Here is a 72,089-nt window from a genome sequence, read left to right as displayed (position 1 = left end):
CGAACCATCATAACCTGCCGAGGACATCAACTGAGAGGAATCGGGAGTGGCATGATTAGTGGCCCCCGTATCAGGAAACCATTGGTGAGAGTCAACCAAACCACCCTCACCACCAGAAAAAGCCACATTAGCCTGAGGACCAGACGACTCAGAATAACGGCGCCAACAATTCGCCGCCGAGTGCCCAATCTAAATCTGACAACGCACATCCAAGCGACCACGGCCACGGCCCCGGCCACCGCGACCACGGCCGCCACTGCCCGAACCGCCGGTGCCCGAACCACTGCCGCCCGAACCCCCACTGCCCGAGCCACCTCGGGAGAACCGGCCTCCGCCACGACCGCCCCGGCCACCACGGTGAACGGTCAAGGCAGCCGGCGCACCAACCGGACCATCACCTGCGCAGATATATTCTTGAGAAATTAAATAATCGGAAAGATCCGAGAGAGTTACCGGGTCACCACGAGTCAGCGGAGCAACAAGCGGGCGAAGATCCGACCGCAGTCCACGGAAGACATAAATATTCTGCTCATCAAGAGGAACCGGACGCCCAGCAAGGGCCAAGTCTTCCACCAAAATCCGCGCCCGGTTCAAATAATCCGAAACGGACGAAGCCCCCTGCGACAAACGCTGCAGCTCACTGAGCAAACGAACCGCGCGAGACCGCGTTGCCGAGCCGAGCTCTTGCTCAATCGCCAACCACAACTTACGCGACGTCGGTCGGCCCACCGCCAACGGTAACATCTCGTCAGACAAGGACGAGATCAAGAGAGACAGGACAGCCTTGTCCTGTCGACGCCACTGCACCACCGGCGACGCTACTGCTGAGGCAGTGCTGCCGCTGTCTGCCCTCGACGAAGCCGACGAGGCTGCCGGCGAACACTCCACCGTGCCGTCAACAAAGCCCAACACCCCCCTGACCTTCGAGAAATGGGAGCATCTGGGTACGCCAGAACAGATAATTGTGTGCGGTGAGCTTGATCGACACAAAGTGATGAGCACTGGACAAGCTCGGAGACGGATAAATGGGGGTGGAGGCAACCTCGGAGACGGTCCGTTCTGAAGAATCACGAACAGATCCATCATCATTCCCACCCAAAGCTGCCATGGAAAGAAACCTAGATATGATACCAGATGAGGATTGTATTGATTAACCGAAACGAATAATAGTCTGTACAATACTAATATAGAAGACAAGTATAAAGAGTTCTACTAGACTACTAATACTAGAGTCCTAACAATAATCTCACTGCATGATGAATCTTTCTATGCTGTCACCACTAACCTAATTGCACATGACACACTACCAATAAAAAATAAAAATTTAAAAAAAAACAGAGGACATGTATTAAAGATGAAAACAATGACAATGCTACCCAAAAGAGAATTAAGAAGAATTAGAGAAATTTAAACCAAAAGTAGTATTTATTTAGAATATCGATTTAAACTAAGTATTTAGACTAGCGTTATTACAAAGTTGTAAACATTTATTTTAATAACAATTATTATCATTCTCTCATATATTATCTTGAATTTATATACTTTAAAGAAACAAATTCAACATTTATTTACTTATGCATAAACATCTCCTATATAATTTTGCATTGATATACTTTGAAATACTTATTTAAAAATAATCATGGGGCATTATTCCATTCGCGCAAAGCACGTAAAATTTAGTAATTTAATAAGAGTAAAATAGAGTAGTAATTTTGCCAACTTTGATTGGGATGGGGTTCGAACCTAAGAACTTTCTTATTGAAATCAATGAGTAAGTTAACGGTGAACTAACAGAAATTAACGGAAAAGATAATATTTAACGGAAAAGTTTATGGATAATCATATTCATTAAGGATAAATTAGGAAATCTTAAGAAAAAATTAAAATCTAATTAATCTGAACCATTCATTTGATTAAAAAAATTGACCGTCATTTTTTCTACCCATTATAAGTCTAACTCTCTTACGCTCTTACTAGTATAGTAGATATTATCCTCCCTCTCCTGCAAATTTTTCAAGTTAATGCGTAATAGTATCCACTTAAGGGATAACGAAAATTGAACATAAAATTAACGGGTTAGTATTTATTCTTAATGAATTGAACACAAAAATAACGGGTTAATGTTTATTCTTAATGTGTCCCGAGTCTTAACGAGGTGACCTGTTATGTTTCATGTCTTAACAGGTTAACCCGTTAAACCCACTAATATTATATATTGTGTTAACCCGTTTACACGAACTTATTTCCACAAACCCATTTATAAACCGAACCCTTTTTATATAATATAGAAGGAAAGTATTTTTCTATTTAAAATATCTAAAAACATAATAAGTGTGAATGAAGGTTATACTATTCATTTGTGTATGTTTTTTCGTTATGATTTTTTTTTTTATACACTATGTTATAAAAGTTGTACTATACAATATTTTAGGCAAATATACCTCTACCGTTATAACTTCCGTTATCTTTTTCACTATTGTTACCATGCACATGCATCCATCATATATTTTCTTATCTTATTAAATAATAATAATAATAGTAATAATAATAATAATAATAATAATAATAATAATAATAAATAATAATAATAATATACACATTATATATTGGAGTTATCTGTTAATTTTTTAAAATATAAATATTAAACTTATTAAAATGTTTTACATCATCATCATTATTATTATTATTAATTTAAATATCTAAAATCTAAATAAATCTAAAATTTTAATATAAAATACTAATATTGGGCACCTATTTTTTGCGCATCGTGCATAGAAAATACTTGTCTAATGAGATAAGACTGAAACAAATAGATAATATGAAACAATATATTAAAACATCACATCCTTAATATATTTCATAACATATTTTTAAAATACACAAAAATTAAATACCGATAAAATATTTGTTATTTGTATAAGTTTGCACAATTTATATACTAATAAAATAAAATTATTTTAATTTATAATTTACTACATTGCGTGTCTACAATTAATATATTTGGCACATGTAGTTAACATATTATATGTTTGCAATTAACAAATTATGCATGTGTCTCCAATTTATTTACAAGCACATAATATGTTTGATGGATTGAATGGTAAGTTTTATTTCTTTATATATATACACACACTAGTTCTCACACGCGCTTTGCGCGTTTAGACCAATGCCTAATGTGTATTTTTAAATTAATGTTCCTTAATTGATTAAAGTATTTATATAATAATGAGAGAGAGAAAAATGCTAAATTAATAAAAGATAAAGAAATAATCGGTACTTATATTTTAATAAAAGATAATGAAATTGTAAATAGTTAAATTATAACTAAAGTAAGTAAGAACAAATAATCCACTAACTAAAGCTGAGTATCTATCATGATGTTGCGTAAGTATTTCGTCGTTTCAAGTTTATCTCTGCCCGTCGACTCTCATTACAAGCATACCACTCCCTACATTTTCTATTCCTCTCTACATGACGGGATTCAGAGATTTCAGAATGGCGAGACTCCATAAAAGAGCTGTTTAAAAACAATAAATTCACTAAATGTCAGCATTAAGCTGTTCGTATTTTATTCGAAAAATATACGTATCTCCCTATAGCTAAATCTACTATTCTTGATATGTAATGTACAAAATTGTCCACATAGGTAAACACTTTGGTGTTTTATTTAAAGGCAGCATATACATAAAAAACTAACCCACTTTCTTATATACTTTATGTTAGGAACCTTGTATTAGGATTTTGATGATACCAATGTAATGTAGAAAGTAGACCCCTAACTATTTACTTTTTCGATCGCTACTTTCGTCCTAGACGAGAGTTGCCCTAACTCCCATGTAATTCGTGTTAAGCTAGACAAACACACGAAAATGAGTTATGTCTAGTTGATAGGGTCTCCAAGACGAAAGAAGACACGAGGCAAGATGAACAGCAACAAGAATTAATGTGGAGTTGTCAACTACCTCAAAAGGACAGATTTGTTAAAGACGATTCTCTCCAAGCATTCTTTCTCTTCAACAACGAAAAGAATGTTTTGTCTGTCTAATTTGACAACATCCTAGGAACATAAGGATCTCAACTTATGGGGACACGATTACCAAGGAGCATTAAATGAAGATGTACCATCTCCTGGAGCTAAAGGACAAAACCCTAATGCTCTCCATACCTTCAACGTCTACATGGTACAACCTCATTAAAGGAGCATTTAATGCATGAAGCTACCCGGTCCTTATCCACTGGATAAAAGGTTCGAAAATTTCATCTACCTCCAACGGATGAATTTTCATCACCTATATAAACCCACCTTCATCAACTAAGAAGGTGCTGGTTCAACTTTCACTCGATCTATATACTTGCAAAAGCTCTTAAACGCTCTCAGTTCTATCAAGCTTTTGCGAACCAGTGTTAAGGTGCTAAGATATTTGAAGAAGTTCATTGATCATCATCTTACACCTTAAGGAAGTCTTGCCATTTGTACGAAGAAATCATCTCACACAATCAAGACTTCATCAAGTTGGAGAAATCAGAAATCATCTTCTACCAACCTCAACTCTGAAGAAGAAGTTGATAGAGGCGGAGTAAACTCGAGGAGTTGAAAAACCTACGAAGGCTGTCCGGCTTAGTGATCAAGGAAGTTTTTGTGTAATTGTACTAACGAGTGGTAGTGCAATCCTTCCATAAGTTGTGGAAGAAGAGTGGAGTAGGCAACGTTAGCCGAACCACTATAAAAACTCTTGTCTCTCTATCTCTTTACTTACGCATTTCATTTCTGCATCATATTGTCCTCATCATCATTACCGAAAGTTCTCTTTTCAACGTAAACTCGTGCAAAGTAAATAATCGAATCTGACATATCCGCTGCGCCAAAACACCGAAAGGTGATTTTTTTTTGGGGTAAAACACGAAGAGAGTATATTGCCCCCCCCCCCCCCCCCCCCCCCCCCCTCTCTCTAGACTCTCACTACACTCTACCGGGACCAACAAGTGGTATCAGAGCCAAATACCTTGAACGGTAAAGGCTTTGCTTTTACTGCCTGGTAGATCCCCTATCAAAATTCTGAAAAACTGCATATTTTTCAGCTTTGCACGAATTTTTGTAAAATGGAAAAGGATCCTGCTAACCGCTCTAATCAGTTTGTTTTTAGTCTTTCTAAATTTGATGACTGGAAGATAAGAATGCAGGCACTCCTCTGCTCCATACATGACGAAATGTGGGACGTCATAACAACTGGACCAATTACAGTTATGATGGCGAATACACAAGCGGCAGTTCAAGGAGCAGGTGCTGAGCAAATGATACCGAAGCCAAAAGATTCATATATCTCGGAAGAAAGGACAAGAGCAAACCTGGATAACGTAGCAAGAAATATCCTCTACAACTCCCTTGATGACACCTTGTTCCCAAGATTCCGAAAGTGCAAGAATGCCATGGAAATATGGAATGTCTTGATGGAACTAGGAGAAGGGGATGAGCAGGAGAAAGACAACAAACTGTTGGTCCCGATAGGGTGGTAAAAAGTCTAGAGGGGGGGGGGGGGGGGTGAATAGACTTTTTAAACTTTTTCACAATTAATAACACTTTGGTAATTTCAACTCTAAGTAACAAGATATGAAACTTAGATGCGCAGCGGAATAAATAAAACAACCAAGTGTTACGTAAAATCAAAGAGATATATCACATGCAATATTATGGATATGCTTGCAAAGGCTCAAATAATAAGTATGCAAATTTATGCCCACATGCATACGTGAAATCTACTAGACCCAGATGAATAATTTTGCACAATATAAGATGAGTCAGTCAAATATTCAACATGCAAGACAACAAAATATTTAAGAGATGGTTCACTCAATATGTGTGTGATGTCACGTGTGAATCAATGAATGAATCCAAAAGGAATTGTGTCTACATGCACTTGTAAAGTCACATAACCCAATCAATAAGATAAATGAATAAGACGAATAGTAAATGGGTTAGTATGCATGCAATAATAAATAAAGGCAGTAAGTAAATGAGAGAGAGGCAATTTATAGTGGTTCAGAGGTGGTGTAATCCTCCTAGTCCACTCTTCTCCTTTCACTCCAAGGAGGAAATTCACTATCTCGTTCACCCATATACAAATAGTGAATCAAGTGCACACAGGCACTTCCCGAGTGTTTTGCACACAGCTACACTCAATCCCGAGTATCTCGCACAAAGCTATACTCCTAAACCAACTAAGTGTCTTGCACCCAGCTACACTTAGCACCACCGAGCGTCTCGCACACAGCTACACTCAGCAACCACGAGTGTCTCGCACAAAGCTACACTCACGAGTGTCTCGCACAAAGCTACACTCAACAGGGTAGTGTCTAGCACAAAGCTACACTCAACCCTCTTTCTACACACAGTAGAGGTAAGTTTAAGAGAAAACAAATTTCTCTTCTAATGACTTGAAGAATCTCTCGTGTAAGCTCAAAATGGATATTTTCGAATTTTGCTTTTCTTTGTATTGCCTTGCCTTCTCTTGTCTCTCTACTTCATGTCTTCAATCAAGTCTTCTGGTATATATAGCTGAAGAAGCTATATTACCGTTGTAGCATCAGTTGATCTTGATCGTTCATCTTGATCAGCTACACATTATTGTCAACTTGCATTGCGGTGATTTAATGCAAGAGATGGGCTTCTTACAGTGAGTTTGAAAATCCTCACCTGACAAATCTTCAAAGTCGTATATGTCGACTCATCAGCTAAATCTTCTCCGAAAAATAATTACCTTATCTTGACGGATTCAAAATGATGAAATCTTCCAAAAGATTTTCTGCTGATTCTTGCTTGAGTAAAAATTATATCTTCGTCCATTTCTTCTTCTGAAATGATTTGAGATGCATAGCAAGATATTTAAATGAGAAAGAAGATGTGTAGAAGAATTCACGTGCATCTCACAAGCTTCCAAACTTGTAGTCAATTTAGTATGACATGTGTCCACATTGTAGCATGCACCCAACAAGTGTCATACTTTTAAAATAAGCTTCCAATGGGATTTGATCACAAGCCCAATCAAATTTGTCTTCCAAGCTTGTACCACTACACCATATTAACTCATTAGTTAATATTTCTGGATTTAATCTTTATTCCCAGAATGGCTTTAGTAGCATTTCACATTAATTCGTAGATTAATCCGAGTCTGCCCCTTGGTCGTCCCCATCAGCCCCTTCGTCGTCCCCTTCTTTATCTCTTACATAAAAAATGTAAAGATTGAGTCTCGAACCCATAACCTCTAACTTTAGTCACCTTGTTCCTTATCCACTTCACTGCTTCATCCTTTGGTGTCTTTTAAGGTAAATAAATCTCAAATAGTAACATTCTGGATAAGTATATTTTGCTAAGAATTCGTAGACTTTTATGGCTTGACTTGGGACTTAGGCTAATAGACAACTAGACTCAAAATAAAATATGGGGTTCTAAAAATACAAATTTGGCTCATCAAAACTATTACATTTTATTCCTAACACAAACTGACTGTAGCCATGAAGAAGTTTGAAGATTTCAAGATGCTTCCAAATGAGACAATCATGGACATGGAGCTGAGATTCACCAGACTCATGGGAGATCTGACTAATCTCGGGAAGGAATTGACCGAGAAAGAAAGGAATCTAAAAATTCTTTGTGGCCTGCCAAAATCTTGGGAAATGAAGGTCATTGCAATGAGGGACAATCGAGACATGAAAACAACGAGCACGACCAAGATCTTTAGTGATCTCAAAGCATATGAGTTCGAACATGAACCGAAAGATGCCGAAGAATCAGAAATGAGAAATATCGCTCTCATGGCCAACCAATCAGCACCAACATCCAACAGGTCGAAATCTAAATCTTGTGATTTTTTATCTGATGAACAATATGCACTATTTGTCAGGAAAATGAAAAGGTTCATGAGGAAGAACAACTTTCAAGACTCTCATCGTTCGGGTCACCGAAAGCAACACGAAAACTCTCTTCAAACCTCAAAGGCAGAAACCACAAACTCGCAACTGTTGTGCTACAATTATCATAAACCAGGACATTTTAAGGCCAATTGTCCTCATCCAATAGTGAGCAAGCATCAAGATAGCAACACTACCAAAAGCCCATCCAAGGATACTGGAGAAAGATACAAAAGAAATGACAAGCCAGAATCATCAGGCTCCAGAAACGAGAGAAGAAGGAAAGCAATGGTAGTGAACGAAACCTCTGACACAGTTGTGAACGAAAGTAGCTCCTCAAGCTCGAGTTCAGACGACGAAAGTTCTAAAGAAGAAAAAGGACTCCTATGCCTTTTTAGTCAGGAATCAGAAGATCTATGCCTTATGGCTGACGAAGATGAGGTAAACTCTCATTCATCTTCTTGTTATTCAGCTGAGTCAAGTTCTGTAGGGAGTCAAACCTCCAATGAATCAGTTACCGAAATGATGAGGAGGTTCAAAGTGATAAATAGCATATACTCCAAACTTAAGGAGGAGAACTCTCGGCTCATGATTAGCTACAATGCGCTAAGGCAAGGTCGAATTGAGAACATTATGCTAGCCATTGCTAAGAAGCAACTTGAGAAAAATGTTCTCACTCTGAAGGAGCAGTGCACAGCAAGAGAAAGGAGAGAGCAAGAATTGCTTGAAGTCTTGGACAAATTCAATAATTCATCCAATCTAATGGATCGAATGATAAATGACTCCAGACTGCCCGGGAAAGAACGGGAATTGGTTTTAACCCCAGCTCCTCCTCACAAACCTGCTTGAACAAATCCACGAATGCATATTCACACGAAGGCTTTCAAGCTGCATTTGTCCAAGGACCAACCCAGGTGTCTGAGCCAATGACGAAAGTTAACAACGATGTCATACCACAATCAACAAGCTTACCGAAAGGAAAGGCTGTACAACGAATTGTGGATCCTCGAAATGAAAAATCTTACAAAGGCAATCCTAGACAAAAATATGTCAAAAGGAATGGACCAAATGGAAATAGATAGAATCTACACCATAAGAAAGGTCAGCCTGCTAAGAATATTCAATCAAGGAAAAGGCCGAATGTTGACCAGAGGCAATATCGTCCTAAAACAATACAAGAGAATCCTGATCAAGGATACCCGAAAAATGGACGAATCAGACAACCCGAAAGATCCTTCATAAGATCTGGGTATGGCAATGGATGGACTGGGCCATCAAAAGAAGATTGGTATGATTACCCAGAACCTCTGTCCAAAGTAGAACTACAAAGGATTCATCTGCGTAAACAAACCGATCATCTCAAGTATTATGAAAATCCTCCTCAGGAATATCTTTGGAAAAGATATAATGCTAGAGTCTTTGCCAGCATACATTATAATTATCGCACATCTAATGGGTATAGATGACCAAGGATGAGTCGTGGACACTCTAGGTTGATGTGGGTTCCAAAGTTGACAGCTAACCCTCAAGGACCCAAAATTCAAGGGGTACCTAAAAACATATAATCTTTGCTGCAGGAAAAACAAGTCATATGGTATGTTGACAGTGGATGCTCAAGACATATGACTGGTGATAAAACAATGCTGAGCAACTTCGTAGAAATAGATGGACCTAAAGTTATCTTTGGAGGAGAAAACAGTGGCAAAACTCGTGGAAAGGGAGACATTATCAGAAAGGGAATAACAATACAAGATGTGTCTTATGTTGAAGGGCTAAAGTTCAACCTCTTAAGCACGAGTCAATTCTGTGACAAAGGATATAAAGTTGAATTTTCCAGGGACGAGTGTAAAATCATGAACACGAAGAATGGCGAGACAGCTTTAACTGGCCAACGAAAGAAGAACATGTACGTAATATCGTTGACTTCTTCTAATGCTAACGTTTGTTTTGTGGCCAAAAGTAATGCAGATCTTAATCAAGAATGGCACAATAAACTTAGCCATCTCAACCTAAAGACAATCAGCAAACTCGCTAAAAGAAATCTCGTAAGAGGACTACCCGAAGCATCATACACGAAAGATAAAATATGCGAGGCATGTCAAAAGGGAACACAATTCAAGTCATCCTTTACATCGAAAGATGTGGAGGCAAACTCTCGATCTCTAAGCCTTCTACATATGGATATCTTTGGACCAGTTGACCCAGCAAGTTTGAGTAGAAGAAAGTATACTCTCGTTATTGTTGATGATTATACAAGATATACTTGGGTGATTTTCTTGAAAAAGAAGAATGAAACAGAAACAGTTCTTCCCAATCTCTTAAGACAACTTCAAACAGAAAAGGAGGTCAAAATCATTCGGATAAGATCAGACCAGGGAACTGAATTTGTTAATAAGGTCATAAAAGAGTTCTGTGCGCAAAATGGAATCTTTCATCAACTTTCGGCAGCACGAACTCCTCAGCAAAACGGGGTGGCCGAAAGGAGAAACAGAACCTTGAAAGAAGCTGCACGAACAATGATCTCGTATTCAGGCCTACCAAAGAGATTTTGGGCCGAAGCTATAAATACGGCATGCTACACACAGAATAGATCCCTGATCAACAAATCTCACAACAAAACACCATATGAACTATGGAAAGGTAAGGCACCTAGTATTGGCTATTTTCATGTCTTTGGTTGCAGGTGTTTCATACACAACAACGGAAAGAATCAATTGAGGGCCTTTGACGAAAGAGCTGATGAAGGACTGTTCATGGGATATTCCTCAGTAAGCAAAGCATTTAGATTTCTAAATAAATGAACAATTGTAATTGAGGAATCCATTCACGTTAAATTTGATGAACAATCCGAGAAAAATCCATCCGACATCAAAACGCCAAGTAATTCGGGTCAAAACCCTCAGCAACATGTTGATGAAGAAATTTCAGACGAAGAAGATATACTATCGTCCTACACAAAATATCAGCTAAAGGTTTCTGAACCCGAACCTACAACTCAAGAAAAAGTCACAACTCAACAAAACAATCTTGTCAGCACCACAACATCTGAACCAATGATCTATATTGATCTACCATATATTCCTGAAATGGATGTTCAAAATCAACAGAATACATTCGAACCTGATCTTAGGTGGTTAAGAGATCACCCACCTGATCAAGTAATAGGAAATGTCCAAGAAGGTGTACGAACAAGAGCCTCCTTACACGAAAGCATGATGGCGTGCTTCTTATCGCAAATAGAACCAAAATCCATAGAAGAAGCCCTAAGTGATCCTGACTGGGTAATAGCCATGCAAGAAGAGCTCCATCAGTTTGAACGTAATGAAGTATGGGAACTTGTGTCAAGACCAACCCATCAGAATGTCATAGGAACAAAATGGGTCTTCAGGAACAAAATGAGCGAAGATGGGCTCATTGTTAGGAACAAAGCTCGTCTTGTTGCTAAGGGGTATTGTCAAGAAGAAGGAATTGATTTTGATGAAACCTTTGCACCCGTAGCTAGACTGGAGGCCATACGAATATTTCTGGCCTTTGCAGCTCATAAAAACTTCAGAGTTTATCAAATGGATGTCAAGAGTGCTTTCTTAAATGGACTTCTAGAAGAGGAAGTATATGTTGAGCAACCACCTGGCTTTTCAATTGATAATCAGCATGAAAAGGTCTATCATCTCAAAAAGGATCTTTATGGATTAAAACAAGCTCCACGGGCTTGGTATGATACACTCTCACACTTTCTCATAAATTGTGGTTTTATGAAAGGAGCTGTGGACAAAACACTCTTTCGTATCAAAGACAATGATCACATTCTTCTTGTACAAATGTATGTTGATGACATCATCTTCGGGAGCACGAACCCTGAGTTATGTGAAAAGTTCTCAACACTCATGAAAGGCAAGTTTGAAATGAGCATGATGGGAGAACTCAACTATTTTCTGGGATTGCAAGTAAAGCAATGCTCAGATGGAATCTTTATAAGTCAAGCCAAATACACTAAGGATCTAATTCGAAAATTTGGCATTGATGGGAAAACATCTGTTAAAATTCCTATGAGCACATCTCTTAGAATGGATATTGACAACGAAGGAAAAGATGTGGATCAGAAAAACTTTCGTGGCATTATCGGCTCTCTTCTATACCTAACAGCAAGCAGACCTGACATTGCGTTTGTTGTTGGTGTATGTGCACGATTTCAAGCGAAACCAAAAGAAAGTCACTTGAGTGCAACCAAAAAGATCTTGAGATACCTTAAAGAGACGCAAAGCGTTGGTCTTTGGTACCCGAAAGAAGGATCTTTCGATCTTGTTGGCTATTCAGATGCCGACTTTGCAGGATGCCGAATCGATAGAAAAAGCACCTCAGGAACCTGCCAGTTCCTAGGGGGAAGACTCGTGTCATGGTTTAGCAAGAAACAACATTCTATCGCTAATAGTACAGCTCAAGCCGAATATATAGCAGCTGCAAGCTGTTGTGTTCAAATTTTGTGGATGTCACAAAGATTATGGTATTAATGCATGAGAAGTGAGCATTAAATGTGATAACACAAGTGCAATTTCCATCACACATAATCCCGTTCTTCACTCACGAACTAAGCATATTGATATCAAATATCATTTTATTCGTGATCATGTCGAGAGGAAAGACATATCTCTTGAGTATGTTAACACTGATGATCAACTTGCGGACATACTCACAAAACCTTTGAGTGAAGCAAGATTCTCCTCTCTAAGACATGAAATAGGAATGATTGAGATGACATAAAGCAGTGAGAATCAAATCTACAAAGATTCTCATTCTCGATATTCAAAAGATTTGATCTATCCTAACACGCAAAAGATCTCTATAAAATGAGGAACACGACGAAATTAAGCCTTCATAACTAACAAAATTTTCTAGTGTTTGTCTTTGTGTGCAGACATGAGTACAGGAAGCGAGAGAACAATCACTGAGGTTCAAGAGGAGAAACACGAAATCTTCAATGATCCACTTGTGACCAAGCTGGAGTTAAACAAATTTCTTGAACATTCTCAATACGTACAGAGCATTCTTCGTGACCCAACAGAAAAGGAGTCAAGGGAGTCATTCCACTCTGTTGGCAACCCTATAGGGTATGTCAAAGAAGACAGTGTGCTGGAACGAAGTGATAGCTTTGACTACTCACCCTCGAGCACCCCTCCTAAGATGCCATCTCCTCTCAAATCCACCGCAAGCAGTAAGAAAAAGAAGGCCTAAATGAAATTATTGGGCCACAGTGATAAGTTGTGATGTTGTTATCTTCAAAATGATGCGTTTCTCTAATAAATAACTTTATATCTCTGTTGATCTCTGATAGCGTGATTAACACGAAACGTGAATCAGTGTCTAAAATATTTTAACAAGTTCTACACGCTAACATTATGCCTATATAATGATTTCTCTCTTCATAAGTTTCACTCACACTCAGCCCCTAGAAAAGGAAAAAGCTTGCAGGATGGATAAGGGTAAAGAGAAAATGGAAGATGCAGAAATTCGAGCCATTCATCATCTTCAAGAAGCAGTCAAACTGACAAATGCCACAATAACAAAAATTGTAGAAGATGGTGATAAGGTCCACGTAACGTTCACCATGCCAAACTCAGCCTCTCCAAAAGATGAAGCCGAAAGAAGGGCCATTCGCCTAAAACAAAATCTCCAGAAAGCAAGTCTGCCCAATGCTACGATTATCAAGCTGGAGGAAGACGGTGAAAGGGTCAATGTGACATACTCCATGCCTAACACAGCAAATCCTAAGGAAAAGGAGGCACTGGACAGCATTGTCAATGAATCTCGGGTGAAAAAGGCATATTACTTGGAACAAGCCAACCGGCTTGCCAACGAAAGGATAAGGATGATGAAGAGCGTTAACAAGCGCTCAACAAATCCACCTAACTTTCGTTGGTACCCTATCCCTGAAGTTCCACAACAAAGTGATCAATCCTACGAGGACTTCACCTTTGTTCACTCTCAGTCACCTATCAACCCGAACATGCCTACCCTCACACTTGAGGAACTAGACGAATATTCAAACAGGGCCAATCTGAATGATGTGACTGATGAGTTAACTCGCCTGGAACTTCACGTGCCCTATCGCTTTATCTGAATATTGTTTGTCTTATCTATATGGTTTGGAGTACCTCTGCACGATTCTCTTCAATGAAAACTTTTAATTATTGTTGTCCTTACTAATTGCTCTCCTAACCTTGATTCTGTTATGTCAGATTACATCTTTTCGGATCAAAGATGGAATTTGTCTTAAAAATATTATCTTATTAATAACGATGAAGACATGAGTTTAATGTTATTTGACTCTTCAAGAACCATGGATTTTCCTTATGGATTACCGTTGGAAAAAGCGCTTCATCTTGAATGACTATAAAAGGAGCACATTGGATATGCTCAAATTGCATCCATCTCTTCTAAAATGGCTCCTAAAGTCTCAATTACCAAAAAGGTGTCAAGAAAGACCCGAGGTCATCCAAAAGAGGATGAACAAGGCATTCACATTCCTGGAAATAATCCTATCAATCCTCTAAACATTTCATCCGACTCTGAAATTGAGGACTTTGATGAATTCATCAAGAGAGATGCTGATGAAGATGCAAGATCTTTCGATCCTAATGAGGAACCCCTCTAATCGTTAAAAAGGGGTTCTTGACATTGGAAGCATGGAAAAACACTACTATGGATAGAAATCTCAGGGATTTCTATCGACATTATGATTGCAAATCTGCATTTGTGGGGTATGTGGAAGGAGATTCTGATGAAGAGATACGTCCTGATGATGGACCGATGCGCCCAAAAGCTTCTACATCAAAGAAAAATTCTAAAGTCACCAAGGGCGAAACCAGTAACACGAAGAAAGGAAAGGGAAAGAAATGAAATCCCCTGTGTCCTGTGTTTAAATATTGTTCTCTAGCCATATATTTCTGTTCATCCATGTTTTGTGATTTGTCTTTGAATTAATGAAGGTTTTCTGTCATAAATCTCTGACTACCTGACATTCACACATCTTGAAATTATATCTCTGACTCTGAAATTATGACAGTCTTGAAAATGCCCATTCAAAGTCTTCTACACCATTAATGGTCGATTGAAGAAATACATGGTCATTGATTACAGCATTGAATACTGAGAGCAGTTTCACAACGTTATCTCTTATCAATCTGCCTATAAAAAGGGAATTATATCCTGCGTTTCTCTACCATTCTCATCCTCACAAATGGCTCCCAAAAAGCCCTTCACAAAGGGAGATTCCAGCAAGCTCCGTGAACTCGCCAGGCAAATAAGACAAGAGCAAAGAGATTTATATCCAGGAAATAGCCTTCAAGCACCATTGGAAATCTCGTCCGATACTGAAGAATCATCTCCGTATGATGATATGGCTGGGTTCATTGTTGAAGAACCTCAGGAAGAAAACTATTCAAAAGGAACTGACCCTCCACAGGCAACCTCTGAGGATCCCAGCAAGTTCTACGATCCGGACTACATGGCCTATCTGAAGCAAGAGGACAAAAAAGAGGCAAAGGCTAAGGGGGAAGAACCTGAATCCTCTTCGGGTTCCAACTTTCCACGTACCGGAAAATGGTACAAGCGTATGTGGGGTGATCTGAAAAAGGCAAAAGCTGAGCCATCTAAGATCAAGAAATTCGAGAGAAAGAAAAACTAATCCTTCGGATTATGTATTTTATCTTTGTATCGTTAACTCTCAGTATTATGAATAAAAATCCTTTGGTGTTTATTATCCTAAATCTACTAAAGCAATGGACGAAACTTTATTTGTTTTGTTCCCATCAAAGCTTATCTCGGTCTATCCTCTCCTTTCTTGGAAATGAAAATATTCTTCCAAGCGTGCTGTGATTAGTCATTTCGTTCACTTCTTTTGATGCATATGTTGAGCTATATTAAGGACCCTCTCGGCAAACTATGGACTCACTTCTCTCAGCCAGTACTACCATGAATAAAGGGAAAGAACAGGCTCTTATATCTGGAAGTCTATCTGAGTTCGAAAATGACTCTACTCATAAACCCGAAAGTTCGCTGGTGAAGGGAACATCTTGTGACGAATCTACCAAAACATCAAGTGGCTCTGAATTCTTCTCCCTTGTGCAATGTGCATCACAACTGAAGCATGAAGAACGATATCAATCTCTCTATGCAGGTGCCAAAGCCAAAGTTTTAGCTGAACTTGATGACATGGAAAGACGAGGTCTTTCAAGAGATGCAATGGGAACAAATCACGACACAATTATAGCTGAAGTATTTGCCTATGAGGTTCAGAAGAAGGAATATCTTGAAAATGCTCAAAAGAAGAGGGTTGGCATTGAATAGAGGGTTGCGCACCTATTCACAACGAGAGATAGTAATTGTCTTTATCTTGTTTGTTTCGTGTAATAAATCTCTCGGGATGTGTATCCTCTTTGAATGTTGCATAAGAGATTTGTTTGATTTTATTTGTCTTACAGATCTCCTAGTATGATAAATTCACCTTCCTTCGGGTTTGAATCGTGCTTAAGAAGCCTCATCTGGTTCTCTCTCATCAAAATTGTTTAGATGATCTATAATGGGGATCGTGTGGCCGAGAAATATGGTCCACTACCCCACCATGACTGACACATGAATTGACGTGCATTAAATGCACCCAGGGATACTCGTGTGCTTTTCTCTCTCCGCATTAAATATGGAATGATCAAATTTGATCTGCACACGATCTTATCACTCCCCCATGCTCTGATCAGCTACCATATGAAGAAGAGGAGGCGGTTAATCTTTTGAAATTCCACTAACCCACCTTCACATGGGTTACCCATATTCAGTTACCCGGAACCACATAAAACCCTACTTGAATCCTCTTCGCATCATACCTTGTCTTTTTCATCTTCTCCCAAACAAAGATACTAGCCTTACTCTCTCAGACGCTCTACAATGGCAGAAAATACACAAGCTACGTCATCTGAAAAGGAACCAGAAAACCCTTCTACCTTGGAAATCCCAAGCTTTCCAACCGAAAACATGCGATTTATTGAATCCAGAGTTCCATTTATTGTTGGAGGCAGCATGTGGGATGCCCATGGATTTCTCGAGTACGTGTTGGATCGAAAATTTGGCGAAGATATCATTCGGTTGCTCATGGAATCCGGTTTGTACAGGTTCATTACACATCTCTATACCATATGGTATCCCATCGATGTAACGCAATTCTACATGAATGCATCCATATCCACCGACTCCCTGACCATCTCTTCCAGAGTCCACAATCATCTAGTGGTTCTCACCTCAGAAGATATTCGAACCACGTATGGGTTTCCACAGAGGGATGAATCTTACAAGTCCAATCTTACCTATTACCACTACGATCCAGAAGAGTTCTATGATTCTATCAAGAACAAACAAGCCCCTTCAAAGACAGAAATCACATGGCCATTAAAGAAGAAGTGGTTCAAGCTGGATTATGAATTTACCGTTGACATCTTCAACAAGATTGTTGATCATAAGACTTCAGGCACCAATGATGTGACAAAGGAGAAACTAAAGATGCTGCATGCCTTTCTGAACGAACTTAAGGTTGATTGGTCGAAGATTATTTTCAACAATCTCGTTCACACCATCACCTACCACAAGAAAAGTCCAGGAGACATCGCCAAGAAGCTAGGGTATGGTTTTATGGTAAGTCATCTTCTTGTCACTAAAGGAGTCCTAATGCGACCAGGTATACGGCCAGGACAGAAAGCTTGTCACATGAAGCAGAAACCATCTGGTTATGACAAGCAGAAAGCACTGGAGTTGGGCATTCCCATTGAGTTGGTTAAAGGCAAACGAAAGTCAAGAACGCCAAAGGCATCCGAAGATGATCAACCCAAGCCAAAACGACAAAGGAAAGAAAAACGCTCCTCTCGGGAAAAGATGAAGGGAAATGATGATGCACAACCATTGCAAACCCCTCCAAAATCTCCTCAAGTGCAGAAAGATCCAACCTCACCTACTCCACCACCGGGGACAATAGTTGTGAAAAACTCATCCGAAGAAGATAATCTGATTCTGTCAAAACTCGGCAGAAAGGGTCACTTTCGTTCTCCTGTCAAACCAAGGCATTCCCCGAAGAAAGATACTACACCGAAAGTAGTACACACGAGAGAAGCACCTCCTCAGGGGGGAAGTGAGCACGAAAGAAGCACCTCTCCAGGGGGAAGATCAACCAAGAGTTGTCTCACCAGAAAGACCTTCTGATCATCAAGTACCAGAACTCGGTCACATCTCCTCTCCTGTCCCCCATCCACAAGAACCTACTTTGGCAGAGCAACTTTCTCAAAGGTTGACACAAGAACCTGCTGATGTAGAATTGGAGGCCAGTCGCTTAAGTCTTCCACAGGAACCTGGTTCACCAGAAAAGACGAAAGAAGTGACTAATGCAATGATTGAAATTCCATCTCTACTACAAGAACCTACTAGTGCAGGGTAGGTAATTCTGACACAAGAACCTGCATTGGTAGACGAGACACGTGTGGTGCCAATAGCTACTCTAGCTATTCCACAAGAAACAACTCCAATTCCCAAAGCAACTGTTCCACCACCATCACGAGATCAAGTGCTCCGAGAATCCATTGAAAGTGACTATCAACGAGTTTTGCAGTGGCAAAAGTGGCGCACAGCTCCCTTAAGGACGTTCATTGAAACCTTTGAAGCCATGCAAGACGAAGAACAATTTGCCCTGGAATGGATCGGTACAGATGATATCTCCAAAGCACTTCGCCTTGAAGAAATACGACGAGTGTTCTCCTACAAGATGACAAATCGAACTCTTGGGAAAGACAAAGCTCCTCTCTGCATTGAACTTAACAAGCCACCGTTGGATCCAGCAGTTGAAGAAGAACTAAAGCAACTTCGATATGCCTTGCTGCTATCAAAAGTCAAAACCACTTTAGAGAAAGATCACCAGAATGATCCAAACTGCAATCCCTAGTGGCTCGAAAGATGAGCATGGACGAGAAATTGAGGAAGACGAGAGTGACATGAATGAGGAAGATGAAGATAATGATGACGATGATGTCGAAGATGCAGATGATGAGCATGATGATATGATGACGATGACAACGATGATAATCTGGGCAATGCAAGATTCCATGGAGATGATCCGGCCTATGACAGCGATCCAATATTGATCGGTCCTGATTATGATACCTTTCCTCAAAGATCTCCACTTAGAAAGTTGCCCTCTGACAGTGATGACCCGAAAGAAGCATCACATCAAGCTCAACAAATTTCAAATGAACATCCCGAAGATATGTCTCGTGCAATTGTACCGCATATTCCACCCATGGACGAGACTCCAATCAAGCGTGAAGAAGCAACTGAGGGAAAAATGGAAGCCTCACCTATTCTCCTCAGCTCAGCAAGTGGTGGAAAAAGGGAAGCACCACCTCAAGATGAACAACTGGACACATCGCCAACCAACATTGAAGAAGAGTCAACTCCAGAGTCCCCACGGACTATCATGAACCACATGCGAGAAACTGTTCATACAGCCGAGACCATTCATTTGCAATATTTAGTTCTTCGGCAAAAGGACACAAAAGTGCTAGATGACTTATGCAAGAAGGTAGATCACCTAATGGCTGCCCAATCTCAATCTCGGTCTCCACCTCCAGAACAGCCTCAGCCGCCTCAACAAACTCAATCAGATCACAAGTTCCTTGAGCGAATTGCAAAGACACTTAATGAGCTTCATACCTCCGTTAACAAAGTTGCACGGCAGCAACACGAACTCAAACACTCTCATTTTAGTCTCAAAGAGCGTGTTGATTTGGCATGCATGAAGATAGACACCTCACAAGATAATTCCTACCAACTGGGAGAATATGCTCTTCAGATTCTTGGATATACCCAGGACATATTGGTTGCAGTGAGTAAGCTTTCCACTATTCCTCCTACCACCTGTGTCGATGATGCCAAAAAGGGGGAAAAGAGAGACAATGACGACAAGGATAAGGATGACGATCATCCGAGAGATAACACGAAAGATCCGTCTCCAAGAGAAACTCCAATAGCACGACACTCTCCTTCTCGGACACCAAGAGACTCTGGCCGAAGAAACACAAATCCGTCCTATCCAACATCCAGGTCTCGTGGTCACCACTTCTCACAGCGAAGATACCAAGGACGATATCAATCCAGATCACTCAAGCCTCGCCAATCTTTTGGTTCTGAAGCCAAGTACATCTTCACAGGTCTCTCCAAGAGAGAACAGATGAACCTGAGGCAGAGACTCATGAAGAACAACAAAGTAACTATGGATGGCATAGGAAACTTTGTGGATTTTGTACCCTATGAAGAAGGAAGTGGTAAACGTTTTGAGGGTTGCAACGTTCCTGTCTGGCTCAAGACAAAGGACAATCATACAAGGCAAGATCACATAAGCACCCAAAATGAAAGGATCAAAAGAGAAAACAGAGAGTTATGGAAGAAACATGAAGAAGAAGTCAAAAGAAGAGAGGATGAAGCAAAGGAAAGAGAAAGAATAAAGAAGCTGATTGAAGACCTTTCAAATATAACCAAAGACTCTCCACAAGGTGTCATTCACAATGCAGCTTTCAAAGTGCACACTGAGTCGGGAAAGAGCTATCAAGAAGGAATGAACTCGTTTGAACTGATCTCGTGGTGGAAAGCAGGAATAGTCGAAGGAAGGAACATTCGTGAAGCCTATAACAACTACACAAGTCTGAACATCAAAGGAAAACATGAAGATCTTGTCAAGACAAATCCGATAAAAATCTTCAGAAAAAAGATTAATGAAGAAATCGACTTCACCAGAATGCTCAAACAACAAAAAGAAAGGGATGACCGTGAACATGAGGAAGCTGAACAACAGAAGTCGAAACTCTTGGAATTGTAAGATATCCTTTCGTTCTGCTTTCATTATAAAATTTTTGTAAGTTTCACCATCTTAATATGAAGCTCTCATTGTCACACATCTCGTGTCACTTGTCTGAGTTATTTGTCCTTGTATTATTTATTAATGCTTTCATCCTAGAAAAGACTTGTACACTCTCAAGTATGGCTGCTTTTATAATAGAAAAATTCTTTATGAAACTTTTATCAGTCTTATAAGAAGAGTATAGGTTTTGGCATCATCAAAAAGGGGGAAATTGTTAGGAACCTTGTATTAGGATTTTGATGATACCAATGTAATGTAGAAAGTAGACCCCTAACTATTTACTTTTTCGATCGCTACTTTCGTCCTAGACGAGAGTTGCCCTAACTCCCATGTAATTCGTGTTAAGCTAGACAAACACACGAAAATGAGTTATGTCTAGTTGATAGGGTCTCCAAGACGAAAGAAGACACGAGGCAAGATGAGCAGCAACAAGAATTAATGTGGAGTTGTCAACTACCTCAAAACGACAGATTTGTTAAAGACGATTCTCTCCAAGCATTCTTTCTCTTCAACAACGAAAAGAATGTTTTGTCTGTCTAATTTGACAACATCCTAGGAACATAAGGATCTCAACTTATGGGGACACGATTACCAAGGAGCATTAAATGAAGATGTACCATCTCCTGGAGCTAAAGGACAAAACCCTAATGCTCTCCATACCTTCAACGTCTACATGGTACAACCTCATTAAAGGAGCATTTAATGCATGAAGCTACCCGGTCCTTATCCACTGGATAAAAGGTTCGAAAATTTCATCTACCTCCAACGGATGAATTTTCATCACCTATATAAACCCACCTTCATCAACTAAGAAGGTGCTGGTTCAACTTTCACTCGATCTATATACTTGCAAAAGCTCTTAAACGCTCTCAGTTCTCTCAAGCTTTTGCGAACCAGTGTTAAGGTGCTAAGATATTTGAAGAAGTTCATTGATCATCATCTTACACCTTAAGGAAGTCTTGCCATTTGTACGAAGAAATCATCTCACACAATCAAGACTTCATCAAGTTGGAGAAATCAGAAATCATCTTCTACCAACCTCAACTCCGAAGAAGAAGTTGATAGAGGCGGAGTAAACTCGAGGAGTTGAAAAACCTACGAAGGCTGTCCGGCTTAGTGATCAAGGAAGTTTTTGTGTAATTGTACTAACGAGTGGTAGTGCAATCCTTCCATAAGTTGTGGAAGAAGAGTGGAGTAGGCAACGTTAGCCGAACCACTATAAAAACTCTTGTCTCTCTATCTCTTTACTTACGCATTTCATTTCTGCATCATATTGTCCTCATCATCATTACCGAAAGTTCTCTTTTCAACGTAAACTCGTGCAAAGCAAATAATCGAATCTGACATATCCGCTGCGCCAAAACACCGAAAGGTGATTTTTTTTTTGGGGTAAAACACGAAGAGAGTATATTGCCCCCCCCCCCCCTCTCTCTAGACTCTCACTACACTCTCTCGGGACCAACACTTTATACGCTGCAAAAATGTTTCTAGAGAAATTTTTGCTGCCAAAATTTATGTTTTTTCTTGAATATAATAGTAGAAAACTTAACTTAGCAGCCATAAAAAAAAAAAAAAAAAAAAAAAACATATTGAATACTCGTAGTTAATGAACAAAGAAAGCTTAAAAATAACTCAGAATTAACTCTCAGAAAAACAATGCTTAAAAATAAATTCATTTGTAGAGAACGATGAAACCTTACCAGTTACTAGTGTTGCTGTGAAAATCGGATTCAAGAATTATTGAGTCGGAGAGAGGTGAGAAAAGAGAGATGAGCATTAATTGCAACTATCACAATCACGGGTCCAAATTTAAAACAGCTTCTGTCTTTTTTAGCTTCTCATTCACTTTACTTAGCTCATTGGTCAGCTGAAAGATCACCAATAGGAGAAATTGAAGGCAATGTTTCCAATTTGAAACAGATTAGCAAGCAAGATTAAAATTTGAACACAAGAATAAAATTTAAATAAAAAAATATTAACAAAGAAACATATGGATGCAATATCCAGTCAAAGAAGAATTATAGATAGAAGCTTGCATGGGACTAAATTGATTTGATCTATTTCCTTTGCTTCTCTGCTTGCTAGTAGAGTAAGCCTATTTAAAATAAACCTTCTTGTGTACTTGACTTTTAGGTTTCCAGTTTTAGTGAATTCAAAACTGGATTTATATTCTAATTCTACCTTAATTCCTCCAACTCAATTGTAGTCTTTTTTTCTCCTAAAAAGGAGTATTGATGTCTAGACTAATGCATTCAATCGATGTGATTAGGGCAAAATTTCATAAGATGTTCCCTCTCACTGGCATAACACATATCGGATCTCTAAAGGAATTGGATTGTACGCTGGTTTTCGCAATGGCCGCTAGATTGGAGTTCTAGAAGCGACTTACCGTATGCACCAGTATGGATTTCTCTCCCGAAGCTTCCGTGTGCGTAGCTCGAGCGAAGGTTTAGGTCACAAATTGATTGAATGCAGGAAGGGGAAAAACTGAGAAGGTCAAACTACAAACTGCCATCCAATTTCAGCAAAACTATAGAAATACCACCACCCCCTCAACTTAACATTCTCTATTTAATTTAACGGTATAAATTTGGTAAAATAAAAAAAGAATGAGGATAAATTAGGAATTTAATTGGACTTTGTACAATAAAATAAACACAAAGTACAATCTTTAATAGCATACTGTTACACCAACATTTTTTAAATTCTCGTTTGGTGCCCAACATTATTTGCTCTTATTAAGTTTGTAGATAATTCAATTTTTGTGCTGTTGTGTGTGTCCCGTGCGGTTGTGTGATTAAATTTAAGCCATTGATCTTGCCTAAATCAACGTCCAAGATTAACAATGATTAAAAAAACGCAGTGGCAATTTGATTTTTTTGGCATCTAGGTCAAATTTAAGGTACGTGGTTGTTGTAATATCGTATGGCTTAAGGTGTGTTAGTTGTTGAAAACTTAAGTGCGTCGATCTAAAGCTTTAAGTGCATGATTTTCTTTCTTAAGGTGCTTTGGCCTAAAGCTTCAGGTGCATGGTTTTTCTTCTTAAGTTGCATTGTTTTCCTTCTTAAGATGTGTCAGTTGTTGAAACTTAAGGTAACAACCCAAAATTTTATTTTTATAAATCCAATTTTAAAGAAATTCCAAAATAGCCATTTTCACTCCATTAAAATTGTTTGCGATCAATTGGTGTTTGAATAAATTATTCTAGTCACATTTTCAACACCAAAACTTATTTATTCCAAAATCATAAATTTTCGGGTACTTTGCGTACCAAGTTTCAAATTGAGAAACCAATCTAAGTGAAACCTGGAGAATTCAAAGAGACATTAAACAAGTGTTCATCGAGAAAACTTTTTGAGAAAATTCATTTTCAACCCCAAAGTGTTTAAAATAGCATTTCTAGCCTTGAGTCCATGATGCTAGATTGCTAGGCGAACCACACCACTCCAAGAAACTTTGCCTGAGACATTTTCAAGCCAAAATTCCCATTTCACCCCCAACCAATCATTGGCCTTTTTACCTAGGGTTTTGCACCCTATATAAACAACAATATTCCATTGTTGATTCCTTGATCTCTTTCTTTGCCTCTCCATATTTTGTCTGCCAAGTAGAAGGGAAGAAACAACACAGTAAGTTAATCTCCATTTCCTTTCAATCCTAGCTTCCATTTTCTCTTCTAGCTTCATCTATTCTCTAAGGTTCTAGTCCTTAAGGTTGTTGTATAGTTCGTTTGGAGAGTTTAGGTGGTGAAGGAGGTGCTAGCTAAGTTGGGAGGAAGAAGATATCCAAGCTAGAAGAAGAAGCAACAAGAGGTATAACCCCATGGACTCCCTCTTTGATTTTGGCTCTGTGAAGCCTATTTTACTGAGTAGAAATGTTTAGAAATGGTGAAATGTTGTTGTGTTTGAGCTTGGAATTGATCTAGTATTTGTCTTTGAAGTGTTGAGAATGTTTTGGGTGTTTTGGACATGCTTGGATTGAATTTTGCATATGAAAATACCTATCTGGTGCGCACACAACAACAGTGCGCACCAGATCAGAGCCGCGGCCCATCAGGAGGGCCGCCGGCTAGAGCCGGGGCCAACCGGGCCTAGGGCACGGCTCTAGGAGAGGGACGTTGCCTAGGCCCGGCCATGTAACGACCTACATGGGGCGGCTCATGAGGAGTCCTGCCCCAGGTCCCTGAGTTATGATCTGAGAGGTTTTTGTGCAGTGGCCAGGCCCTTGTGGCTCAGCTACGTGTCGTTTCGGTCCAGGTGTCACGGGCCCTTGTGGCTCGGTACCTCGGAGTCGTCTCGACGCACGTTTTGTCTTTGACTTCGCTGATTTTGAATCAAAAATGAGCATGTTATGATGGATTTATTGAAGAAATTGCTACACGGTATATATTGTGAAGTTCACTGTGTTTGAGAAATGTTTTGCTTTGTGTCTGATGTTATATTTGTATTGAGTAAAGAAGCATGATCACTTTGAAAATATGATTTATTATGAAAGCATGACTAAAATGTGAGATTTGAGGCATATTTGGTTGATAGTAGTATATAGAATTTGCTACGTTGCAAACTGAGTATGATATTGTATCCTTGAGAATTTTATGGATTATACACATGGATTTGGAGCATGTTGTAGAGTATTTTGCATCTCGCATATATCATATTTCAAAAATGCATAAGGGGCCAACGTGAGCCCAAGTATTACTTTCAAAAATCCATAAGCATGTGGTATATCATTATCTGATGCATTGAGAAGTTGTTGAGTTGTTGCATGCATGAGATTGATGCATGAGAGATATATTTATGTATTATCTATATCAGTGAGGTTTTGGAGGACCCCGTTTGGACTATGTCCTCTCGAATGATTTTATAGACATTGCGGTCCCAGTATATGTAACGCGATGTATTCCCACGTTACGAGGTTGGAAACTGCCCGTCAGGCTTGAAATCTTGGTTAAGGGGTGTGCACGCTAATAGTTCGATACCTGATTCTACAGAGTTTGAGCATAGAACCAAGAGAGTGGTTCGGTGGACAAGCAGAGTATTAGGTCGGTTACAGGATAGGTTCATTCACACTATAATGAAGTTCCTACCTCGTCCATTTAAAGAGAAAGTATGAGTCATTGCAACTCTAAAAGAGAAAGAATGAGTCATTGCGACTCCAAGAAAGAAAGAAGTGAGTCATTGCGACTCTAAAGAAAGAAAGAAAGAAAGAAAGTCATTTATGACTCAATGAGACCTCCACAGAAAGTACTCTATTTTTACAACGAGTGTATGAGTATATTTATAGTATTGCACGAGATTGCATATGAGTATAGTATTGCACGAGATTGCATATGAGTATATTTATAGTATAGCACGAGATTGCATATGAGTATATTTATAGTATTGCACGAGATTGCATATGAGTATATTTATAGTATTGCACGAGATTGCATGTGAGTAGAGTATTGCCTGAGATTGCATAATGAGAATGTTGATTTAAGATTGTATATCGAGCATGATTGTTTAGTTACATTTGAAGTCTTGTATATCCAGTTGCATGATGAGAACTTGAGAGCATGAGAATAACTTTCGTGTGGTTTATTTGTAAGCATGAGTTACTTGATAAGTTTGTTGTGATGTTTACTTGATGAAATATCTATGTTGTTAAGTCTTTTGTCTTGAAGCATGCCTGTTGATATTATAGGTTGCAAGTATATAGAAAGTATGTGGCGTGATTATAGTTGCCTATGTGATGAGATTGTTGTATACAAATGTTTTCCAAAGTATATTCTATAGTACTTTACAGGGTTGAGTGTGGTTATACTTAACTTCGTGCTAACGGGTGTTTTCCTATTTGTCTATGTGTTGCTTGTAAAACCCCTTTCAGGTGGGCCCAGCAATGAGAAGTGATCGAGTTAGACTAGTCTTTTAGTTTTAGATGTCTAAACTCTTTATGTCTTGTTATGATTTTATCTATCGGATTCTAGACCCATGATGTTTGGATATGTTTTGATGATGTAGACTTTGGGACGTGTATATTCCCCTTATGCTTAAATAAAGTTGATGGATTGTTAGTTAGTTATTTATTTATATTCTAGTTCTACCCTTAGCCTATGCAATCACTACGGAGTGGTGGTTGTGGTGGTGACATTCCCACTAGTCATCTTATTTAAGTTATTTATCCACTGCTTATTTATGTTAATTTTGGATTAGAATTGTAATTAAGTTCTAGAAAAAAGTGGCGTGTAACACTTAAGGTGCGTCATTTTAAAACTTTAGGTGCATGGTTTGTGTTCTTAAGGTGCTTTATTTGTGTGCTTAAGGTGCGTGGTTTGTTTACTTAAGGTGTGCCATGTTAATGCTTAAGGTGCATCTTTTTGTGTTAACCACAGAACTGCATGGGAAGTTATCTTTGCACATGATCCACTCCATATATATATATATATATATATATATATATATATATATATATATATATATATATATATATAGAAGGGTTCAAGTGCGGGTATAGCTTCCCGTGCGGTTGACGCTTAACATTAAAATGGCGCGCCTTAAGTACACAAATCACACACCCTAAGCACACAAATAAAGCACCTGAAGAACATAAATCACACGCACCTAAATCTTTAGGCCAACGCACCTTAAGTACACAAACCACGCACCTGAGGTTTTAAAATGGCGCACCTTAAGTTTCAACAACTCACGCACCTTAAGCTTCAAGTTGACGCACCTTAAGTTTCAACAACTACTCACATTAAGCACACAAATCACGCACCTTAAGAACAAAAACCACGCACCTTAAATACAAAAATCACACACCTTAAGAAGGAATACCCACGCACCTTAAGAAAGAAAACCCACGCACCTTAAATTTGACCTAGATGCAAAAATTATCAAATTGTCACCGCATTTTTTTTTATTTTATTAATCATGAATGTTGATTTAAGCAAAATCAATGGCTCATATTTAACCGCACAACCGCACAGGAACACCCAATCGCACTGGAACTGAATTTTATATATATAGTTGTATTCACATGCAAACATCCTTAAAATACAAACATGTGGACATATACAATGCACACATCTAAATGCGGGTGTGCACACATCTGTGGACGACAGTGCACACACCTAAATGTGGGTGTGCACACATCCGTAGTATGTATGTGTGAATCCACAGTATTTGGGCCAGTGTGCACACGCCCATGAACGATAGTGCACACAGGTGGACACAGCACATAAAAACTAATCACAACCTTAGATATCCAAAATCCAACGATCCAAAAATGTCCACACGTTTGTATTTTAAACCATGTTTTTACATTAATGTAATTCTATATATATATATATATATATATATATATATATATATATATATATATATATATATAATCGCACTCACATGCGAATGCTTCGCCCAGGAGCGAAATAGGAATGGATTCTGTCCGTCCACTAGTCCAGATCTAATGGATGAGAAACGCTGATTTTTTTTTTAAAAGCGCGGTGGCATTTTTCGTAAATAATTGAACATCGAAGTGCAAGTAAAATGTATTACAAGTGCATGTAAAATGTATTATAGGTGCAAGTAAAAAATTTACACTGAGCATCAATACTAAGTGCAGTAGTTGCACATATAGTTATAAGTAGTTGCACCTAGGTGCATGAATGTTTGCGGGTGGTTTTCAGGGGTATTACTACCCGCTGAACTCAAATCAATGAATGTTAACAAGGCAAAATTACATGCACTTCTAGGTGAAAGTAAGTGCACCTATAGTTATAAGTAATTGCACCTATAGTTATAAATAGTTGCACCTATAGTTATAAGCACACCCAGGTGCATTAATGTTTGCGAGAAGCGAATGCTAACAAGGCAAAATTACATGCACTTATAAGTGAAAGTAGGTGCACTTGTAAGTGATTTTACTTGCACTTCGATGTTCAATTATTTATGAAAATGACACTGTGTTTTTTTAAGCTATTAGATCTGGACACGTGTCGCGCGCGAATTCGTTCGCATATTCCTTCCTGGTTACTTATTCGCACCTGAGTGCATCCCTATATATATAGGTTTTTAGCAAGTTTAAACGGGTTTTGTGTCGACACGACCTGCAATATGTTATCAAAATATGTCTATCGTATCAATCCGTTTACAAATCATGTTCGTATTTAGAATTTCAACCTATATATTAACATTTTCGTGTCATGCCCGTGTTTAGCCTTATCGTGTTCGTGTTGTTATTGTGTCGACCCATAACCCATATACACAAATTGCTAGGCCTGGAATGGTTGAACATTCTATACAATGTGACTCAGGAACGATGTGTCTCACAAGTGAGTAAACCTCCAATTCGTAGATCGTCTTGCAAAAAAAAAAAAAAAAGAGAAAATGAAGTTACTAAATTCTCTGCTAAGACTTTAATATCAGTAACCAACAAGCCAAATGATGAAATTGATCTTTGTTGCTGTATTTCCCTGTATACCAGCGGAGCACGCATCTCAATATATTCTCAACAACAACTGAATCCACTTCCTTCTCCTTGAGCCAAGTGAGAGCTTGTTTGATCCCTACAGCTTCCGATCCGCCTCTGATGGACAGTAACAGCCATCACTTACTTCCAGAAATGAATTGAAGTCTTGGGAAAATATTTTGCCTTTAAAATTCTTGCCACGAGGGAAGATGGATTCTGTAAACTCCTTAGCTCCAATCTTGCTTGCTGAGTAATTCAATAGCCTCCATCCCTTTCCCTTAGCTTGTCGTCTTCAAAAACCAGACCGACCCGACCTCCTCAACGTCAAAACTGTATTATATGCATAATTTGTCACTCATTGACTAATCCAAATTGCTTAAATATAACAAAATATTGAAATAAGAGCAACAAATAGATTACAAAATTAACATCCAAGTCAAACTTTTTTCATCATTTTTTTTCCCATTATTTGCTATATACAAGTTAGAAACAACGAAAGAAAGGGTGCCTCTCCAGAGCTGGCTGAAAAATTTCCAAAAAACAATTACAGGGGCACTTCTAATGAAACCTCTAAATACAAAAAATAAACTCTTTTGCTCCGCCCTCAAAACCGGGTAAAATTCAAACCCAGAAATACACTATTATGTACAAAAATCAGCAATGCTCGCTTCCCACTCCATCCAAAACACAGAATCAATTCCACCTCACCGCATAAACTGTTAGCCTCACCTTTCTAATATTTTTGGACATTGTCAGTTCTACAGCTAAGAAACACGCCCTCTCCTCTTATGTCGTAGCAGTCTTCTCCTTGGCATGCTTGAAGTCATCCAAACTACGGTATTCTTCTTTGAGCAACCGATCCAATTCTGGATTTTTCTTCAGTGGTGCTTTTTGATCTCGTGCCTCACGATAATGGTGAAATGCCCTGCCAAAAGCACCATAAAAAGGTCAGGAACTAAGAACTACTGATAACTGCAAAATGAAGTAGAAGAATGAGACAGTAATATTAGTAAGAAATTGAAATATTGGTAATTTATGTCCTTGTCCATAAAATCCTTCAACCATTTCTTCTAATCACTTCCAAATACAGCTCCAGTGCACAAGAATCCGTCAGTGGATTCTTCTTTTAGAGAAAATGACAGTATCTCATATTTGAGATTTATGAAGAAGCAATTACTTGAATATCACTGGAAATCTTCTTTGGAAATCAACAATGTCTCTAGCCCAGTTACAATATTAGGTCTTAAGAAGAGAGATAAGTTAATTCTTTAATTTTGGGTTCCTAAACTCCAGGAATCATATTATCTTTTTGGCCCCCTACTATTTTTCCCTTGAATTCGGTGTATAGTATTTCATAGAAAAGAATGCGAAGTAGACTTTAAGAGGATTCACTAAAAGAGTTTAACTGAACTCTGAAGTTCATGGGCCTAGGAAAAGTTAGATACCCATAGATAAGCATGTGAGAGGAGATACAAAAGAAACAGGACAAATTTCAAACGAGTAAAATAATTACCAATATTTTTCAAGGCCATAGAGGTTGCCTCTGTTATAGAAGTCGAGTGTCAGCTTTTCAAAGTCCTCATAAAGGTCCTCCCTGAAGTCCTTCTCCAAGCCATAACTGCAGTCATGAAAAAAAAAAAATTGATAACTAATTACTTACTCTAAATAGCATCAAGAATTTCTATCATAGAAAGAAAGAGCACTGTCTAGTTAAAAACAAAGCTGTTTAGCACACTGAGCACCAAATAAAAAATGGCAACATACATATAGGCTTCAAAATCTACTACCATTCAGGAGTTAACAAGGATAATTGCAGCAGGTCAGAAGACAATGACATGACAATCATACCTATAGAACCTAAAAAGGCACTCCATTCCATAGTTATAATTAGCAGCAGCATCTTCTTGGGCAAATTTCCAGAATTCATTATACATTGATTTTATAAACATATTTCGCAGGAAATATGACCAAAACCTGTATAATGTATTCATTTCCTGCATCCAAGAAAACACACAAGTAATCGCACTTAGATTTTGCAGCATCAACCTTACAGGCCACAAACAGTAATGATAAACACAGATGTATGCTTTAGATGGATGAACAAGTAAAGAATAATAAGCTGGTGGTTTCAGCTTATTGTTTTGAATTTCAAGGACAAGTATGTGGTTTAGTGAAGTACATGAAATAGTTTCAATAGTTTAAGACCCAAAATTCCATATTTCCCTATATGAACTTCAATTTCACTTTCCATCAGAACTAAATTCTGACCATAGTATTTTACTAGTTACAGTTAATATATTCTAAATTATTGGCTATGGAACTCAGTTATGTTTAACAAACACAAAAAAACCATGTCAAACTACCATGATGCAACCTCGTGAATGGAGATAGTTTGACTATTGTTCTTTCATCTTAATAGCAGAAAAGGAAAGAGAAAATATGGATGATAAGAAGAATGCTATTGGCGAGGATGTCATTCAAATTTAGTGTTGGTGCACTTATATAAGAATGGTTTTAAATTTCATATCTGAAGTAGTGTGCGAAGTCAATCATTCATGTTGTAATTGTTCATGAGTGCCACCATGTGGATAGGAAAACGCATTCTTATTCAAAAGACAGAGATACACAATAGCAGCAAGGATTGGTGGAAGCAAGGGGTCTCTTATTTCAACCACAAAAGCCTTTGCAGAAAGGCAGCAAGAACATTTTTTGAACATCAATGCTGTCTTTATATTCCTGTTTTCAAGTTCCAGGTGGTAATGTTGTATTTTTATTTTTTGGAGGGGAGGGGATGAAACTTCAGAAAAAATACATCTTGTACCAGAACTCATATCAATGAAATCAGCATACAATTCTAAGACAATAACTTAGTTTAATAAAACCAAAAAAGATTCAAAAGAGAGTAAGCACCTCGCTGCAGCCAATTCCAAGTTTTTTGCGCTCACCTAGACAGCGCTTGTGATACTTCTTGTACCTGAATAAATAAAGAAAGACAAGTTATTAGGAAAAATAAAGATGCATAAAGAGTTAACATAGATATCTATGCACGTATATTAACATGCACCCCCCCCCCCCCCCCTCTTTTCTTTTTGGTAAAAATGCACATCAAAAACATATAAAGAGACATAAACTCATATAAAGCCAATCTTCTCACAGCTGTTGGGTGAACCCATTTTCCTGTAGAAGTTTATGACTTGGGTGCTGGAAAGGTGGAAATGGCTTTGGCATGGAACCAACAGGTGGACTACTGCCTGAAAGACTGCCACGAGGGGAAGCACTCAACTTTGAAGGCCTTGGCCTGGAAAATACACATCAGTTTTAGAAAAAGAATGCAATAAAATGCTAGTTATGTAGTTAGTAATCTAAAAAATTTTAGAATGTAAAAAAAAAAGGTCTAAATTAGGGCCTCAGTTAAAGCCACAGTAACTCAACACTGTTGCAGAAATAGTAACTCTGAACTCACCCGTGACTGTCAGGGGGTGTAGAACCAAAGAAAAAGCCTACGGAATCACAAGGTGGACTTTCAGATATTATTCCAAGGCTGCTCCGATTAGTTCCATGATTTCTCGAGTTACCAATAAAAAGCCTCTGTTTATGTACTGAGTACTGTTTAGAGAATCCTTTAATTTGTTTCCTTCGAGAATTTGAGTTCTCAGGCCATTCATAGCCATTGCCTTCAGAAGAATGATCACTGGTCCTCGGTTTTGATAAAGCAGCTAGAGTAGCAGAAGATCTAGAATTCTCATCTCTAGCTTCATTACTAGAGTTATAGAATCTACGGTTAGATCGCCGAGCTTTGAGTTCCTGAAAATTGCTAAATATTATCAGCAAAACATTCTACTGTTGAAATTGAGATAAATATATAAATAGAGCAATAGAAACCTGCTCATAGTAGTAGAGGCCATCATTTATTGCAGAAGCAAGCTCAGAAGTTATGGGATTTGACTTTTTCCCAGTAGTACCACTCTCTCCATGGATTTGGGTATTCTGCACCAAACCACAAAGTTCAAACACAACTCCAGGTCATGAAAACAAGTAGCTTTTACTATGTTTTTATTATTCCTTAAGGTGTACACAGATATTATCAAGCTGCAATTAGATCTTCAATAATTCCACAAAAGTTTTTATTTATAGCTCTAGATTCAAAGTAAGCATGCTTTGAACAAGTGTATAAAGTGGTCTCCAAAAAGAATTAACTGCATCATGGATTTGGCACTGTGACCAAACTACTTACCCAAAATAGTTAAAGGTTAATTTTCAGATAAATAATGTGTAAATTCGATGATCAGTGTGTAAAAGGCAAGTAAAAGATAATTCATGATAGGTAAATCCTAAGTGAAAGCCCTACGTAGATCCCACTAAATTCACAAACTACTGATGGAATTTCTTCATGTAACAAAAATAATGCAGTATACAATAATAATGCATCATAATTTTGCTTCATTTGTATTATTAATTGATATTCACTTTCTTTGAAGAACACAGCTCAACTATGACTCAGTCCCTTCTAGTTGAGGAATCCATTTACCTCAGTAAAGGGTTAAGTATTACTAAAAAAAAATACGTCTTTCTTATCTGTGCTAATGAAAGCTATAGTTGGGGAAAGACATGCAATTTCTTAAACCATACAGCAACTCTTAATCCAAACAAATAGTGGAGGTAACATAGTTTTTGGATTCAGATTCTGTTTATGTGTGTTTTTTTTGGTGACAACAGTTGAAGCAAAATATAATACTCATAGATATATGTATTATAGAACATAAAGGATACAGTAAAATAGGTATTTTCAAATTGAATTATAGACAAAATCAAGTAAAATAAAAATTATTGTCCAATTTGTGAAATATCTGTAGAAAATATTAGACACAACGAGTGTACATATAACAGTTCTTACCCTAGTGACAATAACAAGTTTCTCAATATCCTCATCATTCATACCCATCTCATCATCTTCATCATCAACTCTGCAGGGAGCCATCAAAGTGAAGCAATAAGGATAGCATTTACTCCGTTTAGGACTCCATATGTTTTACCATTTAACAATATGGTAAAAAAGTTATACTCTAAGAGAAGGTAAACTCAAGCCAAATATGACTCAACTCTAATTGTACTATTGTAGTCATTTAAGCAACCTCTAATATGGATGGGATTTCGCAGAAAATCAATGAGACTAAAACGATTTAAGATGCCAATGAGTGAACCATGATATATTCATAGAGGTTACTTTCAAAAAAATTATGTGTGTGTGTGTGTAAAGAAGACAATGCTTATATAAATGCTACAATTCTGTTAGAACTTATTTATCAAGAACAATAAGGCAAGGGCTATAGCAAGTTAACAGAAAGGCTTAACAAATCTAGAAACATAAGTGAACCGTTAATGTATTAATTTATAGACAACATTCTCCTACCTTCCTGTTAAAGCCATATGGTTTTTCACTGTTGTTTTATGCTCAAATTCTAGCTCTTCATCAAGCATGAAAGTGCTTGAGAAATCATTAGATAAGTCATCCATGTTCTGCCCAACCATATCTGAAGACACCATGCTTTGATGGCCCCCAAAAGAATCTGTGTCAGCATTTCCTGTGTCTTCTATAAAGGATGGCCCAGCACAACCATCAACAGAACCAATTTTATCAATTCTACCAGATTGTGTGTTCACAACACCACTCTGTAAATGAGATGCTTGATCAAGAACCTGGGGCATCTTTCTTATGTTCCCTGTACCATTACCAACTAGCAATTTTTGTGGTTCTGCAACTAATGATTGGGGCTCAAGGGAAACTCCATTTGCCGGTGGAATTGTCACCCCAACGCTGTCCACTGTTTCTTCATTGAGCTCCTTGTTCTTCAAATCATGGACAACCTTTTCACCAGATTGCTCCTGGGGAGTCGGAACAGGAGGGGATGATTTCTGATCAGCAGTAGTTCGAACCCACTTCACCCACTCGTCACGTCTCCTCACCTTGTTTCCCTATAGATAGAAATAATACATAGTAGAGGAATGAAGGCAATGAAATACTAATAAAAGAAGCTTAGCATTAGAACTTAGAAACAAAATGAAAATGAAAAGAAAGAGGTGTCAGGGTATGCCAGAGAAAGGAAAGACATTTCACCTGAACTTCAATTGTACTTGAAGCCTGCAATGCATCCAGGATAAAAGGTATATCCGTACTCATGCTCTTGACCTGAAAGTCAATATGAATAATAAAACGTTGGTTTTTATTCAAGAATAAAGTTTCCTGTGCTAATCAATCGCAAAAAGAGAACAAAGTTTGCAGCAAATCATACCACCAAGATTACATATGAAATTAGCTACGCATACACACACACACACAATTAATGTAACAAATGATAAATCCAGAAAAAATTACATAATTAAGTGAAAACTCAATTAGAACATACCCTTTTAAAATCAGCAATAGTAGAAATTGGAACCCAACCTTTATCATCCATCAGAGAAAGCAAGTAGTGGTCATTCCGCAAATTCTCATCACTGCCAAAAGGAAGTCAAAGATTCTAAACATTACAATACTCTCCAACACTTTGGGAACAAGTTAGATTAACTCAAGATATAGATAAACCACACTAAGTAAAAATGCACTCCATCCAAATTTAGTCTACATAGTTGAGTTTCTACTTTCAAATCTAAGTTCTATAATTAAAGTCACTAATCTCACTCCCTAAGACCACATAATAAGTACTATTGAGATAAAAATAAATACATAAAACAAAAAATACATTAAAAAAATAAAATAAAATAAACCTACAAGGAATTCAGACATAAGAAAAGTATTTAACAGTTTGACACTCAAATAGTGACTATTTGGCTATTTAAATGGTTACCTATTTATATACTGTAGTTTAGAATGGAGGGAGTACATGTTTATAATGTTTGACTTACACAAGTACATAAAAACATTCAAACGAATTTCCATGCTATAACATAATTCTAGAATTTGTAGGTGTCAGAAAGTATAGCATTCAAAGATACATGTGCAAAGACACACACATATTGAAAAAAAAATACAGAATATTTGACACAAAATGCAGTCACAAGGTACTTTGTAGTTTTGACTCCCAAATTGTGCACACCATTTATATTTTACATAGTCTATTATAGCAGAGGGAGTATGTAACTACACATGTGCATTTTGTATGCCTTGCATAAGTACAGAAAAACTTTAATGTGAACTTCTAATACTCCACATAAAACAATAATTTTAGCATTTGTTGGTACCGGGAAGCTAAAGCAATAAGCATTCAAACAAAGAGTATAATTGTTTTTCTCAAAAGACTTCTAAAGAATTACACTGTCAAGTAATAATTAGTTTTGACTATCAAATAGTGCACTATATATATAGTTTAGAACACAGGTTGTATATTGACATGTGCACATTGTATGCCTTGCAAGTACAGAAAACTTTCACGTGAAATTCCAAACTATAAAATAATTCTGGAATTTGCAGGCACCAGAGCACCAAAGCAAGCATAAAATAAAATAAAATAGGAAAAAGGGTCAAATAAGCCCTTAAACTTTACCTAAAAAGTCAATCAGGTCCCTAAACTTTTAAAAAGTGCAATTACATTACATCCTTTAACATGTTATATTGAGGGAATGAAGTCCAAGAACCGGTAAATGACCTGCTATTACAGGTTATTTCGGTTCCGACATCCTCTCCGGCTAAAATCCGACGACCGGCCATCTACCAGAGAAGGTGGCGGAAGGCGGCCAATAGGTCACCTTCCGCCGGAGAAGGCGACCACCTGGTCACCTTCTCTTGTAGATGGCGACCGGCAACAGTTCGGCCGTTGCCGTCGCTAGATTTTGGCCGGAACCAAAATGACCTGTAATACCAAGTCATTTACCTGTTCTTGGACTTCATTGCCTCAATATAGCATGTTAAAGAGTGTAATTGTACTTTTTAAAAGTTTAGGGACCTAATTGACTTTTCAAGTAAAGTTTAGGGGCTTATTTGACCCTTTTCCCAATAAAATATGATTGTTGGCTTTGTTGCCCAAGTTTATTTCAGAGTATGTATGACACAAATACAGAAACCAGTTACCTATATTATTGCAAAAAAGGAGGTGTTAGATTGGAGAGGAAAAACACCCCCACAAGGTCACCAGGACAAGGCTACCCTAAGATAGTTTATTCAACAAGCTATTACACCAAAGATATATGTATAATGATAACAATAATTTGTTCTTATGGCACATCAGAGGGGATAGGTAGATGGAATTTGGTAAGAAGATCAGATTACCACCCGGCAAAGCCCCAAACCCCATACATATGTTATAGTATTTATATATTTATAAAATACCAATAACAACAACAATAATAATAACAACAATAGTATTTCACCTGAAATAATACTCAATTTGCTTTATTATGCTAGCTCTTAAAGTTAATATTGGAGAGGGTGGCATAGGAGCTCCAGCCATTGGGGGTGGGATAAAGTGAGGTGGGTAAGGCACTCTGACACCAATTGGGGGTGCAGGATGGAGGAAATATATAGCTCCTGGAGGTCCTGTGTGAAATATGAAATATATTATGCATTTTTACAACATGAAAGATCAGTAATTATTAGAGTAATAAAATAGATGAAATTGCCATTAGTATTAAGAGGCACCCAATACTTCTAAGTGCAATGAGAATATCACTAGTGTTTTATAGTGACCTTCTAAGGTGGTGCAAAAGAAACAATCACATAGAGGCAAGATTCTATTTATAGCATAAAAGTGCCCACTTCTGAATGGCACCTAACAGTAAGAAATTACCATGAAAGTTTACTCCATCAACAAACGCTGGAGCTGGACCGTAAAATGGAGGTCTTATGAAAGGCCTTTGGCCCATGCTTGGTTGTAGCTGAATGTTGTCTTTAGAGCCAATTGGGCGCTGATGCTCATTTGGCCTTCCAATAAAAGATTTGGAATCATAGGGAATATGATCCCCTTGTGGTGGCTCAAGGTTACCATTACCTGGTGGAACAAAGGCTTGAGTTGCAGTATTGGAACCAGACTTAACCATGTGACTTTCAGTACCTGGAAATGGGCCTCGGGGAGGCTGGTAGGCGTATCCAGGCACATGAAACTGTGGAACAGGTAAAATGGCAGGGTAAACAGGAGGAATTGCTGGTGGATGATAAGCCATGGGCACTGGAAATGGGGGTACACCATTTGGCCTGTGCCTTGGACCTGCTTTTGGTTGGCGTGCAGGCAGGGGCCTATTTGAAGGTTTAGCATTGGCATGCCCCTGAAACTTCCGCTGCTCTCCGGCGCCCTTAAAATACAACAAATCACAAAGAATGAAAATTCAATAAATTGAAACACTTATCTCTGATCTCTCAATACAACAAAGTGTACAGTTAAAATTGAACTAGCCGTACATAACGATCACAAAAGCAAATGGCGGCAAGCCAGGCGTAAAGATCACAAAAGTACAGAGGGCGTTATTCACCACGAAGTGTAAAGGATCATTACGGAAATGAGGAATAAACAAGACAGAAATGAAAACTGACCGAAACCGGAGGTGGAGGAGCGGGAGTAGCGTCGGCCGCCTTGGTTTGCTGCGGCGGCGGCGGAGGCGGCGACTTGGATGAACCTGAACCAGAGCCGTTAGTCTTGAGCCGCTGCTGAGCATCGGAAAGCGCAGGCCACGAATCAGAATCCGATGCCGCTACCGGCGACGAAATCTCGCCCGTCGCCTGCGGCGGCGTCTTCCAGTGCGACTTGGGGGGCCCACTGAGCCCCTGATGATCATCTCCGGCTCCCTCATTCTCCGCCATTCTCAATAACCTCTAATTTAACAACCTAGTACACACGTAATCGCCTATCTCTATACCCCGTGCGATAACCGAAAACGATTTAATCTCCTCTCAATGCCAAACAGAAAAAAGCCTGAAAACTGAAAAGCGTCGGCCCTGGTAAAACAACGGCGTTCCAAATGCAATAACTAAACGAAACGAAAACGGCGACAACGGACCCCGCGGCGGTTGGCGGCGGCGGGACGGAGTATAGGGGACTGAAGTGTGTTGCAGTATGAGAGAGAGAGCTGGAAGGGGTGTGTGTGTGTCTAGGGTTGTACTGTGTAGGTTTTTTCAGACAAGTGCTGTGAATGTTGACAAAGCGTGACGGACTGACGGTTTTGAGTAGGACTGGGATTAAGATTAATTATTATGCGACATTATTATATATTTATCTTGTATTCGAAATAAGAAACATTTATTAATTCTTTTATTAATTATATTCCGATAAATGGGGAAATTTTAAAAAAAATTCAATGATTATCCAAAAAGATGAGATTCTAAAGAAGATTTATCCCTATTTTATAATTATTATGAAAATAATACTCCGTAATATTCTACCTATCAAATATTTTAAACGTGTCTCCTACCATTAGGACATGTTCAGGACACCTCATATGACTTAAACATTATTTTAAAAATTTAAATTAAAAAGTAAAATATCAGCCAAAGACCTTGTGGTCGAGTGGCATAGCTGTGACTTCTCAGTAGGTTAAGAAAGTATGTATGAACAGATACTATATTACAGAGTCGGTAGCATTAAATTAAAAAAAAAAAAAGTAAAATACCACATACACGTAGTTTTATATCAGAATTCAAACAAGAAGTTTTTAGTTGTATTATTGTAATGGTTATTTGTAATTTTTTTTATAATAAAAGACGGGTTTAAATACTTTTTCATGAGTCTATGGGAAATATAACTTGAGAGTGTGGTTGAATGGAAAGAACTCATCTATCCTTAACTAAATGTCAAGAGTTTGATCATTGATTTTGGGTATAGAACATTCCACCCAAAAGATATGTTTATAATTTACGGTCAAATATTAAGGAGTAAAAAATAACGTGGAATAAAAGTTATCACATGATAATATTAGTCATTGTGTTCAATAATTAAATATTAAGGAGTAAAAAATAACGTGGAATAAAAGTTATCAACTCAAGGTAATTGTCATCAATTATGTATGGTATTGAACATGTGGGGTTGTTAATATTAAGTTTTTGCTCTCTTTTGATTTTTTCCTTTTTTGGTTGGACTTGATAATTGTATAAATAGTACATAAATGATATTAACTCATTCAATCCAATGTTCTTGTTTGGACTACACATTTTTTTTACTCCTCCGCCCATATTAATATGTGTTTGGTGATTGCGTTTTATGTAATTCATTTTTATTTTTTACAGAGTATTACTTATCAAGTAACTTGATATATACAAATTTTACTCTCCACTAACATGTGCATGTATTGCCTTATGTGATTTTTTGTAATCAAATTAGGAAATACCAAATATTTAATGCTTGTTTTTTTTTTCCTTAAAAACAAATATTGTATAGTTATAAATTAAATATATCAAGCAATGATGGATTGAGTTGAGGTAACATAATTGTTTTAGTGATATATAAATCCGCAGTCACTATTTGAAAGTGTACATTATGAGGTAAACTAGCATAGATCGACTCAAACCAAGAGGCGAATAGGCTAAATTGATTTAGCGAAGAATTAAACTTACATTTTCTATAAATATACCTATTCTCCACTTAATATTCATTCGGATATGTCAATGAAATTCAATATACTCATTAGTTTATTGATCCACCACAAAAATATAATAATAATAATTATTATTATTATTATTATAATTATAATACTACTACGTAGTAATATATATATATATATATATATATATATATATATATATATATATATATATATGTTCAAATAAGCCCAGGACTTTTCGTCCATACAGTGTTCGAAAATGAACCAAAATAAAATGTCACAAAAATGCACCACACATAATGGTGTATTTTCAAACACTTTATGGTGCATGGTCGCACACTCGCACGAGAAGCACTGTTTACACAGAAACCTCACTATATATATATATATATATATATATATATATATATATATATATATATATATGTATGTATGTATGTATGTATGTATGTATGTATGTATGTATGTATGTATGTATGTATGTATGTATGTATGTATGTATGTATGTGTGTGTGTGTGTGTTCACACGAGAACATCAATATATAGATGACTATGCGGACAGATAATGGGCACACGATAAACACACTAATATACATGTAAATATCAGGTTTCGAACACAACTTTATTAATTAACAAACTATGCACACGACATACAAATTATGGCACTCAACTACATCCGGACATACACACAACTACATTTGTCTTCACAGTCCTTAATAATATAGTTGTCCTCATTTGAATACCCTTATATATATATATATATATATATATATATATATATATATATAATCGCACTCAGGTGCGAATGCTTCGCCCAGGCGCGAAATAGGAATGAATTATGTTCGTCCACGTGTCTGGATCTAATGGATGAGAAACACAGATTTTTTTAAAAAAATGCGGTGGCATTTTCGTAAATAATTGAACATCGAAGTGCAAGTAAAATGTATTACAAGTGCATGTAAAATGTATTATAGATGCAAGTAAAAATTTACACTGAGCATCAATACCTAGTTGCACCTATAGTTCTAAGTAGTTGCACCTATAGTTCTAAGTAGTTGCACACATAGTTATAAGTAGTTGCACCTAGGTGTATGAATGTTTGCGAGTGGTTTTCAGGGGTATTACTACCCGCTGAACTCAGATCAATGAATGTTAACAAGGCAAAATTACATGCACTTATAGGTGAAAGTAGGTGCACCTATAGTTATAAGTAGTTGCACCTATAGTTATAAATAGTTGCACATATAGTTATAAGCACACTCAGGTGCATGAATGTTTGCGGAAAGTGAATGCTAACAAGGCAAAATTACATGCACTTATAGCTGAAAGTAGGTGCACCTATAGTTATAAGTAGTTGCACCTGTAGTTATAAATAGTTGCACCTATAGTTATAAGCATACCCAGGTGCATGAATGTTTGCGGGAAGTGAATGCTAACAAGGCAAAATTACATGCACTTATAGGTGAAAATATGTGCACTTGTAAGTGATTTTACTTGCACTTCGATGTTCAATTATTTACGAAAATGCCACCGTGTTTTTTTTTAAGTTATTAGATCTGAACACGTGTCGCGCGCTGATTCGTTCGCATATTCCTTCCTGGGCACTTATTCACACCTGAGTGCATCCATATATATATATATATATATATATATATATATATATATATATATATATATATATATATATATATAGGAAAAAAGTGAAATAATATCACCATGAATGTAACATTGGCCTTGTTTGGTTAATGGCGGATCCGCCAATTTTTTAGCGAATCCACCATTTTGGCGTTTTGACTTCCGTCAAAACGCCAAAAAACCATGTTTGGTTATCAGCGGTTTGGAGCAACGGTTTGCTCCAAACCGCTGAAATCCCAAACGCTGCTAGGAGCAACGTTTGGGATTGGCGTTTTGGGAAAAATTAAATTTTCCCCAAACGCCCCTGTATATATATTATAAAAAAAATAAAAAAAAAATTAAAACTTATTGAGGAGCCGAAATGGCTCCTTACCTCAATGTTGCCCATCTGGGATGGGCAACAAACTTGTGGAGCCTTGAGGCTCCTTAAATAGGAGCCTCAAGGCTCCATTCCCACTTTTCCCACCGATGTGGGACGGTGGGAAAAGTGGGAATACAAGAGGGGAGCAGCTTGTGCTGCTCCCTTCTTTCGTTTTTTTTTTTTTTTTTTTTTTTTAAATTATTTTTATTATTATAAATTATAAATTATAAATTATAATGTATACCCTTATGATCATTTTACATGTTAACCGCTAATTTAAACAGCTAATTTTATCAAATATTTTTTTATAAACCGCTAATACAATCTGCTGGTCAAACCTGCTAATACAATCCGCTATCTGATAACCGCTAACACAACCCGCTATCGCTGACCGCTAACTGCTGATAACCAAACAAGCCCAATTATATTCTCACTTTTCAGTTTCATGACTATATTAGTAGTTTTATATTTTATTTACAATATTTAATTTGAATAAATTTATAAATGTAGTTCACATTGTTTTTTTTTTTTTTTTTTTTAATCAAATATATACTATTGGTAGAAAATGTTTAATCGTGCCAACTCCAAGAAAGTCATGTCACCTAGACTCATAAATATTACTCCGTATTTGATAGATGATAGATAAATCTTTGGTATATCTAAAAATTTTAAAAGCAGTTAAGAGTTCAAGCTCGACATTGCAGAAGTCGAATTTTTGGTGAAATTTATGATTGCCACGGTGACCATTGGATCAATCCGAGGGGTTAAACATTATCCAAAGGGCTAACAATACCAGCTTTGACGGCGGGCAAGTTTAAGCGCTTTCCCATGGCCCAATGCTAGAAGGGGCAATCCTTTTAACGTGCACCACGACGCACGTAGTAATGTGCGTCCCCATTTTCCAAAATAATAGTTATTTTGTTAAATTGTGTAGGGAATTTGACGCGACATGCTGTTATACAATTACGTACATTCTGTTATATAATTATGAAGATTTTTTTTATATATATAATTATATATATTTTTTATACAATTATGTACATTCTTTTATACAATTATGTACGTTCGAAACAATGGATCTTTTTTAAGAGTTAAAAGTTTATGTGTATTATTTTAAAAGTTTGTGTGTATTATGTTAGATTATATGTATTGTGGTTTCAAAAAAGAGTATGTGTATTCTGTTATACAATTATGTACATTTTGTTATACAATTCTGTATATTCCGTTATGCAATTATGTACATTTTCAAAACATGATTTTTTTTTTTTTAAATAAGAAATTAGCAGCATACACGGAAAATGAAATTTCTCAAAAAAAAAAAAAAAGTACAATAACGCCGTCATTTTGCACCAGGAAGACAATGAGATTTTAAGTTATCGAAAAATACCGCACATCCCTTAAACGCGAAGAGAACGTCTCTAAGTTATTCCACTCAATACTTTGAAAATCAATCTCATTATCCATTTTGAGCATATTATATATCGAATTAAAGCTATGACATAAGAGAACACATATCCACTTTGACTCAATCTAAATCAACACACTCAAAACTCAAAAGTATGTCCGAAAATATCTAGGTGACCTACAAGAGAGTAAAACACACATATTGCGACTATTAGAATTCAATCTTGCATCAATGAATGTAATTTACTACCCAAGAACCAATTAAACTATTTGTGATGACACACAACGATCTCATGATCTTTTTATATGTTCAAAGGACCATTTCTCTACCCAAATCAAGAAATTAGAGAGAAAAGAATTCAGAGATTAATGAATCCTATTTTTGTGTTTAAATTTTTGACACAAGTATTCATATAAATATATAATCATAATTAACGAAGAGATTAATTGGTCGGGTGGTCAAATGTTATAGAACATCTTTATTGAACCTAAAATTAAAGTTGCAGACTAAATGTCAAAATGCTAATAATGAAGTGTACCTAACTCTAGGCATTGATATCCCATACCGAACAAAACTTGGATTCGGCAGACACATCACTATTCAAAATAATTCATAAATTGAAGCATATTTTTTGTAATACCACCACCCTAATTTTAGTCACTCTGTCCGACACTGAAAACTCTTAGAAGGATACGCTAAGCATCCCGGCCATTTGCGTCTCCAGTTTCAGGTTCGACCACCCAATTCCGGACACGTTTCTGAGCATCTGCAACCTGCATCAGATGTGAATGAGGGATGATGCCTGGGAGTTTCATTGTTCAAATGAAAGGGGAAGAAGTCATGCCCCAATTACCTGTTTATCCCAGTCGGTTTTGAAGGTGATTACAAGCAATACCATGGTCTGTACAAACGTACCAAACAGCATTCCTATCCACACACCCTGCACCACAATTCATCAATTAAGAACGGCTTCATTGGGTAAACCCTGCCTTGTGACTCTACCCGGCAAAGGGTCACAAGGTAAACCAGTTTAAGTTGCTTATAGCTGACCGAGTGGTCGGCTCAAACTAAGAAAGCCAGTAAGCAACTCCCAGTGCTGAGGTTTTGATACTATAATGGTATGATTGGTTTCCTCTATGTAAAACATAACATAGATTAGATAAGAAAAGTATCAACTCACCGTAACTTGGAGTTTGAGGACATAACCAAGAACGACACCGACCGGGATTCCTATCAAGTAATAGCATCCCAGGTTAACATATGCCACAGTACTCTGCCAACCCGCCCCAACAGCAACACCTGAATCAACCGAAACCCAACCAAAAATCAGTACTACTTAATACGGTTTAGGAGATAATTAAGGGTGCAGGCAAGCTTTTACCAGAAAGAACTGGTTGAACACTGTTTAGAAGTATAGAAAATGCTAATAGAGGTGACATTTGATCAACCGCCTGGACCACGTCGTAGCTAGTGGTGAACAGGTAAGCCAGGTTCCCGCGCAGGAACAGGAAAAAAAGGAATAGCACAACTCCGATGGAGAAGGATGTCAGCACGACCACATTGATGGAGAACTTGGCCGCCTTTGCACTTCCCCTTCCCAGCTCGTTTGATACCCGCACACTGGAATCCAAAAACATAACAGAATCAGAGTGTGGAAGCAAGAAAGTAAACGCAGATCAAAAGAAATTGTGTGTTGTGATACAATGCATTACCATGCTGCTGCCATGAAACCGAGAGATATCATCATTTCCCAGCCACTGATGTTGAGGCTACAAAATATTAAAGTTTTCTAAGTTTCCTGTAAGAAGAATCCTAAACAAACAGCAGGAAATTGGCCCGGGGCAATGGACTAACCATATAGAAAGAGCATCGATTTGAACCTTAGCATTTTCTAAGTTTCCTGTAAGAAGAATCAGTATCGAATTGTACCAGAGCTCAAGACTGCCACAAAAAATCAAAGAATATAATGATTTCAAGCACACCAATGGAATATCTGATTTCGTGACTATAAAGATCAGTTAAAATATAATAATTACCAGACCATGGCACCAGCTGACAAGGAAAGCTTGATTACTGGCAAGAGATCCTTGAAGGCCAAGAATGAAAAACCCGACCATGTTTCTTTACACCCTCCACACATAATAAATAAAAGCTGACCGCAATTAGGAATCCAGAATGCCAATATAGTAGAAATCAAGGCACCCGCAAGTCCAAACTCCAACTTCACTGTCAAGAGCCAGGATAGGAATACATGAATCGCCAGTGTAGCTGCTGCCAAATACGCAATAATAACGTTCTTGCTCTGTGCTTGCAGGTACATTTGGCAGGTATACGATGGAATGAAGGCATATGCCACCGGTATCAACCATTTAGAAATGGTTCCTGTCACCCGCGCAATTTCTTCTTCCTGGCCCAGTGCTTTAAATATTGGAGTTGTAAAGAAATATAGAGGTAACAGTAAAGTCGTGGTTGCACTCAACACAATCCACGCTCTCTGAAGATATATGCCCATCATGTGATACTGTTTTGCACCAAAAGCTTGCCCCAATAGAGTTTCCAATCCACTCGCCATGCCCAACTGCACACACAATAATTCAACTTAAATTGTTTCAACATTTTCTTAACTTGTAAAAACTTTAACGGACTGTCAAACACGACTAACTTACCAGTGCTCCATTGCAAAACCTTAACAGCACGGTTTGTACTAAAGCATAGGCAGCAAGATCTATAGGGTCAATGTGGCCAATGAATGCCTGGCTGATGACAGTAATCCCAAATGTGGAGAATCTATTAAATAATGCAGGAAGAGCCACAACCGACATTTTCTTCATCTCACACCATATTTTCTCCCCTATCTTCACTTCCTCTACTGAGTTTTCCAATAGCTTCTCACTGATATCAGACTCCATTTCAGCAAATAAAAGAGCCCGTGGGTTCCTCCGTTAATCAACGAAGAACCACCTATGCAAACTAAAGTGCTGCAGGTTAAGATACTCTGGCAGTGAAATATGAGCATAGCCATTTAACCTTAATAATGGAATGCAAGAACTCAACCAAGAAAATTCAAGAAACACACAAGGATAATGAACCTTGACTTGTAATAAACACAGCATACTTAACTTGCAATCCTTTGATAATACTGTAAGAAAAAAAAAACCAAAGAATAAAATGTATTTCAAATTAGTTCAATTTCTCCCAAAAGGTTGAACCCCCAACCCTGGCCCAACAGAGCATTTGGGAAGATGTAAATCACAGTGACTCAATGACTCAGCAAACATGGTCAAATGTATGCTCACTTCTCCACATTGCCGTCACCGAGATTCGAACTTTTTTCTCTTTTTCCTACTGCCTACTGAACCATTGAGCTAAGCTCTGCACAAATTAGTTCAATCTAGTAAAGTAAGTTGTTGCAAACTTGCAATGTAAAGTTTCAATTGTTATGTTCCCATCTTCCCATTGGAACCAAGACTCTGCATTTATGGGGTTAAAGTAACCATGAACAACACATTAATCAATAACCACATATTTTTTTTACAGACTAGTAACAATCATATATCTCTACCACTACCAAAAGATTTAAAAAATCTCTAAAACAACCAAATCTAGACTAATCAGATTCATGGGAAACATAATCAAAATCTGGGTACACCCCAATCTATTGAAACAAATACAAATATACATGTTGCGCGTGAGATTTAATCATAATTGGATTATGAGAAAATGCAAAAAAAAAAAAAAAAAAAAAAACGTGGGACTCACAGATTATTCAAGAAAAGCAGCAGCTCCTTATTTTTATCCTTTTCTCCTCTTCTATAGTTCTTCTCGGTTCTCTTCTCTCCGTGTGTGTTGTATAAATGTATAATCTTGGTAGGTTCATCCGGAGTGGAGAGGAGTAAGGATATATAGTAGAAGAAGACTAATCAAAGACGACAAGAGTATAAAGGATAGACGATGGTGCGCGCCAACAATATTCCGGAGGCGATCATATAAAACAACAAAAAAATGGCGTGGACGTTTGATGGCAATTGACAATGAAGGTTTGCAATGTTGAAACTGAAAAGGTATCATTATATTTTGTAGCGTTGTGGTTTATAAAATTTGGACTAGTTAGAATGTAATAATATCAAAGGTAAGAAGAAATTATACCATGCACATGAATGAAAAATACTATATTGGATTATTGGGAGAAGAAAAATACTATATTGGATTATTGGGAGAAGAAAAATACTATATTTACTCCTAATTTTGTCCTCCCAACTTATACTCCTACACACAAAATTTTGAGTGAATTTTACAGGTGTGATTAGAAAAGAAAAAATGAAAGCGAAAAAAAAAGAAAACTAAAATTATATATATATATATATATATATATATATATATATATATATATATATATATATATATATATATATATATATATATACGCGCCCGCGCCAGCCTGGGCACGAGAATTGCGCCTCACAGCTCACGCACATGAGGCGCATCTTTCTCTCCCATAGTGGGGCCCACTACTTCTACAAAATCTCCATTTTTGCCGGGCCACTCCACCCTTTTTCTCTCTCATAGTGGGACCCATTACTTCTACAAAATCTCCATTTTTGCAGGGCCACCCCACCATTTCTCTCTCTCCTCTCTCTTTTCTCCACTTCACCCTAATTTCTTAAAATTTGGTTCAAAATCCCCTTTTTGGGATGTTCTTAGGCAGTACAAATTTAGGAGTCTATGAAGTAAAATTTATATACACACATAACTAATAGAATTACAAGAACAACAAAAAAAAGTATTTAACTTTTTTACCATTTGACGGGATAATTAAATTCTCTGTATCCATTGATTATTGTGTGAATTAATCAAGCTCTCTTATGTTATCAAAAAAATTTACTTATTAATCACATACGAAATGCGACAATCAAAATATATTATCCTTATAAAACTTTCCAGTTATGTAATGCAGTGGGAGTATGGGATTATGGATGAAGCCAAGTGATGTGTACTCTATATATAAAACGACAATACGTTCAAATTAAAGTAAACTAGTCTTCATCAATTATTATTTAAATCAAATTCGAATCTCTGTCTTAACAACTCCATCACCGGAACTGGAAATAATATTAGAACAATATAATGCGGGCAATAATAATATTATAATAATATTAAAAATCTTGTAATCGAATGGCATAGCTGTGCCCTCTTAAATGAGAAGTCTCAGGTTTAAATCTCACTGTGGGAGTATTGAATCTTTGTGTTTTCGTAGATTGAGAAAGTATGTATCATTATTATGGAATCATTACTTTTTTAGCACATTAGAAGGCAGTGCACGGAAATGCCTGTGCCAGTGCACTACTATTATTAGAAACACTACTTCTTTTTGTGCATTCTGGAAAGGAATGCACATGTGTACGTATACCGGTGCCTGGACTTGGACTTTGTTTTGAATTGATGCACGGGTGATTGCGCACTTGTGCTTTTGCTCGTTACTGTCTACTCTGTCAATTATTTAAACTCATTTTCACTCATTTTTTCTATGGATCTATGGAGTATTAGTTATCAAGTAACTTGATATATACAAATTTAACTCTCCACTAACGTGTGCATGTGTTGCCTTATGTGATTGTTTTTTTGTTAATCAAATTAGGAAATACCAAATATTGAATGCTTGTTATTATTTTTTCTTAAAAAGTCAAAATTCAATGATATTTCTATATATTTTCAAGCCAATAATCCATTTGTCCTCATGATTTTCAAAAAAGACAAAGCATTGTGATTCTTTGATGCAAAAGTCGAAATCTCTCGTCCAAGGTGCCCCCACAACCAGGCCCGGTTCTAGGCACGCTTGGAAGGGGCCCACCTACCTATTTCACAATAGTTATGCTGTGCAACCGAATGAACCATGCGCATGGTGCATACGATGCAAAACGACGTCGTTTTAATTAAAAACGCGTGTGTCACTTAAAAAAAAAATTCAAGTTCGATTCTCGGCAATAGCATTATTGTGGATATATAGTTATGAATTTCTAGATATATAGTTATGAATTTATGGATATTTAGTTCATTCATTGTGGATATTTAGTTTATTCATTGTAGATATTTACTTCATTCATTCACTGTGGATATATAGTTATGAATTTCTGGATATATAGTTATGAATTTATGGATATTTAGTTCATTCATTGTGGATATTTAGTTCAATCATTGTGGATATTTAGTTCAATCATTGTGGATATTTAGTTCATTCATTGTGGATTTTTACTTAATTCATTGTGGATTTTTACTTCATTCATTCACTGTGGATATATAGTTATGAATTTGTGGATATATAGTTATAAATTTATGGATATATAGTTATGAATTTATAGATATATAAAAATGCTATTGCCGAAAATTGAACCTGATTTCTTTTTTAAGTGGGACGTGCGTTTTTTTAATCAAAACAACGTCGTTTTGCATCGAATGCACCATGCGCATGGTGCATTCGGTTGCACAGCATAATTTGCGTCTATTTCATGAAGAAGGCAGCCCATAGTTTTTTCACGGGAGAAGTTTTTTTTTTTTTTTTTTGGTAATTTGATTATTAAATAAAAATAAATAATAAATATTAATGTTTGACTATATTTAATGAGGTGGTGCAAATAGCACTTTTATATTTGCACCATCTATAAAGTTACTATACCTATTAAATAAGTGGTGTAAATAGCAAATAGGGCGGTGCAAATAGAATTTCTCAATGCTAATAGTGAAGTGTACCTAACACTGGGCATTTATATATCCCATACCGAACAAAACTTGGATTCAGCAACACATCACTATTCCAAATAATTCATAAAATGAAGCATATTTTTTGTAATACCACCATCCTATTCATGTGTAGTTTGATGATAAATTCCAAAAGCTGTTATTCCATATTGGTAAATAAGCAAAGAGGGGTACCCATTAAAGGTGCCTACATTTCATCAAAGGGGATTAGTCACTGTGTCCGACAGTGAAAATTTTGGGAGGAATAAGCTAAGCATCCTGGCCATTTGCGTCTCCAGTTTCAGGTTCTACCACCCACTTCCGGACACGTTTCTGAGCATCTTCAACCTGCATCAGATATTCAGATGTGAATGAGGGATGATGCCTGGGAGTTTCATTGTTCAAATGAATTGAAGGGGAAGAAGTCATGCCAATTACCTGTTTATCCCAGTCGGTTTTGAAGGTGATTACAAGCAATATAATGGTCTGTAAAAACGTACCAAACAGCATTCCTATCCACACACCCTGCACAACAATTCATCAATTAAGAACTGCTTTATGCTGAGTTTTTTTTTTTTTTTTAATGACGAGGGAAAGTGAGAAACCCACAGCACTACCCGATGGTGTGTGATGTAGTAAATATCCGGGGTTGCTATGAATACGTTACGGCCCTTCTGTGGTCTGCTTGTTGGTTTAATGTGTTAAACTCGGGATTTGGCGTGATACCGGAGGTTCCCGAGCTAAATAAGGCTATAAAAAAGTTGCCAAAAGTCTCCTCTACTGTCACCTAGCAAGGTATTTATAGGGAATTCAAGGGACATATGCCGAGAGGCCGGCATGTACGCCAAGTGTCCTTCATGCATTTGGTAATCTAGTCGGCTAAGGAGAAACGTGCACGTGTAAGAATGTATTTGTCTAGCTAGTTACTTGCTGGGATTGGTTTAGCTATAAAGTGTTCATGCATGCTCGGGGTCGGGCCTGAACGTAGAAATGTTAAGGTAAGGGCTTATCGGGCCAATGAACCCAAGGTCGGGTCGGCCAGTCGCTGCGCTCTGGTCGGGAAATAATCCCGGTCTTGAGGCAACTCGTACCTGATCAGGTTCTGGGTATAAGGAGTGCCATAGACCGTACCAGAGTATATTCTCTATCAGTGTGTATTGGGTAAACCTCGTCTTGTGACTCTAGCTGGCAAAGCGTCACAAGGTAATAAATTGGCAAATTCCGCCTTCTTAGTGGCCAGCTCAAACTAAGAAGGCCAGTACGCAGCTGCAGGTGATGAGGTTTTGATACTATAATGGTATGATTGGTTTCCTCTATGTAAAACATAACATAGATTAGATAACAAAACTACAAAAGTATCTTTTACTCACCTTAACTTGGAGTTTGAGGACATAACCAAGAACGACACCAACCGGGATTCCTATCAAGTAATAGCATCCCAGGTTAACATATGCCACAGTACTCTGCAAACCCGCCCCAACAGCAACACCTGAATCAACCAAAACCCAACCAAAAATCAATACTACTTAGTACAACTTAATACGGTTTAGGAGATAAGGCTGCAGGCAAGCTTTTACCAGAAAGAACTGGTTGAACACTATTTAGAAGTATAGAAAATGCTAATAGAGGTGACATCTGATCAACCGCCTGGACCACGTCGTAGCTAGTGGTGAACAGGTAAGCCAGGTTCCCGCGCAGGAACAGGAAGAACAGGAATAGCACGACTCCGAGGGAGAAGGATGTTAGCACGACCACATTGATGGAGAACTTGGCTGCCTTTGCACTTCCCTTTCCCAGCTCGTTTGCTACCCGCACACTGGCATCCAAAAAAAAAAAAAAAAAAACGAGTGTCGAAGCAAGACAGTAAACACAAATCAAAAGAAATTGTGTGTTGTGATACTATGCATTATTACCATGCTGCTGCCATGAAACCAAAAGATATCATAATTTCCCAGCCACTGATGTTGAGGCTACACAAAATTAAAGCAACTTGTTCAGTGGAGAACTGAAGCTCATAAGGATATATACAGATCCTAAACAAAACAGCGGGCAATGGACTAACCATATAGAAAGAGCATCGATTTGAACCTTAGCATTTTCTAAGTTTCCTGTAAGAAGAATCAGTATCGAATAGTACCAGAGCTCAAGACTGCCACAAAAAAATCAAAGAATATAATGATTTCATGACTATAAAGATCAGTTAAAATATAATAATTTATATATAGCCTCACCAGACCATGGCACCAGCTGACAAGGAAAGCTTGATTACTGGCAAGAGATCCTTAAAGGCCAAGAATGAAAAACCCCTCCATGTTTCTTTACACCCTCCACACATAACAAATAAAAGCTGACCAAAATTAGGAATCCAGAACGCCAATATAGTAGAAATCATGGCACCCGCAAGTCCAAACTCCAACTTCACTGTCAAGAGCCAGGATAGGAATAAATGAATCGCCAGTGTAGCTGCTGCCAAATACGCAATAATAACGTTCTTGCTCTGTGCTTGCAGGAACATTTGGCAGGTATACGATGGAATGAAGGCATATGCCACCGGTATCAACCATTTAGAAACGATTCCTGTCACCTGAGCAATTTCTTCTTCCTGGCCCAGTGCTTTAAATATTGGAGTAGTAAAGAAATATAGAGGTAACAGTGAAGTCGTGGTTACACTCAACACAATCCATGCTCTCTGAAGATATATGCCCATCATGTGATACTGTTTTGCACCAAAAGCTTGCCCCAATAGAGTTTCCAATCCACTCGCCATGCCCAACTGCAAATACAATTCAACTAATAAAATTGTTTAACATTTTCTTAACTTGTAAAAACTGTCAAACACGACTAACTTACCAGTACTCCATTGCAGAACCTTAACAGCACGGTTTGTACTAAAGCATAGGCAGCAAGATCTATAGGGTCAATGTGGCCAATGAATGACAGGCTGATGACAGTAATCCCAAATGTCGAGAATCTATTGAATATTGCAGGAAGAACCACAACTGACATTTTCTTCATCTCACAACATATCTTCTCCCCTATCTTCACTTCCTCTACTGAGTTTTCCAATAGCTTCTCACTGATATTAGACTCCATTTCAGCAAATAAAAGAGCCCGTGGGTTCCTCCGTCAATCAACGAAGAACCACCTATGCAAGTAAAGTTTCAATTGTTATGTTCCCATCTTCCCATTGGAACCAAGACTCTGCATTTAAACCCAACATGGTAGTTCAAGTGGCAAATGAGCTCTCTTTGTGGGAGAGAATTCCACGATAACCTGGGTTTGATTCTCACAAGTGATAGATTTCCTTTGGGCCAGCTTCTGTGCCTCTGGGAGCGAACCGGGTAGATTTGGACTGTTAAACGTACATAGAAGACCCGGACCACATTGTGGTTTACAAAAAAAAAAAAAAGACTCTGCATTTATGGGGTTAAAGTAACCATGAACAACACATTAATCAATAACCACATATTTTTTTTACAGACTTGTAACAATCATATATCTGTACCACTACCAAAAGATTTAAAAAATCTCTAAAACAACCAAATTTAGACTAATCAAATCCATGGGAAACATAATCAAAATCTGGGTACATCCCAATCTATTGAAACAAATATAAATATACATGTTGCTCAGGAGGTTTAATCATAATTGGATTATGAGAAGAATCCAAAAAAAATGGGACTCACAGATTATTCAAGAAAAGCAGCAGCTTCTTATTTTTATCCTTTTCTCCTCTTCTATAGTTCTTCTCGGTTCTCTTCTCTCCGTGTTGTATAATATTGGTAGGTTCAGAGAGGAGTAAGGATATAGTAGAAGAAGACTAATCAGAGACGACAAGATATAAAGGATGGATAGTGGTGCGCGCCAACAATATTCCGGAGGCTATCATATAAAACCAAAAAATGGCAATTGACAACGAAGGTTTGCAATGTTGAAACTGAAAATGTATCATTATACTTTGTAGCGTTCTGGTTTATAAAATTTGGACCAATTAGAATGTAATAATATCAAAGGTACGCATGCATGTGTGAAAAATATTATGTGTACTCTCATTTTTTACTCTCAATTTATATTTCCACTGACGTAGATTTAGAACCCATATAAAAAAGTAGCTTATCAGAGTCCGTCACATCAATGAGTAAAATTTGGAAGTCTATGTACTAAACCTCTATATGAATGGGGGCAATTTATATCGTGGATCGGAGGGTCCACGTAGCATTGTCGACCCTAAATCAAAACGACGGTATGTAGTTTCTCGTTTCTCATTTTCAACACAAATTTTAATTTATTCTAGATACAGAATCAATACTTTTAAGGTACAGAATTACATAACATGAGACACAAAAATTCATAACACAAGACACGTTATATATATATATATATATATATATATATATGGGCACGCTCTAATGAGAACAAGTGCCCAGAAGAGAAATAAGAACCATTTACAGCTGTCCAGATCAACGAATCAGATTTAATATAAAAAAAACAACACGACGACATTTTCGTAAATAACTCAAACTTTGGTGCAAGTAATTGTGTAATAAGTGCAAGTAGGTGGTGCAACTTTGCAAGTAAACAAGTGCACCTATTTTCACTTACAAGTGCAAGTAATTTATCTTGTTAACATTCGTGCACCTAGGTGCAACTGTTATAACGTTAGGTGCAATTGGTTATAACGTTAGGTGCACTTACTATTGATGCTCAATGTAAATTTTACTAGCACATGTAATATATATTACTTGCACTTGTAATACATTTTACATGCACTTAGGTACACTATATAAAACTGTTAATTGCACTTGTAATACATTTTACTTACACTTCGATGTTTAATTATTTATGAAAATACTACCGCATTTTTTTTAAATCAGTGTATCCATCCTTTCTCATTTGAACGCGATATATATATATATATATATATATATATATATATATATATATATATATATATATATATATATATATATATATACATATATATATATACACACACACACACACACACACACATCTCTATATATATCTCTATCTCTATATAATATATTAAAGCAAAATAATTGTCCCAAAAATTTTCCCTCCAAATGTAAAAACATTTATTGTATTCATATTAATTTATAAATAGATTCATGTAATTCCCAAAAATTTTCCATCCAAATGTGAAAACATTTATTGTATTCATATTAATTTATAATAAATAGATTCATGTAATTCATGTAATTTAACATGTTGAATAAAAGAAGAATATAATATTAGTTACTATTATATATATATATATATATATATATATATATATATATATATATATATATTAGTAATTATTATAGTAGTAATAATTCACATACAGAACAAATTTTTCACATACAGAAATGCGGAATCACACATCCTATTAGCCTTAACGAATTATTATTACTATAATTACTATTTACTATAATTTACTATGATAATAATAATAGTAATAATAACAATAATAATAATAATAATAATAATAATAATAATAATAATAATAACGAATTTAGAAATAAATTTATGTAATTCATGTAATTTAACATGTTGAGTACCGAATTAGTCAATTTAGAAATAAATTTATGTAATTCATGTAATTTAACATGTTGAGTAAAAGAAGAATATAATATTAGTTATTATTATTATTATTATTATTATTATTATTATTATAGTAATAATAATTCGTTATTATAGTATAGTATTTTAATTAAATTAAATTATCTGAATTAAATCACCCTATATATACTTAGTATTACAAATGAATGAATGATCATCTTTAATTAAATTAAATCGTCCTTAATTAAATCATTTAAATTAAATCAGCCTATATATTTAGTATTCCAAATAATTATTCTTAATTAAATTGGATCATCCTTAATTAAATTAAATCATCTTTAATTAAATCATTTAAATTAAATCAGCCTATATATTTAGTATTACAAATAATCATCCTTAATTAAATTAAATCATCCTAAACTAAATTCAACCATCAATTAAATTATTTAAATTAAATCAACTTTAATTAAATCAATCCTTAATTCAAAACCTAAAATCAGCCTTAATAACAACACAGAAACGCGGAATCATCCTATTAGCCCATTATTATTACTATAATTACTATTACTATTTATTATAATAACTAGCATTTTGTACGCACGATGTGCAAAAATTTATGTCAAATATTAAAACATTGATAAATACAAATAATTAAAAATTATAATTTGAATTATATATACACAAGTAATATATGTATTTTGTACACACACATATATAATTTATCATTCATAGAAATTTAATTAAAATATAATTAAGCATTAAATTAATATATAATGATTTTAATAAAATGTTAATTAAAAAATAGGAAAAGATATAATAGATATAGGTGTATGGTAATAATGATGTGTTATCAATGTTAGAATTAAAAACTAACGTTGTTATAACGGTGTAAGGGTAATTTTGTCTAATAACGTTGAAATGTACAATATTTAAAGCAAAATGTACATATTTATTTGATTACAAAAAGAGGGACATAAATCAAGGATATAACCTTAATTGAGGCTTATTATGTTTTTAGATAATAATAATAATAATAATAATAATAGTAATAATAATAATACTAATACTATACTATAATCTATCTACCTATCTATAATAACGAATTATTATTATTATTATTATTATTATTATTATTATTATTATTATTAAATATATGTATACCCTTAGATCATTTTAAATGTTAATTTAAAAAGCTAATTTTTTCAAATACCTTTTTACCAACCGTTGATATAATTCGCTGGTCAAATCCGCTAATATAATTCGTTAACGCTAACCGCTAACTGCTGATTGTCAAACAAGGACATTGCGAGGTAGTTTCTCAATTCAATTTGTTGTGTGATTTGAATACTCTCTTTGTCAACAAATCCATCAAGTAGTTAATATGCTTGGCTTTATTAATTTAAATTTTTTAAATTTTTTCATGGTATTAATAAAATACTTGGTAAATAAATATATAGCATTATTATTTTGTATTATAATTTTGATATTTAATTAAAAAATAGTGCACAAAAAAAGATAATAGACAACATAGTGAATATAATCAATTGATGAATTTGAATGTAAAGAATTTTTACATTGGAGAAAAATAAAGACAATATAACTAATGAAATTATTTCTCTTAATTAATTTATTGATAATGGATAATTTTATTTAATAAAGACATTGTTGGGACAATGTAGCGAATATAATCAACTAACGAATTTGAACTTTATCAAGACTATGTGGTCTAATGATACCCGGGTTGGACTTCCATTTGGAAGGTTGCAAGTTCGAGCCTCAGTGGAGGCGTTATTGGTTCTTTGTGTTTCAATAGGTTGAGAAAGTATATGAACAGATACTACATTGTAATAGAGCCAGTACCAAGAAAAATAAAGACAATATAACTAATGATGAATAAAGGCATTGTAGACACAATTCTAAATTAAATAAATGCATATTTATTATTTTTTGTTGTAGCTACTAAATTATTATTTCTACTATACTAATAAGAGCCCAAGAGAGTTAGGCCTATAATGGGTAGAAAAAATGACGGTCAAATTTTTTAATCAAATGAATGGCTCAGGTTGATCAGATTTTAATTTTTTCCTTGAGATTTCCTAATTTATCCTTAATGAATATGATTATCCATTAACTTTTCCGTTAAATATTATCTTTTCCGTTAGTTTCTGTTAGTTCATTGTTAACTTACTCATTGATTTTAATAAGAAAGATCTCAGGTTCGAACCTCATCCCAATCAAATTAAAGTTGGCATAATTAGTACTCTATTTTACTCTTATTAAATTAAAATTAATAATTAATAATTAATAATTTAGTAGCTACAAAAAAATAATAATAATACATATGCATTTCTTTAATTTAGAATTATGTGTGTACAATGTCATTATTCAAAAAAAAATTACTCATTATTAATAAATTAAATAAGAAAAATAATTTCATTAGTTATATTGTCTTTATTTTTCTTCAATGTAAAAATTCTTTACATTCAAATTAATCAATTAATTATATTCACTACATTGTCTATTATCTTTTTTGTGCACTATTTTTTAATTCAAAGTTATAATACAAAATAATGCTATATATTTATTTACCAAGTACTTTATTAATACCATGAAAAAATTAAAAATTAAAAAACATAATTAATAAAGCCAATCATATTAACTACTTGAGGGATTTGTTGACAAAGAGAGATTTTAAATCACACAACAAATTGAAGTGAGAACTATATAATGAATAATTTTATACTTTAGATTCCAATTGTTGAACTCTGTTTTCACAAATCAGAGAACTATATGTTCATAGTTGATAACTATACAGTTTAGAAATTATGAATTTACAGTACAGAAATTATGAATCTACAGTACAGATATTATGAATATGCAGTATAGAAATTATGAATCTACTGTATAGAAATTATGAATCTACTGTATAGAAATTATGAATTTACTGTATTTAAATTATGAATCTATGGTTTAAAAATTATGAATCTAAAGTATAGAAATTATAGATCTACAATATAGAAATTATGAATTTACAGTACAGAAATTATGGATATGGAACTGTGCCTACCTTGCAAGGTGGGCACGTGCTCACAGCATAACGCTCCTACTGCCGGAATCTCCTCAAACAATATTAGTATATATTTAATATTTTATGCTTTAATTTTATTTGCTCTCCCTTATATCCCGTATTTGATTTCAACCATACCCATACAATTATTTTATTGACAATTATAATCAATCTTGACTATATTATCTTGCATTTGTAAACTTAGAATTACCAATTTAAATACGCAAGTTCAACATTCAATTATCTATGCATGAAGAATTTCAATATAATATTGTCTTGATATACTTTAAAATACTTATTTAAGAAAAACATTGGGCATTATCCCAATCGTGCAATGCGCGTAAAAAACTAGTTAATTTAATAATAGTAAAATATAGTACTAATTATGCCAACTTTGATTGGGATGGGGTTCGAACCTAAGACATCTCTTATTGTAATCAATGGGTAAGTTAACGGTGAACTGATAGAAATTAACAGAAAAGATAATATTTAACGGAAAAGTTAACGGATAATCATATTCATTAAGGATAAATTAGAAAATCTCAAGGAAAAATTAAAATCTGATCAATCTGAGCCATTCATTTGATTGAAAAATTTGACCGCCATTTTTTCTACCCATTATACTTGTTTTTTACGTGCATTATGCGATTGGGTTAATGCCCAATGTTTTTTTTTTTTTTTTTTGTTTTTTTTTTTTTGTTTTTGTTTAAATATAAGTACGTTAAAGTATATCAAGGCAATATTATATTGGAATTGTTCATGCATAGATAATTGAATGTTGAATTTGCATGCGTATTTTAATAGGTAATTCTAAGTTTACAAATGCAAGATAATATAGTCAAGATTGATTATAATTGTCAATAAAATAATTGTATAGGTATGGTTGAAACCAAATACGGAACATAAGGGAGAACAAATAAAAATTAGGGCATAAAATATTAAATATATACTAATATTGAAGAGCTAACTGCTGATTGCCAAACAAGGACATTGCGATGTAGTTTCTCACTTCAATTTGTTGTGTGATTTGAATACCCTTTTTGTCAATAAATCTCCCAAGTAATTAATATGATTGACTTAATTATATATATATATATATATATATATATATATATATATATATATATATATATATATATTTTAAACAATTATTATTATTATTATTATTATTATTATTATTATTATTATTATTATTAAATTTATGTATACCCTTAGGTCATTTTACATGTTAATTTAAACAGCTAATTTTTTCAAATATCTTTTTACCGACCGTTGATATAATTCACTGGTCAAATCTGCTAATATAATCCGCTAACGCTTACTGCTAACTGTTAATTGTCAAACAAGGACATTGCAAGATAGTTCTCACTTCAATTTGTTGTGTGATTTGAATACTCTCTTTGTCAACAAATCCATCAAGTAGTTAATATGATTGGCTTTATTAATTATATATTTTTTAATTTTTTCATGGTATTAATAAAATACTTGGTAAATAAATATATAACATTATTTTGTATTATAACTTTGATATTTAATTAAAAAATAGTGCACAAAAAAAATAATAGACAATGTAGTGAATATAATCAATTGATGAATTTGAATGTAAAGAATTTTTACATTGGAGAAAAATAAAGACAATATAACTAATAAAATGATTTCTCTTAATTAATTTATTGATAATGAATAATTTTTTTTAAAAAAAATAAAGACATTGTAGGGACAATGTAGCGAATATAATCAATTCATGAATTTGAATGTAAATAATTTTTATATCGGAGAAGAATTTCCATTTCTTTTTTATTCTTTAAATCCTTGATTTTTTTTTATTTTATGAATTATTCTTTATTGGAGATGGATTCATCATCTTCACAAGTCACAACAATCGCGGTGAACTTGGGCTAAATGTCTAAATGGCTAAGTCCTTTATTTCGTTTCCTCAGTTGACGACTCACGATAGCAACCGCGGTGAACTCGGGCTACCGGCTACGAACAGTGGCTGTTGGATCCTGTCGGGAGTGTCGGCATTCTCCACTTCTCCTTTGGTTAGTGTATATTTAAACTTTTAAATGTTTAATATGATTTCCTAGAATTTGAATACTAGTTTAATATCTCCGGTATCTACAGCTACTACAAAACGATCTTTTTCTGTCATGAATATAGTAAAGACTACACTTCGTAACAAGATGGAAGATGACTTGCTTAATGAATATTTGTTAGTATGCATTGAAAAACAAATTGCAAAACAATTTAGTATAGATTCAATTATAGATGATTTTCGTGACATGCAAGAGAGACGTTCTAAATTTTAGTAGATTTGTAATGTAATGATGTATTTTGCATGGTTGCAAAAATTGCGCCTAGGCGCCGATTAATCGGTGCCTAGGCGCTAGGCGGCCGCCGGCCACCGCGAGGAAGGCCGGAATCGGCCTCCTCCGCGGCCGGCCGGCTAGGCGGTCTATAGGCGGCCTAGCCGGCAAGTTCAGCCGTTTTAAAATTTTTTTTTTAATTTTTATTTTTAATTTAATTTTTTTTTTTTTTTTTTTGCGTTGTAAAGTTAGAAAAGTCCAGGAAGGCATAATTTTTGTGTATTCTGGAAAGGGATGCATAGGTGTGTGTATAACCGTGCTTGGACTTGGACTTTGTTTTGAATTGATGCACGGGTGATTGCACACTTGTTATGTTTTCTACGTCGCTTATTAAGTTATTGGTTGGTTGATTTTCCCCCATTGTTATGTTATTGTTTGTATCTAGTAGCGTTACGCTGTGCAACACGTATGGTGCACACGTTTGCAAAAACGACGTCGTTTTGTCGTCCGATTAAAAAAAAAAAAATCCAGTTTCAATTGTCGTTAACAGCGTTATGTTACGTTGTGCATAATTTGAACTATATATCCATAACTTCATAACTATCCTTTCAAAATTGCATAATACACATCCATAACTTCATAACTATATATTCAGAATTGCATAACTACACATCTATTAACTTAATAACTATACATTCAGAATTGCATAACTACACATCCATAACTTCATAACTATACATTCAGAATTGCATAACTACACATCCATAACTTCATAACTATACATTCAGAATTGCATAACTACACATCCATAACTTCATAAATATACATTCAGAATTGCATAACTACACATCTATAACTTCATAAGTATACATGATTACATTCAGAATTGCATAACTACACATCCATAACTTCATAACTATACATTCAGAATTAACTACACATCCATAATTTCATAACTATACATTCAGAATTGCATAACTACACATCGATAACTTCATAACTATACATTCAGAATTGCATGCATAACTACACATCCATAACTTAATAACTATACATTTAGAATTGCATAACTACACATCCATAACTTCATAACTATACATTCAGAATTTGAAATTATAACTTCATAACTATACATTCAAAATTGCATGCATAACTACACATCCATAACTTCATAAATATACATTCAGAATTGCATAACTGCACATCCATAACTTCATAACTATATATTCAGAATGTGAAATTATAAAATTATGAACATATGTTTATGTAACTAACGGCAATCAAAAATATATATATTTTTTTTGAGTAAAACGACGCCGTTTTTGCAATCGTGTGCACCATGCATGGTGCACGTGCACACGGTTGCACAACATAATTTGCCTTGTATCTAGCGCTAGTACATATTGTGTCATAACCCCAATCCCGACGATATTGCACCCATACATTCACTTTATGCTATATAAAAAATTCCTAACTTTTGGTGACCAGGTTCAAGCTTTCTGGACTCATTTTGGAATTTGATTTGCACTTCTACCTAAGCGAGGGAGAACCTTTATAATACACAAATCAAACTTTTAAAAAAATTGAATTGTATTTATATTACTATATTAGTATAAACCTACATACTTTCAACATGAGACAAAGGCCACTCGAAAGCTAAATGGCATTTTAAGCCCAATTTAGAGTTGTCAAAATAGACCTAACCTCACCAATAGTTATGCTGTGCAATCGAATGTACCATGCGCATGGTGCATACGGTTCAAAACGACATCGTTTTGATTAAAAACGTGCGTCCCACTTTAAAAAAAAAAATCAGGTTCGACTCTCAGCAATAGCATTATTGTGGATATATAGTTATGAAATTGTGGATATATAGTTATGAAATTGTGGTTATATAGTTATGAATTTATGGATATTTAGTTCATTCGTTCTGGATATTTAGTTCAATCATATATTGTGGATATTTAGTTCATTCATTGTGGATTTTTACTTCATTCATTCATTCATTGTGGATTTTTACTTCATTCATTCACTGTGGATATATAGTTATGAAATTGTGGTTATATAGTTATGAATTTATGGATATTTAGTTCATTCATTGTGGATATTTAGTTCAATCATATATTGTGGATATTTAGTTCATTCACTGTGGATTTTTACTTCATTCATTCATTCATTGTGGATTCTTACTTCATTCATTCATTCATTGTGGATTTTTACTTCATTCATTCACTGTGGATATATAGTTATGAAATTGTGGATATATAGTTATGAAATTGTGGTTATATAGTTATGAATTTCTGGATATATAAAAATGCTATTGCCGGGAATCGAACCTGATTTCTTCTTTAACTGAGACGCGCATTTTTTTAACCAAAACGACACCGTTTTGCAACCGTATGCACCTTGCAAGGTGCATTCGGTTGCACAGCATAATTTGCGTAACCTCACGGATTGGGCCCGTTTAGCTCAATTTTTAGGTGGGATGGGTAAGAGGGGCAAATTATGCCCTGGACCCGTGTCCACAATGAATTGTGGACACGGGCCCAAAACGACGTCGTTTTTCAAAAAAAAAAAAAAAACGCGTCATTTAGTTAAAAAAAAAAAAATTCGCGCGTGTTTTGCCGTTAACGGCGTTATTTTTTTTGGATTATGAATGTACAGTTATGCCGTTATGAATGTACAGTTATGCAATTATGAAATTATGATCATAGAGCTCTAACATTATGAACTTACAATTATGAACATATAGTGATAAAATTATGACCATGGAGCTTTAAAATTGTGAATATAGAGCTTCGAAGATTATGAATGTACAGTTATGAAGTTATGAATGTACAGTTATGAAGTTATGAATCTACAGTTATGGAGTTATGAATCTACAGTTATTAGATTATGAATCTACAGTTATGGAATTATGAATGTACAGTTATTGATCGAATTATGAACAAAGAGCTCTGACATTATGAACTTACAATTATGAACATATAGTGATAAATTATGAACATAGAGCTCTAAAATTGTTAACATAGAGCTTCGAAAATTATGAATGTACAATTATGAAGTTATGAATGTACAGTTATGGAGTTATGAATGTACAGTTATGGAGTTATGAATGTACAGTTATAGAGTTATGAACGTATAGTTATGGAGTTATGAATGTACAGTTATTAATAATATAGTAATAAAATTATGAATATATACTCCTATAACGAAGCGGTCTGAAATTATAAAAAAAAAAAGAAGAAGAAGGAGATAACAGTGCCTAACGGCACTGTTACCTGTGTCCAGCATGCATGCTGGACACGGGTCCAATGCATAACGATTGGGTAAGAGGTTTCTCCAACCCCAGTCGTTATATCATAGATCGTGGTGCGGTGCACATGCACCGCGGTAAAAAACAACAATGTTTTTTTAAGTAAAGAAATGGTCCGCCGTTACCGTTAACGGAGTCTGCATGTTTGGTGTATTAAACACCAATTGACACTACAGTACATCTAAACCGACACTGCCTTATTATTTTTATATTATCAAATGAAACTGCAGTTATATCAAAATGATACTGTAGTTGTGGTGAAATGAAACTACAATGTATATAAAATGAAACTGAATAGCTTTTCACATATTTGAGTATTTCAATGAAATTGTAATTATATCAAAATGATCATGTAGTTGTGTTTTAATAAAACTATAGTGTATATAAAATAAAATTAAATAACATTTTCACATATTTGAGTCTATAAATATCGAATGAAACTGTAGTTATATCGAAATGAAACTGTAGTTGAACTGAAACTGCAATGTATACAAAATGAAACTGAATAACAAGAGTTACTTTTTACGGAAGGGTGCGAAACGGCGGAAAACAAATGCCGTTTCTTTTCATTTAACAAAATGACGTCGTTTTGATGCGCGGTGCATAATTGATTATGCACCGCGGTGCCCGATATAATTTACCCTCCAACCCGACCTGTTTAACCAGTGGGGGTGGGGTGGGGTACCCGGGTTAATACAAGTTACCTTGTGCCATAATGCTTCATTTTCTCTCAAGATTAACCTCCTTTCATGCTTGCTTGCACCATTACTCGATCTTTTCTTCCTTCAATAAAAATAAAATACACCAAATTAAGCATTGTTCCACCTTCTTTTACCTACATTTGAGCCAAAAACAAGCATAAATGAGCACAAATATAAGCTATTTCACGGCGTATCATTGTTTTATATGTTTTCAATTTATTTATAAACGCATAATCTATTAACTGAAGATACATAATATATTAATGACTGACACATAATTTTTGAATTAGGGTGCACAGTGCAATGTGAACCCTGGTCCATGGTATAACAATTGCAAAGCACGTTTTCGAGCCCGGGATGGTGGGTCTTGATTTAGTCATTTGGGCCTTGGCCTACCATATTTTTAGGCAATCATTATTGCATGGACCATGGTCCACACAATTGTGTGGACCATAAATAAAAAGCACATTTTTAATATTCTAAGGGTACATTATTTATGTATGTAAGGTACATTTTTTGGAAGTACATTTTTAATATACTAAGAGTACATTATTTTATATATAATATACCTTCAGTACAAAAATAATGCATTTTTAATATATTAAAAATGTACCTGATATTCATGGTCCACACAATTGTGTAGACCATGGTCCACACAATAATTTGTCATTTTTAGGAGTTTGTTAGACCTCTTTTCATAAATTAGTATTGTCTTAGCATCACATAATCATGTTCAGATTACTAATCTTGTACTACTCTTACATTAATCCAAAAGAATATTACTACATTTATTTCTCTTACTATTTTACCCTTGTTATTTATGCGGACTTAATTCATTCGGACCACCTCAAGTGAATTACAATTAGTTCCCTCATCAATTATTAAGGTGCATTATATTGGTCTTTTTTTGTTAATTGACAAAGAAAGCAGCAAGCTGTTTTAGTTGCTGAAATGGAATCTGATATCGGTGAGAAGCTATTGCAAACGAGGGAGACTCAGAAAGGTGTGGTAATAACTAATAATGAGGAAGTGAAGTTAGGGGAGAATATTTGGTATGAGATGAAGAAAATGTCAGTTCTGGTTCTTCCTGCATGCAATATTTACTAGGGAATGTATATATACTCATATTTTTTACTCAATATCTATACTATATATAAAAACAAAATCCTGCAATTATAACTTCCCACCCAATTCCTAAAAAATCTCTTCCTAATAAAATATATTGATTTCGAATTTTCCATTCGTACAATAATTCTGGGTTAAAATTCTATTCTAATATTATAAAGTACTGTAATACAATTCCTATTGTAATCTACATCTATAGTATACTATATATAAAAACAAAATCCTGCAATATTAACTTCCCGCCCAATTCCTAAAAAATTTCCTTTCCTAATAAAATATATTGATTTCGACTTTCCCATTCGTACAATAATTCTGGTTTAAAATTCTATTGTAATATTATAAAGTACTGTAATACAAATCCTATTGTAATCTACATCTATACTATCTATACTATATATAAAAACCAAATCCTTAAATTTTAACTTCCCGTCCAATTCCTAAAAAATCTCCCTTCCTAATAAAATATATTGATTTCAATTTTCCCATTCGTACAATAATTCTGTGTTAAAATTCTATTACAATATTATAAAGTACTGTAATACAATTCTATTGTAATCTACATCTATACTATATATAAAAACAAAATCCTGCAATTTTAACTTCCCGCCCAATTCCTAAAAAATCTCTTTTCCTAATAAAATATATTTATTTCGACTTTCCCATTCGTACAAAAATTCTGGGTTAAAATTATATTCTAATATTATAAAGTACTGAAATACAATTCCTATTGTAATCTACATCTATACTATCTATACTATATATAAAAACATAATCCTGCAATTTTGCCCGCATGGGCAGTTCAACTGGTCATAGAGGTGAAACTTTGGAAGAATGACCAGGATCGAGTCTAACCAGCGGCAGTGTGGGAGCAACCTCTCAAAGTGAGGGGGACTCCTTTTGCGCAGTGAGCATCGGTCTAGCCTTTGTGATTAATGTTAGGGTTGGGGTTCAGCCTTTTTAGAAGAATAATCCTGTCTTCCTAATAAAATATATTGATTTCGACTTTCCCATTCGTACAATAATTCTGGTTAAAATTCTATTATAATATTATAAAGTACTGTAATACAATTCCTATTGTAATCTACATCTATACTATATATAAAAACAAAATCCTCCAATTTTAACTTCCCGTCCAATTCCTAAAAAGTATCTCTCTCCCTAATAAAATATATTGATTTCGACTTTCCCATTCGTGCAATAATTCTGGGTTAAAATTTTATTCTAATATTATAAAGTACTGTAATACAATTCCTATTGTAATCTACATCTATACTATATATAAAAACAAAATCCTGCAATTTTAACTTTCCGCCCAATTCCTAAAAAATAACTCTTCCTAATAAAATATATTGATTTCGACTTTCCCATTCGTACAATAATTCTGGGTTAAAATTGTATTCTAATATTATAAATTACTGTAATACAATTCATATTGTAACCTACATCTATACTATATATACTATATATAAAAGCAAAATCCTGCAATTTTAACTTCCCGCCCAATTCCTAAAAAATATATCTTCCTAATAAAATATATTGATTTCGACTTTCCCATTCGTACAATAATTTTGGTTTAAAATTCTATTCTAATATTATAAAGTACTGTAATACAATTCCAATTGTAATCTACATCCATACTATATATAAAAACAAAATCCTGCAATTTTAACTTCCCGCCCAATTCCTAAAAAATCTCTCTTCCTAATAAAATATATTGATTTCGACTTTCCCATTCGTACAATAATTATGTGTTAAAATTCTATTATAATATTATAAAGTACTATAATACAATTCCTATTGTAATCTACATCTATACTTCTATACTATATATAAAAATAAAATCCTGCAATTTTAACTTCCCGCCCAATTCCTAAAAAATCTCTCTTCCTAATAAAATATATTGATTTCGACTTTCCCATTGGTACAAAAATTCTAGGTTAAAATTATATTCTAATATTATAAAGTACTGTAATACAATTCCTATTGTAATCTACATGTATACTATCTATACTATATAAAAAAACATAATCCTGCAATTTTAACTTCCCGCTCAATTCCTAAAAAATCTCTCTTTCTAATAAAATATATTGATTTCGACTTTCCCATTCGTACAATAATTCTGGGTTAAAATTCTATTCTAATATTATAAAGTACTGTAATACAATTCCTATTGTAATCTACATGTATACTATCTATACTATATAAAAAAACATAATCCTGCAATTTTAACTTCCCGCCCAATTCCTAAAAAATCTCTCTTTCTAATAAAATATATTGATTTCGACTTTCCCATTCGTACAATAATTCTGGGTTAAAATTCTATTCTAATAGTATAAAGTACTGTAATACAATTCCTATTGTAATCTTCATCTATCTATACTATATATAAAAACAAAAACCTCCAATTTTAACTTCCCGTCCAATTCCTAAAAAGTATCTCTCTCCCTAATAAAATATATTGATTTCGACTTTCCCATTCGTACAATAATTCTGGGTTAAAATTATATTCTAATATTATAAAGTAGTGTAATACAATTCCTATTGTAATCTACATCTATACTATATATAAAAACAAAATCCTGCAATTTTAACTTCCCGCCCAATTCCTAAAAAATCTCTCTTCCTAATAAAATATATTGATTTTTACTTTCCCATTCGTACAATAATTCTGGGTTAAAATTCTACTCTAATATTATAAAGTAATGTAATACAATTCTTATTGTAATCTACATCTATACTATATATAAAAACAAAATCCTGCAATTTTAACTTCCCGCCCAATTCCTAAAAAATCTCTCTTCCTAATAAAATATATTGATTTCGACTTTCCCATTCGTACAATAATTCTAGCTTAAAATTCTATTGTAATATTATAAAATACTGTAATACAAATCCTATTGTAATCTACATCTATACTATATATAAAAACCAAATCCTTAAATTTTAACTTCCCGTCCAATTCCTAAACAATCTCCCTTCCTAATAAAATATATTGATTTCGACTTTCCCATTCGTACAATAATTCTGTGTTAAAATTCTATTCTAATATTATAAAGTATTGTAATACAATTCCTATTGTAATCTACATCTATACTATATATGAAAACAAAATCCTTCAATTTTAACTTCCCGTCCAATTCCTAAAAAATCTCTTTTCCTAATAAAATATATTGATTTCGACTTTCCCATTCGTACAATAATTCTGGGTTCTAATTCTATTCTAATATTATAAGGCACTGTAATACAATTCCTATTGTAATCTACATCTATACTACATATAAAAACAAAATCCTGCAATTTTAACTTCCCGTCCAATTCCTAAAAAATCTCTCTTCCTAATAAAATATATTGATTTCTTCTTTCCCATTCGTACAATAATTCTGGTTTAAAATTCTATTCTAATATTATAAAGTACTGTAATACAATTCCTATTGTAATCTACATCTATACTATATATCAGTGTTGCAAAAATCGCGCCGCTGGCCGTGGCGAGGATGGCCGGAATCGGCCTCCTTGCCGGCTGAACCGGCGATTAATTTTTTTTTTTAAAAGTTTTAAAGTGTTAATAGTTCGACAAGGCATAACTTTTGACTCGGTTGTCCGTTTTGGACAAATGAATATTTGAAATCGCGTATTTTTTCGAGATCTATCCACCGTAGGCGGTTTGGCCCACCAATTTCTAAAAAAAATGCTTTATTAAATAGTTTCTAAGAAAAAACTATGAGAACCTTATGTTTTATTAATGAATTTTTAAAATTTTTAATTAAAAAATTATCCCGTGCATTATTTAATAATCTCTCTTTATAATTGGTCAAATTATTTAATTATGGTAAATTAGGGAATAATTAATGATGGTAATATAAATCCTAGAAGAATATAGAATTGAAAAATATTTAAATATTGTTATATTATTATTGTGACTCACGGAATACAATACAAGAATATTTAATTATGGTTATATTATTATTGTGCCTCACGGCTATTATATACTAACAGAACTTGAAAAGAAACTAATAATAATAATATAATATAAATGGTATTAATAATATCTAAATGTAATTAAGTGTTAATAATAATAGCAAGAATATTAACGTAAGAATTATAACATAGAATAAATTGTAATAATTAATAACTATAGTCTATGATTAAATTTGGAATTGTCAGGGAAAGATAAGCGACCTCTAGTGAAATTAATTCTTAAATAATTATATATCGATTTAAATATTCTTAATATATTACAACAATTCCATTCCGTGCATCGCACGGGTGAAAATACTAGTGTGTTATAAAATTATATAAATATATATAGTGTTTGTGATTGATTTAAATAAATATATAATTATACAAAAAAAGTTTAGCAAGTATGTGCTCGATCTTAGCATAATTAGTTATATAGTTTTCAAAATTTCTAGTGTTTGGTAAAGTATGCAAAATGTGGGTCAAAGAAAAATATACCTTCTACTCATTGTTTTTGGGAAGTTATTTTTCAATTTCCACACCACCACCATCACTACCTTCACCACTATCACTACACTACCACCACCACCACTACCACCGCTTTCACCACTACCAGTCTACCACCATTATGGTTCGCTGGAAAATATTTTTCGTGAATTTGATGAAAACTGACTTTTCCTTTGTTTGGTTCATGGAAAATGTTTCCCTCAAACATTTTCCTCAAAAATGAGGAAAACATTTTCCATGCCCCCCCCCCCCCCCTCCCCTCCACCTCCCCTGGTACAAGTAGGACAATCATGCCCTCACCAACTTTTATTAATTACCATTATTATTGTTCTTATTATTATTATTATTATTATTATTATTATTATTATTATTATTATTATTATTATTATTATTATTATTATTATTATTATTATTATTATTATTTTGTAGGGGTATAATTGTCTTTATACTCATTATTCCTTACAATTTCAAACTCAACCAAACAATGGAATCAATATTTCCAATAATTTATTTTTCACCAACCAAACAATGTAATTAATCTTTCTGCTAATTTCTTTTCTATGGAATTTCAATTCCATTTCCCCTCGAATATTTTTTGC

At 35.2% G+C, this 72,089-nt stretch overlaps 3 protein-coding genes and 1 long non-coding RNA gene across 7 annotated transcripts; 1 reads left to right on the top strand and 3 right to left on the bottom strand.

The window, feature by feature from the left end:
• Positions 1-29,695: 29,695 nt before the first annotated feature.
• Positions 29,696-39,445, bottom strand: LOC109193099 (la-related protein 1A). 3 transcript variants are annotated; one of them, XM_019343912.1, is made up of 15 exons: positions 38,817-39,443; positions 38,341-38,578; positions 38,077-38,277; positions 37,661-37,826; positions 35,701-35,791; positions 35,412-35,483; positions 34,707-35,269; positions 34,191-34,260; positions 33,179-33,283; positions 32,760-33,100; positions 32,451-32,594; positions 32,207-32,270; positions 31,145-31,290; positions 30,810-30,914; positions 29,761-30,221 (listed from the first exon to the last, which is right to left on the bottom strand). In XM_019343912.1, exons 1-15 carry the CDS (start codon positions 39,081-39,083, stop codon positions 30,083-30,085), a joined length of 2,712 nt encoding a protein of 903 aa, XP_019199457.1. In that variant the 5' UTR covers positions 39,084-39,443; the 3' UTR covers positions 29,761-30,082. The 3 variants fall into 3 exon arrangements, with proteins under 3 accessions (XP_019199456.1, XP_019199457.1, XP_019199458.1); XM_019343911.1 differs by having other exon boundaries at positions 29,696-30,221; positions 38,077-38,578; XM_019343913.1 differs by lacking the exon at positions 29,761-30,221 and having other exon boundaries at positions 30,822-30,914; positions 31,084-31,290; positions 38,077-38,578; positions 38,817-39,445.
• Positions 39,446-44,638: 5,193 nt separating this feature from the next.
• LOC109193080 (protein DETOXIFICATION 21-like) lies at positions 44,639-48,187 on the bottom strand. 2 transcript variants are annotated; one of them, XM_019343883.1, is made up of 9 exons: positions 47,977-48,187; positions 46,884-47,195; positions 46,254-46,795; positions 46,072-46,158; positions 45,930-45,986; positions 45,599-45,837; positions 45,398-45,516; positions 45,071-45,157; positions 44,639-44,990 (listed from the first exon to the last, which is right to left on the bottom strand). In XM_019343883.1, exons 2-9 carry the CDS (start codon positions 47,124-47,126, stop codon positions 44,913-44,915), a joined length of 1,452 nt encoding a protein of 483 aa, XP_019199428.1. In that variant the 5' UTR covers positions 47,127-47,195; positions 47,977-48,187; the 3' UTR covers positions 44,639-44,912. The 2 variants fall into 2 exon arrangements, with proteins under 2 accessions (XP_019199428.1, XP_019199427.1); XM_019343882.1 differs by having other exon boundaries at positions 46,884-47,187.
• On the top strand, positions 48,073-66,903 carry LOC109193087. The gene is made up of 3 exons (XR_002056202.1): positions 48,073-48,084; positions 52,831-52,835; positions 66,825-66,903. It is a non-coding gene; the product is annotated as an uncharacterized LOC109193087 (long non-coding RNA).
• On the bottom strand, positions 51,123-54,712 carry LOC109193081 (protein DETOXIFICATION 21-like). The gene is made up of 9 exons (XM_019343884.1): positions 54,634-54,712; positions 53,800-54,101; positions 53,181-53,722; positions 53,012-53,098; positions 52,863-52,919; positions 52,527-52,765; positions 52,320-52,438; positions 51,388-51,474; positions 51,123-51,297 (listed from the first exon to the last, which is right to left on the bottom strand). The coding sequence occupies exons 2-9, from the start codon at positions 54,040-54,042 to the stop codon at positions 51,220-51,222; spliced, it is 1,452 nt and encodes a 483-aa protein (XP_019199429.1). The 5' UTR covers positions 54,043-54,101; positions 54,634-54,712; the 3' UTR covers positions 51,123-51,219.
• Positions 66,904-72,089: the final 5,186 nt, after the last annotated feature.

The sequence above is a fragment of the Ipomoea nil genome, unplaced genomic scaffold (genome assembly GCF_001879475.1).
Source record: "Ipomoea nil cultivar Tokyo-kokei standard unplaced genomic scaffold, Asagao_1.1 scaffold1834, whole genome shotgun sequence".
Taxonomy (NCBI): Eukaryota; Viridiplantae; Streptophyta; class Magnoliopsida; order Solanales; family Convolvulaceae; genus Ipomoea; species Ipomoea nil.
This window is presented reverse-complemented; position numbering and strand designations above follow the sequence as displayed.

Coding starts and splice junctions, on each gene's coding strand:
- LOC109193081 (XM_019343884.1), bottom strand. CDS start 54,042: ATGGAGTCTAATATCAGTGAGAAGCTATTGGAAAACTCAGTAGAGGAA. Junction 53,099..53,180: donor TCAGCTGGTGCCATGGTCTG/GTGAGGCTATAT, acceptor TTTTTGTGGCAG/TCTTGAGCTCTGGTACTATT. Junction 52,439..52,526: donor TGTTCAACCAGTTCTTTCTG/GTAAAAGCTTGC, acceptor TGGTTGATTCAG/GTGTTGCTGTTGGGGCGGGT.
- LOC109193080 (XM_019343883.1), bottom strand. CDS start 47,126: ATGGAGTCTGATATCAGTGAGAAGCTATTGGAAAACTCAGTAGAGGAA. Junction 46,796..46,883: donor GGTTTTGCAATGGAGCACTG/GTAAGTTAGTCG, acceptor TTGTGTGTGCAG/TTGGGCATGGCGAGTGGATT. Junction 44,991..45,070: donor AAACCGACTGGGATAAACAG/GTAATTGGGGCA, acceptor CATCTGATGCAG/GTTGCAGATGCTCAGAAACG.
- LOC109193099 (XM_019343911.1), bottom strand. CDS start 39,083: ATGGCGGAGAATGAGGGAGCCGGAGATGATCATCAGGGGCTCAGTGGG. Junction 32,595..32,759: donor ACACCCCCTGACAGTCACGG/GTGAGTTCAGAG, acceptor TGTATTTTCCAG/GCCAAGGCCTTCAAAGTTGA. Junction 30,222..30,809: donor TATGGCCTTGAAAAATATTG/GTAATTATTTTA, acceptor TGCTTTTGGCAG/GGCATTTCACCATTATCGTG.